This window comes from Lolium rigidum, chromosome 1, assembly GCF_022539505.1.
Source record: "Lolium rigidum isolate FL_2022 chromosome 1, APGP_CSIRO_Lrig_0.1, whole genome shotgun sequence".
Classification (NCBI taxonomy): domain Eukaryota; kingdom Viridiplantae; phylum Streptophyta; class Magnoliopsida; order Poales; family Poaceae; genus Lolium; species Lolium rigidum.
This window is the reverse complement of record NC_061508.1, coordinates 63,338,847-63,410,935: the sequence shown is the minus strand read 5'-3', so window position 1 is coordinate 63,410,935 and position 72,089 is coordinate 63,338,847. Positions and strand designations below refer to the sequence as shown.

Here is a 72,089-nt window from a genome sequence, read left to right as displayed (position 1 = left end):
CAGAGATATTACAAGGTCTAAGAATATTCCAAATACTGAAAACAGTGAGGGTGACAAGAGCCATACATCTACACAGAATGTTGGTAATATGCTTGCAAAGTCTCCTTCATTCTCAGCACAAAATCTGAAGAATACAAATGATGGTATATTGACTGCTACGAGTAAACAAACTAAGCACACTGAGAATACAGTGAGGTATTCTAGCTCTAGTTTTGTTTATCCTTTTTTAGTCCAACTATTCTTGAACCTGTTTTTGATTCAGTTATTTCCCCTATGTCTAGTGCTCATTTTGGAGGAGTTGGCGTTTGTACCAAGCCGGCCAGGCAATTTGATAACAGCCATGCAGTTCTCAGAGTACAGACACAGGCAGCAGAACGTCGTACAGAAACATTCAGTCCGAGGCATGCAGTGCATGCAGCGTGCGGTGCCTTGCCTGCGGCTGCTGTGACGGGCCGGGCTGCCGCAGCGGGTGTGCAATCTGGGCAGCTTGGGATTGCCGAGCCTGCAGCGCCGACAGCTGCGGGGCATGCTGTGTCGAGGCATGCAGCGCGTGCATCGAGCGTTGCCGTGCCTGCTGCTGCTACGAGCAGGGCTACCGCGGCGGGTGTGCAGACGGGGCAGCCTAGAACTGCCGAGCCAGCGGCGCCGACGGGGCCTGCTGCGTCGCCTGTTTTGGCGCCCTCTGTCGGGCTGATGGCGCCAGCAGGCTTTACGAGGCCAGCGGATGGCGGAGCACGGGTCGGAGCTCATCAGCCCAATATGCATGGGCAGGGGGTTTCCCGAGGTACGACGATCACTGGAAGTGATTTTATTTCGAATTCACATCAAGTTTTCTCAGATAGTCCCGCGATTGATAATACCATTTCATCATCTTATGCGGATGTTGTCACAGAAGTTGTTAAAACTTACTCACGTGATGAGATTATTGCGTTCGGAGGAATTCCGGAGCCAAGGACGTCGCATGTGCGTTCAAGTGCGAGGATTGGGGCTCAAGCGACTGCGGATCACACGCAAATGGAGCGGGCTATGTATGCTGCTCAGCGTCGGTCGGATCCAAGTGCAACAGGTTTGTCCAAAACTACAAATCCATCTTTATTATCCTTATCCCCAGAACAGATAATCAGTAGGGCTACTTCTTTGGGTGTGTCTTTGGGTAACTCGAAGAATGAAGCAATCAAGTCAGCCAAATTAATACTTGATAATGAATTCAGTAGATCACTTACTATGTTACATACAAATTCGGAAAATACTTCTTCGAGTGAAAATTTACAGCAATGTTTAATAGTTAACAAAGCCTCAAATTTGTGCGAGGACTTAGTTGATGAAGAGGATTTGAGCGATGAGCCGATAATAGATGTACCTTTACCGAATAATGTGTATAAAAGACAGAGGAAAAAAAAGTCTTATGATAAGACTAATTTGCGAAGAAGTAATAGAGTAAGGTTCAAAAAAAATTATTCTTAATGGCGGGATTAAGAGGTATATCATGGAATAGTGAGGGTTTTAAGGATCTCGGTAAGCACCTGTTTGTCAAGGAGGCTATCCGGGAACATCATTTAGATTTCATTGCTTTGTTAGAGACGGGCCGTTCAAATTTTTCAAGAAATTTTTTGAGTAGTCTTGCTGGTACAGCCGACTTTGGTTGGTTTTGTCTTCCACCTTGTGGGCGGTCGGGGGGGATTTTAATTGGTATTAATACTACAACTCTTACGGTTAAGAATGTGGACAATGGTGACTTCTGTGTGAAGCTATACCTTCGTTCTAACCATGATGGTTTTGAGTGGATTCTTGTCTCTGTTTATGGAGCAGCCCAAGACTCAAGAAAACCGGAATTTTTATCGGAATTAGTGAGATTGTGCGATAATGAGACCAAACCTATTTTGTTAGCCGGTGATTTTAACATCCTTCGCAGGCCGGAGGAGAAGAGCAACGATAGTTTTAACCCTAGGTGGCCCTTTATGTTTAATGCCATTATTGAAAATTTGAACCTTAGAGAAATTGTGCTCTCGGGTAGGCAATTCACATGGGCCAGTAGAAGAGCTAATCCTACTTTCGAAAAACTTGATAGGGTTCTCACGAGTGTGGACTGGGAACAAAAATTTCCTTTGGTTTCGGTTAGAGCTCTCACACGAGCCGGTTCAGACCATACCCCTCTTTTAATTGATTCGGGAGATCATGCTCATATTGGGAATAAAGCGAGATTTTCTTTTGAGCTTTCATGGTTCGAACAAGAGGGCTTCTATGATCTGATTACAAGGGAATGGGCGGCGAGTATCTCGCTGGAAAAACACCAATAATAACTTGGCAAAACAAAATAAGACATTTACGGAGATTTTTACGTGGCTGGGCAAAGAATTTAAGTGGGAAATACAAAAAGGAGAAGGAAAGGTTGCTAAATATAATAGACTTTCTGGATATTCAGGCTGAGTCATGTCTTTTAAATGATGAGGAAAGGGCTGAATTGAGGAAGGCAAATGAACAATTAAATAAACTTAGAAGAGATGAAGAGACCAAATGGGCACAACGAGCTAAAATCAAACACATTCAGGAAGGGGGCAATAATACGAAATATTTTCATCTAATTGCTAATGGAAAACATAGAAAGAAGAAAATTTTCCAACTGGAACAAGAAGAAGGGATCATTGTTGGCGATGAGAATTTAAAAGTTTTTATTACTGAATACTATAAAAAGCTCTTTGGAGCACCTGACGAGAATTCTGTCGTTATGATGGAGGATCGTACTAATGATATCCCACAGTTGTCTGTTCAGGAAAATGAACTTCTATCAAAAACTATTACGAGAGGATGAAGTTTTTAATGCTATCAATCGGATGGAACACAATAAATCGCCGGGGCTCGATGGATTTCCAGCGGAGTTTTATCAAAGGTTTTGGAATGTTATTAAAGGGGATTTGATGGCCATGTTTGGGCACTTCCAAAATGGTGGCTTCCCCTATTTAAATTAAACTTTGGGATCATTACGTTGCTTCCCAAGAAAGAAAATGCAGTACAAATTCAACAATATAGACCTATCTGTTTGTTAAATGTCAGCTTCAAAATTTTCACTAAAGTAGCTACTAACCGGGTGTCAGATGTTGCACACACGGTAGTCAGACCATCCCAGACTGCTTTCATGCCGGGTAGACACATTTTAGAAGGAGTAGTTGTGTTACATGAAACGATCCATGAATTACATAGTAAGAAGCTAGATGGTGTCCTTTTCAAAATCGATTTTGAGAAGGCATATGATAAGGTAAAATGGCCTTTCCTTCGAGCAGGTACTTCGGATGAAGGGGTTTGATCATATTTGGTGTGAGCGCATTAGAAGTTTTGTAGAACGGGGTAGTGTGGGGATTAAAGTGAATGATGATGTGGGTCATAATTTCCAAACTCGAAAAGGATTGAGACAGGGAGATCCGCTATCACCTATCCTTTTTAATATTGTTGCCGATATGCTAGCTATTTTGATAGCTCGGGCGAAAGAGGAGGGTCAAGTTGGGAGCCTCATACCACATTTAGTCGAGGGAGGGTATCGGTTTTGCAGTACGCTGATGATACCATTTTGTTTATGGAACATGATTTAGTTAAGGCCGTTAACATGAAGCTCATTCTTTGTATCTTTGAGCAATTATCTGGTCTTAAAATTAATTTTCATAAGAGTGAGTTGTTCTGTTTTGGTAAAGCTACGGATTTTGAACACCAATATAAAAATATCTTTGGGTGTACTTCTGGAACTTTACCTTTCAGATATTTAGGGGTTCCTATACATTACCGGCGCCTTCGTAATTCTGAGTGGAATCCGATGGAGAACCGTTTTGCCTCAAAATTAGGATGCTGGAAAGGAAAACTGTTGTCCTATGGGGATCGTTTGGTGCTTGTAAATTCTGTTCTTACGAGCCTACCTATGTTTATGTTATCTTTCCTAGAAATCCCTAAAGGAGTGCGCAAGAGACTTGATTATTATCGTTCCCGCTTTTTCTGGCAAGAGGAGAATGATAAGAAGAAATACAGATTATCTCGATGGAATATAGTTTGTAGGCCTAAGGATCAGGGGGGTTTGGGAATCGAGGTGCTTGAGTTGAAAAACCTGTGTCTTTTAAGTAAATGGCTCTTTAAATTGTTACACGAGGAAGGGATGTGGCAACAATTACTGCATAATAAGTATATTAAAAACAAAACGTTGGCTCAGGTAGAGGCTAGACCTACAGATTCACCTTTTTGGAAAGGGCTTATGCGGGTTAAACCGGAATTCTTTAAGAGAGGAAGGTTCAAAGTTGGTAATGGGATATCGGTGAGGTTTTGGGAGGACACTTGGCTTGGTAATTGTCCTCTATCTTTACAATATCCGTCATTATATAATATTGTCCAACGGAAAAATGAGTTGGTTTCTACGGTATTGGCAAATACACCGCTGAATGTTGGTTTTAGACGAATGTTCAATGATTATAAATATAATTTGTGGCTAGACTTATGTCAGAGGCTTATGTCTATTCATTTATCTAATGAACCGGATACGTTTGTGTGGAACCTAAATGAATCTGGGCTATTCTCTGTTAAATCTATGTACCTTGATCTTATGAATGGTCATACTAGATTTTTACGGAAATACTTATGGAAGATCAAGGTTCCTCTAAAAATTAAGATTTTTATGTGGTTCTTAAGTAATAGAGTACTTGCTTACTAAGGATAATTTGGCAAAGAGAAAATGGACAGGATGTCTAAAATGTTGTTTTTGTAGCAACAATGAAACCGTTGATCATCTATTTCTTCATTGTCCTTTTGCAAGAATTGTTTGGCGAATGATATTCTTTGCATATAATATTCCACCTCCTTCCAATATAACTAATATGTTTGGTAATTGGCTAAATGGAGTGAATAAGAAAGATAAAACATTTATTCGAATTGGTATTTCGGCAATTTGTTGGTCGATTTGGACTAGCCGGAATGATATTATCTTTAATAAACAAAAAGGCACAAATTTTTTGCAGGTTATCCTTCGTGCGGCGCATTGGCTACAACTATGGGCATGTTTGCTCCCGGTGGACCAGCGGGATACCATGGTTACTTGGATGCAACCGGCTCCTGGAGGTCACTCAGGACTGCTATTTCCAGGCTACTGGATGGCGACACATTAGCAGAATTCTAGATGGATAGTTCTTTGTATACCTTCCATCGACGCTTGTTCTGTTTCGATATTTTAGTTTTCTACGGTTACCGGACTTTCGTTATGTAATAAGTACTACACTTGTGACGTTTTTATTTAATAAATGGCTGTGTGCATCGATTGATGCGAAGGCCGGGGCTATGCTCCCATATCTAAAAAAAACCTGGTAGGTAATCTGGCTACAAGTGAACCTATGGATATTGGCTCGAGAGTGCCATATATCTACATGGAGTCAGAGTAATTTCAGATCAACTATACGAGGTGATTAACTAGAACACAACTCCATCTCTTGCTTAATATCCTGTTGACATACAGTTGGCTACTTAAGATTTTCTCATAAAGAGGTTACTTAATTCCTTGTACATTTGATTGCATGTGAACATTGTTAAGTCGATAATAGAGCACTGTCGAGGGGATGATGTTACCAACCCCAAGAACATGATTTGCTCTCAGGATATGGAAAGGTTCAACCGAGTAAGGACTTGGACTTTCCCCTTTTCATTTGAGTGTAAAATTTGGTGAAGCGCCTCTCGCTGGCCGCGGAGACCGACCTCTGTACCCTTGCCAATGAGCTCAGCTCTGTGATCCTGAGTTGCGATTCCCCGGATACCCGTTGTGGCCGCCTCACTAACAAAAAGCTCTCGAACAAAAATGTCTATATCAATTCTTTCAGGCATCTGCAGATTGATGAGGTTGCATAAAAGGTCTGAATGAGTGCTGCCCCACTAAAGTGCAAAGTTTTTGGCTAGCTTGCCTAGAAGAAGCGTCTTCCCACCAATGAACGCCGGTACCACTGCTGCCTGCCTCTCCTGCTCTCAAGATGAAGATACGGATCACATGTTGCTATCCTGTCCCCGCGCTCGGGAAGTCTGGAGCTTCTTCTTTCCGGACTTCAACACTGGGGGCCCTCCAACCTTGCAGACCTCTGGACAATGCTATGCAGGAATTATGAGGAAACAACAATTGTCACTGCCATCGCCCGGAATACCCGGAAAAGAAGAAACGCCAAGACTTTCAATGCCGTTATTGAAGAAACTACTCTAGTCTCTCGTAGGTGCATTGAGGACATTAGACTATGGGCACATTGTTGTACCACCCCCTCTCCCTCCTCCTCTCTTAATAATTGGTGTAACGGGTTCGACCCGCCTTGAAATCCCCCTGCTCCTTTCTCTCTCCCTCTAAAATCCTTGTAATGATCCCATGTACATTTGTTGTTGTTTAATTGTTCAGGCTGGCGTAAGCCCGCCGTAGCCCGATCAAATTTTTTTGGGTGAAAAACGATCGATGTTGCTTCCCGGTTTAAATATGCCATTTTCTAGTGTATACGAAACTCGTTCACATCTTAATAGCAGGGACAGACACATAGTAAACTTTTAGAAGGGGGCAAAAATATGCTAAGTGGTAAAAATATCTTTGCTCACTGGGGCAAACCACTCTTTAGCTAACTTATTCAACGGTATTGAAATCGGTAATCGTTAACTGCTCGGTCGGCTTGGGAGTAGTGATCAATCGGAATTCGGACGATTCATTGATTTAATCGGTCGGCTATTAATCGGTGTAACCTACACAAATTAGCACGTAAAAACAGTTTATATAAGAAAAATAATAGTATATGAGCCTCTATATGTCTGGCCCTACTTCTCTAGAGCCTAAAATCCCAGAAAAACATGTATGCTTCTCCTCCGTGACCTAATCTTCAAGGTCACGAGCGAATCAGGATCCACTAGTCGAAGCCGCGTTTCTTCCTTCCACTTCTTATCCTCTCACCTCTGAAGTTTATCTTCTCCCACCACCTACCTAGGGTACGACCCCTCTTACACCTCAACCACCTAACCTATCGAAGGCGCCCTTAAGCTCATGCACAAGCTACTCAAGGTGGTCGAGCTCCTGTATCTAGGCAACTGAGAGTAACTGGTCCGGGAGGGCAAGGAACTAGTTGGCGACAACGGAATTCGAGCTGTTGGAGGCTGCAATCAAACGGGAGCTTTGCAAAACCTACTTTATTGGGGAGGGGTAGCACCTGTACTAGCTATATGCATTGAAAAGTTTATAATTTTTTTGAAAAAGTGTAGTAGTTAATCGGGAACATACCTAGTAATCGGACTTTCGGTACGATAAATCAGGCTAAAAGATTAACACAAGAGATTAGTGGTAATCGACACGGTCAGGCCCCTAGTAGCGATTAATCGGCCTAGTAATCGCTTAATCGGCCTAGTTTTTGAACAGTGAACTTATTACAAGCTAGTAGAAAATTGAGTGGGAGCAGCTGCCCCATTAACTATGCGCTGGATCCGCCAATGTTAATATGTCATACTGATATTTTGATAGAATGAACTCCGTATTTTGCAGCTTAACTGAGCTTTGCAGAGCTAGGGTGTTCATGCTTCGTGAAGCTAGAAACTGGGGCACGTCCTATATTTTTCAGGGATAAAAAGATATGGCGGCATTGTATTTTGCTCCCCTGCTATGTATTTCGTTGCCACATCATATTTTTGTGTTGTGACATCGTTTTTTCATATAACTGGAGCTTGAGAGCCAAAAAAAAACTTTTTGAAAGTGTAGGCAAAACTATGGAGAGGGCCCGGCTTCATTTATTATTAACGACACAAGAGGAGCAAGACTATGATGGGTAGTTAACACTAGATTTAGATGTGCGCCTTGGCGCACGATCCCGTGGAATTCGCGTAGATTTACATTTTATATAACAACAAAGATAATGTGTGAAAATAATAATATGTTTTTTAAATTTACAGATTTGTGTCAATAAGATGAAATTAAAATAAAGCTTTCAAAATCACAAATGGAGTAGCGTACAATTATATGAACATGATGGACCAGCAACTCAATTTAACTAACTTCAGAAGGAACGGGGTTTCTTATATATGTTTCTCTATTTTAATTTAGCCTTGCTTACAAAACATAATCTATTTAATTAATTTTTTGTAATGAAGGTACTAAACCCATCTTCTTCTGAACTTAGGAACCAACTTGATACCTTCACGATCCTTATCACCATTAGTCCTTTCTTTATTTCTTCAAAATTCTTCATTTCTTCCGTTTCTACATGGAGCAGTCCTTCCCACAAAATTCTTCCTTTCTTCCGTTTCTACATGGAGCAATCCTTTCCACATTGTACACCGGCTTCCCCGAAAATGGGCATTGAGCTGCATGAAGGAAGATAAATGACTTGATCAAGCGGTGAATTACACAATTCAAAGAAAATGGTTGGCATTTTTTGGGCTCACTATTTCTAACATGGTGCAGTATCAACTTTAAAGTACCATGAGATTCAAATTAGACTAAAATGTTGAAACAAGTTGTTTGAACAAAATACATATATCTTTATATTCTATCTAAGGCGATGCAAATGACTATCGTGGTAAGGTATCATGTTGAATATGGTACTTCTTCATGGCACGCGCTCAACAACAAAAAAATCTGACCGCTGTACAAAGAAGCATCAGCGCGAAATAGATTCACAATTGTTGAAATAAAACATATCATGAGTAATCAATTTTTAAGATGAGAATTAATTTTTAAGATGGGAATAAAAATGTCAATGAGGTTACCTTTTTATGGCAATGGTATTAAAAACTGAACGTAAACATTAGTCTATAGCCTAAAAGTTCCAAATTGGACTGTTTGGAAATAACCATCAGAAAATTAGTTACCGGTGGCTGCCGAAGACTATGCTTACATAAATTTTTAATCAATCATCAACACTTATCTAAGGACCTCCATATTTTTAAGAAAAAAATCATAAATATGAGAGTATTTATATGGTGTGTCTGTAAGAACACGTAAGCACATCCCTCCATTTAGTCTGTAGTAAGACATTACAGTTTACTAAAAGAATGTCGAATTCACGGAACATATTTCCACTATAAACATATTTCTATGTCTAGTTAGGTACTGTAAACGAAGAGCAAACTAACCAGGAGTGAAAGAACAATGTAGGGAACATTATCACTGCCTTACTTCAATAAGCCAGATTATCCTCGTGCACTCCTCCGTCCTGCATCTTTGGATATTGATATTTTGCACCGATGATCCTTTTTTATTACACTTGATAGTAAGCGTTAGCATTTATACAAGTTTACAATAAAATGCTATTTCGAAATCCACCTATTATTCTTGGTCAGCTAGTTAACGTGACTATCACGCAGTAGCATGGTTTGATTTTGAATAGAGACAATCAAATCTGAGTAAACTCATTTCTTGGTTATCAATACCATTCGATCGGTTAACAAACCTGTTTAATTCATATATAAATAAATATAAGACATCAAAGTGAGAAATTAAAAAACATTAGAGTACTGCTACAACTGTGTAGAAATGACTTGGCTGGACCCAGGCAAGCTATGTGCACCGAAGGTAACATGTATCAAACGAAATAAGACACGGCTTCATCTCTCCTTCCGATCCACATTTCTTCTCTCTTCATCATCTCTACCACACATCTACTGGCCAAGTGGTTTTTACCTCTCTCCCTCCTTGGAAACGAAGAATCCTCACCGTCGTGGTGGATTTCCGCTCCAGATTTGAATACCATGGTGAATCCTAGGTGGCACCGCTCTAAGCCATGGCGCTGCAATAGTCAGCGGTGGTAGCTCCCAGTCGTCCACCAAGTTAGTTTTGATGCTGCCGTGGGCTGCCTACCCCCCAAGTCATAGCATAAGGCAGCTGCTGCGCAGCTTGAGCGCTTGGCCGTGCTGCTTCAGCATGAAGAGAGTGGCCAATACAACTCGATTACCAAGTGATAAAAACAGATGTACAGGTATGAAGTATGTCCTTTGTGGCCTCTTTATACTTGGATTATAATTTGTTAAGTTCTTAATCTTAATATCAACTAATATCATCAAATACACAAGCACCCCTTCGTAGTGATGATGAGAAGAACTACATGTCGGTAGTAACTTCGAAGAGGCACTTATTATTATTTTGGGTAGAAGAGGAAGTGCATGCATATATTATTTCTTAAACATATGACAAACATAAGAAGGCAGAAGAGAAATGTAGCCATAGAAGGCATGAGGTGCCAGTGTTTGCATATGCATAAAGATACATAAATGTGGTAGCAATCATTTGAGTAAAGCACTGGCAGTAGCCACTTCAACCAAATAAAATGCAGGTGATGTGAAAAAGAAAACAAAGGGCATCAACATACATAGAGGGTGAAACAAAAAGAGAGATAGATCATAGATGTATACGCCGCATACAAAGAAACAAAACACATCTATATTGGTGCTGCATAAGAAAGTATGTACAACAGCAACGAAAAGGCAAAGGGAGAAAAAAAGAGTTATCCAAGTCTATCTATCCAAGCACCGGTATAAGAGCAGTGAGAACGCCTAGAACTGAAGTACTCCAATGCAGCTCCACGCAGCATAAGTGCATAGGTCTTTTGGGTTATCATATATAGTTTAATAGTACAAAAAATAAATAAGCTGATATGAAGCTTACCAAATAACAGCTCTGCCGACACTATTGATCCTAGACCAAGCTAGCCTACTGCTGCTATCCCTTGCCGCCATTCATCTCTTTTAGTGCTAGCTGCAAAGCACACAATAAGCACTTCAGCAAAGAAATTTCAAACTAATGGATCAAAAAAACATAGTGGGTGTTAAATGCAAAGTGAAGTAAATATATGGAAAGTGGGGCGGAACAAACAAAAAAAAGATCTTATCAACGCAAAGTCTTCTGTTATAAATTTATAATTGCAAATCATAAACAATCTTGCACTTCGGAATATTTCTCCATAATGCACCTCAACACATTCTGCAGAAGAACCCACGGTACCTTGTACAGACGGTTGCTATATGGACTAATGATGTAATAATAAGGATAGATGAGTACTGGAAAAGCAATTTACTTGGAAATAATTTTTCCATCAAATCTACTTAATCTAGAATACCAATAGAACCTGAATAGCTGCTGGAAACAATAGCCAGAACAGAAGCAGTTAAGACGTTGTGCACACATTTTGAGCCAATCTAAGTTCACTTTTCAGTCTTACAATACAAATCAATAACAAAAGCATCCAAGCAAAATTTTAGTTTGAAAGGAAATCCTCAATTAAACTGAGCAAATTGAAATTCTGTAGGGCCAAATTTTCTAAGTGGCTGTAAATTGCTTTTTGTGATTCAAAGTGATAACCTACCCAAGATATAATTGTCAGTAGTCGTCATATTGATAAGAGGATCGTTCCCTAAATATCAACAAAAGAACAGTGTTAATAAACATCCATCATAAGATTTACAAATCCTGGTCCAAGATACGATAGGTACGACATATATAACTATGTGATAAATTGTCCAAGAAGTTCTGCACACCACCTAGAATAAAATCAAGCTTACCATATGGTTCATTCTTGCAATTTATCCATAATCTCTCGACTGAGTGAGAATTGTACAAAATTTGCAGCGAAGAAGAAACCAGCAACCACTAACCATTGCACTAAGCACCCATAGTCAATTAATTGTTGGTTTTTATCAATCTGCAGTCAGACAAAGCTAGGGAAAATGTGCCTAACCTATAATGGTTGAAAAAGATGCAAAATATGCAAAAAAAAAAAAATCCACACACAAAATCAATAGTCCAATTTGGCGGATGAGCAAATGAAAGCAATTAGGTGGGAGGACCTAGCATATTCATGCCTTGCTCAGATACTACCGAGCTCTCCAATTGAGTTTTTATTTTCGAAAAGTGGAAGCCCCAGCCTCTGTATCAGTTAATGCATATACCATAGCTTCCTAATTGAGTAGATTAAACATCTATTTTGAAACAAAAACGTATACCAACAATTAATGTTGTGTTCCCTAGTCAGGGAGAATCAGAACTCTAGGACAATAGCTCACCGACTTATAGAGTTGGAATTCTCTGCCCCTGCCGTCAATTGCAACACTGATTGGCTGGTTTGAAACTGCCTTTTGCAGGCTCTTTTCACTGTACATAGGCACATCATTGCAGTCATCAATTGTAACGGCCGTCTTATTCTGCTTACATGAATTTGCTGTCACAAAGAGCTTGCATGAACGAGCCGGAAATGAGCCGGAAACCCTCACCCGAGAAATAGGAAAAGAAAGAGGGCAAAAAATTGGGCAAAATGATGCCGGCAAGAAATCCCCATCGGTGAAGGAGGACCTCACCTTAACCCAATCCACGATAGAGCACCGCCATGGGCTAAGACCGGCCACCGTCGGCGGCTGCGGGCGGAGCGTGCGGAAGACGTGGACGACGGCGGATCTGCACGCCCAAGACCGGCGCTGCTCCAGGGCCGGGCATGGCGACCATGGGAAGCGACGCTCGCGCCCAAGGCCGGTGCTGCTCCGGGCCGAGTCATGGCGACGGCGGGAGGCGGCCTGCTCATGCCGCACGCGGCGGTCGCGCCTAAGACCGGCGCTGCTCCGGGCCAGCCATGGCGACCATGGGAAGCGCCGCTCGCCGGTCGCCGTGGAACCAGGGATGGCGGCGGTTGGGGGCCTCCCGTGCTCCTCGCCCACGGGACGGCCACAAAGGGAGGTGTCGTGTGGAGGTCTGGGCGCAAGGTATGCGGACGCCGCCGGTTGGGTGGAAGGAAGCCACTCCTTCTCCCTCTCTCGCTCCTCATCTTCCTGTCAGCAGCGACGAGAACGGGGGCCTTGATGGCGGGGAGGACACAACCGACAACGCTCGCCGGAGAGGAGAGCGGCGGCGGCTCGCCGGAGAGGAGAGCGGCAGCGAGGGAGAGGAGGCCGGGAGGGCGGCGGGCGCATCGCGCGGGATTGGAAGGGGAGAGGGAGCGACGGGATTGGAGAGGCGCGGCCTTTTCCCTCAGCTCGCGGCCACGCGCGGCGCGAGAGGCGGGCCGGCGGGCTTTCACACGACCCATGGATAAAACGCGGGTTCATGGGAGGGCCTCGCGCCCGGGACCGAAATCGACGGCGGAGATCGCGCCACGTCGGCTCGATCGACGGCCGAAAATCCAAAGCGCTGTGAGACCCCCTATGGGGGCATCATATACACCTTTAGATATGGTACTATAGTGGTGCAACATAGATTAAGAAGGTGAGATGAGATAAAGATGATACAGTTGAACGAAAGCATTAGGGCATGTATTTAACCTAGCCTCCTATGTAGCCATGTAGGCTCTTAAATTGCCAAGAAAAAGAAAATTGTCATAAATATTACTCGCATTAGAGGCCCTAGTTTGAGGAGAGTGGATTTTATACTTACATTCATGGGTGTGGATATTTTCGTCATCACTCGTTGTCCTTTGAGATTTGGATAAAAAATGGAGAGAGAAAATAATCTTTTAGCACGAATTTTGAGAAATAAATGGACGGTGGTGGAAACACCCACATCCATTCGTGTAGGTAGAAAAGTATTTCACTAGTTTAAGGCACTACTTTTCTCTGTCTTTGGGTAAATGGTTCGGTGAGGGATAAAAAAATGGGACTTGCTCGGTGTTTTGGGCTTCATAACGGCGGTATGAAAGTGGGGGCGACAACACAAGTGAAATTCGAGTCCTACCTTTCAGGGTGAAAACCCAAGGTCCGGCCTTACTTGGTTGTGCCTGGCAATGACCTTGTTGGAGACATTGTTTTGAGAGCGGGGACTATCTTCAGGGTGAAAACCTAAGATCTTTGATCGGGCGACGACGGTGTTAGAGCATTGTTCTCTTTTTTAAAGGCGTCGTTTTTGGAGAGTCTGTATTTCAGGTGTTGTCTTGGTGGTGGATGTATTGCTGTTGTTAGGCTCGAGATACTGTAGCGGGATTTTTGTTTCTTAGTTTTCTTTTCTATTTTTTGGTTGTGTGCATCCGTAGTGCTATTAGGGTGGTGCGTTGTTGCAGAGGCTAGGTGTAATTAGTATCTTTTGATATTAATATATTCCCTTTATCGAAAAAAAGAATAAAAATGGGATTCTCCTCACCCCCTTTTATGGCGAATCTCAACCAAATCGTGGGATTAGGTGGGAACTAGACATAAGGGCTTGGGAAATAATCCTAGCTAGTGTCTGCCTATAGTTCATGTCTTGTAGGTGCCCTGATGGAACTTAAGAAGAAAACCAAGATGGACATGCACAAATCGTGGAGTCGTGGAGCAAACAGTAGTGGAATTTGACTTGTTTTTTCAAAATAAACTTGTCAACATGATTTTTTTTTTGTTGATGAAAGATATTTGTATGTTCTTGTGGTATTTGGTGATATGTCATGGACAGCATTCATTGTATTTTTCATTTATATGCGTTTCTCAACTGGACTGAATCTGCGAATATGTTTTTGTAATAATCTTAAGAAATGGACCAAAATACAGGAAGTCGTTAAGCAACAGGCACCAGTAGTTAGCGCCAGCAGGCAGGCAGCAAGCCAATCGGCCACTCGTTTTCGTGGTTGCGTCACGCCTCATTCCCTCTCATCCCGTCGTCGGCGACCCACCCTCCTTCCTCCATGCGCCAACCACCACGCACCCAACCCCCGACGCCGCGCTGAGCTGCGGCCCGGAGGCCTCGTGGCCGTCGATCGCGATGGAGGTGGCACCCGCAGAGCCGGTCTCGCCGCGACCCCCAGCTGCGACGACGGCGGCGGCGGAGGAACGCCGCGCCGCGACGTGCCTCCCCAGGCTCGTGGCCGGCATCCTCTCCGGCATGCTCACCGGCCTCTTCGCGGTTGGTACGCGCCCCGCCTCCTCCTTTCTTGGCTGTTCTACGCGTTTGTCAGCGATTTCAAGCGCCTATTGTTTGGTGGAGATGGGATAAGACCTCCTCTGCTTGCCATTTCTTCAGCCGACACCGCCTCCACGACTTGTAGCAATAGAAAATTTCGCTTGCTGAAATGTTTGGTTTGTGTGATCTAACTTTGGTGTTGATTTCTCATGTCCGAAGCTGGAGGCCTCACGGGGGCGGTCACGGGCGCATTGGCTGGGAGAGCCTCTGACAGCGGCGTTCTCCGAGGAGCTGGATTGGGGGCATTTGCAGGCGCTGTCCTGTCCATCGAAGTCCTGGAGGCTTCTCGCGCATATTGGTGCGCCGACAGATCAACCCCGCAGAGTACATCATCCATGGTCCGCACGGTAAGATTCTTCAGCAAATTAGTCTGTAATGACATTTAGTCAACAAGTTAAGAGGCAATATTGATTCCATTTTCCCTAATGTATTTCAGTTGGATAGTAAGATAATTACCGCAGCTTATCATTTTGATGGTGTTTTAAATTAGAGTTGCTGCTTGCATTTCTTTTCCTGGATTACAGAACATTTTTTCCAATGCTTAATGTAAGGTTTTCTTTTGCGGGCTTAATGTAAGGTTTCTAAAGATATTATACTTCAGTGGGTGGCATTATGGCAGCTACTGATCCATCATCTATAGAGGATTTTCTGACACGGCAATGCTTGTTCGCTTTCCAGGGGGATTTCGTGGATCAGCTCCTTCATGCTCGGTTTCTGGGAGAGCAGTATGAGCCAGCAGTGTATATGGCATATCGTTGGCAGGTCATTTCTCTATACCCCTAAGAGCATGTCTAACAGGCCCGTATTTCGCTGCCCGTATAAGGCTCTAATTTCGCCCCGTATCGAAAAACTGCTCCATTTCGAGCCATGCCGTCTAGCAGACCCCGTATTTCGCCCCGTATTTTCAAAAATTAAAACCCCGGGAAGCCATTTCTCGAACGCCTCGCCGCTCATCGGCTTGAGCGGCGGGTCCTGCTTGTACCACCGCCCACCCGCGGCGAACTCGCGGAGCGGGTCCGGCACGTACGGCGCGCCGGCGTACTTGCAGGCCGCGCGGCGGCTGCCGGCGGCTGAGAGTTTGCACTTCAGCCGCCACGCTTCCTCTACGGTGTCCGGCGAGCGGGATCGCTTCGATCCGCTCGCCCGGCGAGGACCTCTCGCGGCGGCGGGAGTCCATCCTAGCTTTTGGGGTGGAATGCGTGGCGGGGAGCGGCTAATTGCTCGCCGGAGCGAGGAGGAGGCGGCGGCGCGCGGCGGAGCTAGGGTTGCGAGTGAGGGGTTAACCCCTCACTCGCACTGCGCCCACTATATGTACGGGGCGACGGGGCCGATTTCCTGGGCCCGTATTCCGCCGAAACGGGGCGGCCCGAATACGGGGCCTGCTAGACGGCCCAAACCGCGCCTGCCCCGTATGTCGCCGGAATTTTACGGGGTGGGCGGGTTATACGGGGCACTGTTAGACATGCTCTAACGGTGATGTAGTATCCTTTGTAATGGGAAAGTGCCCAAATGATAGTTATTTTCTTCATGCTTGCTACCAATTGCAGTGCTCTTGCCATTGACCATTCTAATGCAGCGACTTTTGTACCTGTATACTAATCCATTTGATAATGTTTTATATATGAGTACAAACGTTATTTAATTGATACAGTGAAATTTCTATCCTTTGCGGGCTTGCGGCACACATAATTTTTCCTACTGAAGTTTAGATATTCAGCAGGTTGGTATTACAGAGTTTAGCAATGATGATCTGCATGATATCCTTGGAGAAGTTTCATCGGATGGAGTCTCACAAAATAACTTGAAGAAGTTACCGTATCATGTGGTGGTTGATCAGAAGCAAGAGCCAATGGGTGAAAACTTGTCTTGCCCTATTTGCCTGCAGGTACAAGTGTAACATTACATACATATTTTATTCGACTGTACCTAGTAGTGAAATAATTTCAGACTTTATAATCTGTATTTTTTTATCATAAAACCTTAGGGGAGCCCCCTAGGGTACAATTTTCATTAATATAAAAGGAAAAAAACAAGAGTGTCCGAATATTACATGGATATATACATGGGGATGGTTCCTAGAGGGAGGGAAACCAAGGGGAGCTAACGAGAGAAAACTGATTAGAAAAGCTCAAGCCAAATAGACAAAGCCCCCTTATGGGCAGGTTTAACTCTATGGACAACAAGTCCTAGGTCTTTCTTGAAGACAGCCTTCCAAGCTTGCACGGTAGGTCTTCTCCAATAATCTGTAGTTTATGCTGCCCAGCCTGGTAAATAATATATTGTCTGGCTGGACGGTTCGATATCATCTGACTTGTTGTTGGCATAACAGAGGTGGGGAGTTATGGCAATTATCTCAAAATCGTCTTGTTTTGTAATAACCTAAGTAACTCCGTAGGAATTTCACTCATGAGAAGCTGGAATTAGTTGTTGTTTAAAATATGTGGTCGTATCTATAAAAATATGAAATAAATGTCACCCTAATAAATATTTGGCAGACATGTTATCTGGTTAGACTCTTTGAAATAATCTTATTTGTTATGCGATAATGTCCATTTAGAAGGTATGTACTCATGGAAGTTATCACAATCTGAAAGTCAGTGGATAACTAAAATCAATACTTGACCGTATTTGTACCTGGATTTTATCTTCCTTGCTTGATTTTGTTTTCTCAGACCTATTGTCAGATCTGAATAGTAAGCAAATCTAGTGACCAGCTTCTGGGAGCATACTAGTTAGCAACACACCATGAAGAATTTTATAAGTAACAGTAGAATGCCTTCTACATGTTGGCGTAGGCTCCACTTGGTATCCTCACATTATATGTACATCTTTTCCTTGCAAGCAAGCAAACGTTCTCTGTTTTCTTTGGAAATGCTGGTTGGTTCATGAATGTGTGGGAGTACAATGTGTACATGTCAATATGTCATTCATTAGATGATGAAACAAACTCAATATTTGTCTTCTCATGAATCCCTTTGTCCTGATATATAGGGTGTATTTAATTGGTTAAAACAAGGTTGTGACCAACAATTACCCAACTAAGACTATTTTCACAATTACAAGTACGTTTGAATACGAATCTAATGTCATCAATTACAAACTAATGGACTAAGTTTTGTTTAAAAACTTGTCTTAATCAATCAAAATGTGCACTATATATCACCTACATAACCGGATGGAGGGAGTACTTATTGTAATCTTATTTTTCGACACCCTGACATTATGTTCTTGTCCTAGGATCTTTTGACGGGGGAGACGGCGAGGAGGTTGCCACTGTGTTCTCACACCTTCCACCAACCTTGTGTGGACAAATGGCTCATTGGCCATAGTTCATGCCCCGTATGTAGGCAAGATGTGTAAATATATGGCATTCCGGTTGTGTTCTCTTAGAATTTAGTTCACATGGCCATGCATGTAAGATGTTTGTTCTCATGGTATATAGAAAGGTAAATAAGATTGTAAATTAAGCCATGCATGTGTTTGTACATTGAAAACAAAACGGCTATGTACATAAGACCGCCTGAGGATCAATTTTAGAGTTGAGGAATGGTTTTCTACTTCCTGCGATGCGAAAACGGTTGACTAGTAATTTAAAATGGTAACTGAATTATCAAGCATCTGATTTAGTAGCTCTCATGGAGTACCCAGGAAAAGCAAATCGTAGAGGCTTGGTCTACCCTTCTTCATGCTCATCCTAGCTTTCTTGAATTCTTGGCCTTCCTCTACTCCTGCTCTCCACTTGTCATCCAGCCATGGTTTACTACCACTAGATGTGCGTAGTGTCTTCTATCAGTCTAGATGCTGGTGTTCTATTTGGTGCCAGGTTTGGCTGCCGTTCTAATAGACTACCTGCAGCAGTACATCCAGCATGGTCACTAATGGCTGCCGTTCTCTGCTCCTTCATCAACTCTGTACATTATCAGGCCCTTATGAAGTTTGTTGGCATTGTGTGTAAAACTCTATTGATAAATACAACCATCAGGTCCTTATGCACTCACTTTATCTTGATCTGATGGGCAGGCGGTATTGGATAGAGAGAAACTTTGCTAAATATTATGAGTAAAGACAAGTCGGAGATCATTAATGTACTCCTCATATCCACTAAAATGTTTTATTAGTGAGTAAAATGAAAGCTGATAGATCTTAAGAAACAAGCATAATGCTATGCAGATACAGTGGAATGGTTATTCGCCAATCGCCAAGCACAGTTGCACAAATTACAGAGTTGGCTTAGACATCATGAGCTGCGCAATATACATAAAAACAGATACAGTGATCTTGAAAGATGTGCCGGTGTGTCTCAAGAAACTACTATACTCACTAGTTACATCAACAGGCCAAGAAAGATGTATACAATAATCATCTTGCAAAGTCTACATCTAAGGCCAAATTGGCTGTGTCCGTGCTCTGGTATTTCGTCTCGTCAGACGTTGATGATTCTCCATCAGGGTAATGCATCCTCATAGGATTTGCTGTGCTGACTTTCTGCATCTTGATTCTCCTCAATGTTTGCAAGCGTTCTGCTACTTCTTTCATTGTGGGCCTCTCATCTCCTATTGGGTTCAAACAATGCATGGCGAGTTCACCTAGTTTCTCGAGCACCACCATAACTTCATCTCCTATTATATCATCGTCCAATATATCATGGAGCTTCTTTTGGTGAAACATCACTATGAAGGTATGAGATAGCGCTTTCTGTTCACCGAGATTATCAATGTATAAGGCCTTCTTTCTTGTTAGTAGCTCTAGAAGAACAACCCCAAAACTGTAGACATCACTTTTGTCTGTAAGGTGGTGACTCACAAAAGACTCAGGGTCAAGGTACCCAAGAGTTCCTTGGATAAACAGGATAAAATCATCTTTATTTATGGGCTTCAACGCTGATGCTCCAAAGTCTGCAACTTTTGCATTGTATTCATCATCCAAGAGTATATTGAGTGATTTGACATCTCCATGCAGAATTGTGCGAGAAGTTGATGAATGGATGTAAGCAAGGGCCTCTGCTGATTGTGTGGCAATCTTCAGTCTAAGGTCCAAGGGGATCACTGATTTGCGATCTTTGCGATGAAGAAACTCAGAGAGGGTACCGTTTGATATGAATTCATATACCAACATCGGCACATCCACCTCCAAGCAGCAACCGAGTAACCTCACGATGTTCCTATGATTGATTTGCGACAATATTATTATCTCATTTACGAAATCTTCTCTGCAGTTATCGTTGATCACTTTGGACTTCTTTATGGCAACTTCTTTGTCATCATCTAAAGTTCCTCTATAAACCATTCCTTGACCACCACAGCCAAGAACTCGATCATCCCTGTAGTTTTCTGTGGCTCTCTTTACCTCTTTCTCTGTAAGTATATGAATGGTGTCCACTTGCCTGGACCTCATCTCATCATATAATTTCAGACCCCCATTTTGTTTAAAGTACAGTTCCTTCTCCTTCCTGTGCTTTCTTCTTTGAATTTTCATAGCCAACATGCACGCCAATGCTATTACCACAACTGAGGAAACACTGAGACCTGCAGAGCATGATTTTTGAGATGTTTCAGCTCATAAAAAGCATGGAAATGCACCTTAACAAAGAGTATGCTATCAGGTATATATCGTCCTTTACCTATCACCACCTGTTCAACTTGTCTCAGCACAGGTCGACATCCAGAATTTTTACCATCTGATCTTTTTCCTATCCCGCATTTGCACACGTAGCCTCCTGGTATGTTGCGACATACCCCATTTTTGCATGGATATAATTCTGTATACTTGGGGTTCTGCTTGTGCAGCTTGCACTCATCTATGTCTGAACAGAATTACAGACGATTTAATTTGAAGTAGCTTGAAGCCATAAGCATGCCATAACATAAAACGTAGTATTAAGGAAGCTAAAGAAAAATTCAAGAAGGAATGAGAATCTACTGAATTATGCTCGCAATGAGTTGGCTAGAGTTGTTCCTCCTGACAGTTGCTTATCCTGATTTCAAAATTGAAGAGATATTATACATGAGTACATTATTCACCTTGACAGCCTGTGGGGAGATAAGGATTGCCCTCGTATCCTTCAGAACAGTTGCACATGTAACCTGGGCCATTGATTGCATCCACACAATAGCTGTTTGAACTGACACATGCATATCCGATTGGCGCCTTCGCTCCATCCTTTGGGCAGGAGCCATTTCTGATGGCCCAGTCAAGGACAAGTGGTACACCTCTCTTGGCTCTCTCCTTGATGAACCCAAGACGCCCGACAAGGTCCTGCTGCCTGAAGCTGTACCATCCAACCTCTGCAAGCATAGCATAGAAGCATGGGTTGAATGACCACACACTGCTCTGGTTGATAATAAAGATCGCCCCGAAGTCGATGAGGTTAGTGGGGATGGTGGTTTCGCAGCAGCCCTTCCCATTGCATGGGGCACCATTGGTAGTGCTGTTGATGCCCTGACAGTAGGAGTAGCAGCCGGCCACATATGGGTCCGGGGTGCTGTGTGTGTAGCCACCAATGATACCCATGGTGTTGCAGCCAATGACCATGAAGCGGTTGCGGGCTGTTGAGGGGAGGAATGGCATACCAACCAGGGTGATACCGCCGGTGTAGTTGTCCATCACGGTGGTGTTTGATGAGAAGCAGCTGTAGGTGACGGGGCCGTAAACACGCATCTCAGCACGCTCCAGGGATATGTCAATGATCTCCGTGGACACTGAAGGGTCACTAATCATCGGCCGTGGAGGATGGAAGGTGTTGTTACAGGTGATAGTGAAGAACCTGTTGATGCTAGCCACGGCACAGCCATTGCCGATGCCAAAGGGGTAGGGGATTGGCACGTCACCGCACTTGTCAGGGCACCCTGGCAATGACATGGAGATCCCGGAGGAGGTTGCAGATAGGGCCACCACTTGAAAGGTGATGAGAATCATCAGGAGTGGTGCTTCTTTCATGGTTGGAGACTTCCTATGGGCTATGGCGCTGCCTTTCTAGCTAGCTAAACTTAAGGCCAATGCTATCTCAGGTTCCTTTGTTGCTATGTGATTGTGTGTGTACACCAGACTTGCTAGACCATGGGTTCTGAGTAGCCCAGAACTCCTTTGCAGATGATAAAGGCCAATACTGAGGTATATTTTTGGCTATTTCATGGGTGAGATCAGCGTTGAGCGGGAGACGTTTACCTGAATTTTGTATATTGTTCATTATGCATTCAAAGCATGAAAACAGTAACACGTTGAGTGGAGTAGTAATAAACAATAATTGGCTAGTTTGCTCAGCCGTTTGTATGGACCTACCGAGAAGTTTCTCTGAAACTGAAAGGAAGTAATGCTATACTAGTTGCTTACGATCTGGCGAAATCTTCGTCAGTTTGTATTGTTTTATTGTTCAAAGTTGAAAATCGTAATGTACAGAGTTTCTTTTATTAGTTCGCTTGCATACGTGTTTCTGTGGATTTGGAAAAGGACGACAGTTTATAGGTTTCTCTGATTAGTTGACTTATAATCTGGAAAAGTCTTCAGCAGCTTAGTGGTCTGTTCAGTCAAAGTATAGCTCTTGGTTTATCATCCACATCAATAAAAAAGTTTATCATCCCACACCACATGTGAACCCATGCCATATCTGCTTGGCCCCAGATATTACAATTTGGAACTTTCTTCTGCAATAACAAACTAGATGGAAGCACTAGTCAGCGGCCGCAGCTTGAAAAGTCAGGATGAGCACAGCCAGCCACGATATGAAGTGCATAACTAGTCTGTAATCCATAAATATTTGAATATATAATCTGTTCACATGATCCATGAGCAGATGTACTTAAGTTTCAATGGTGAATTATCCTGGCTTGAAAAATGGTAAGGTGCGAGCCGTTTCAATCCAATCAGAAATCAAATATCACAACTCTTGGAATCGAACTATCCTGATCTAATTCTACATTACATTTTCCACCACAAAATAATGTAAACAAGAGAACGACTAGAAGTTCTAGTATGACTGAAGATTAGAGACTATAGTTTTTTCTGGTGTACAACCAATGCTAACCCATGGAAAAAATAGCGCGCTATTTCGGCGGTAATAGCACGCTATAGCGTTTCTAAACAGCCCGCGCTACATTATTTCGGCGCTATAGCGTGCTATTAGCGCGCTATAGCACGCTAATAGCGTATTTTTCGGCCGACGCTATTTTGTTATAGCGCGCTATATTTTCCTTGATGCTAACGCGCCTCGCATTAGAAGAAAAATAAACAAGGGACACACAGGAGCACAAACCGAGAGGGGCGACGCCGGCGAGCAGGCGAAGAAGTCCGACGCAGACCACCGCCCCAAGGGCGGCGACCCCGAGGCGGACGCGCGGCAGCCCCAGCCCCAGGCCCCAACAGCGAACAGCTCCGCCCAACCTGCTGCTTAGAAGAGGAAAATGGCAAAATGTGAGAAACGAAAACCACCCCGAATCCAGAGAAGAAAGGGCAATGAAGCCCAACGGACCAGTGCACCCATTTATAAGCGGGCCGTGCTGTACTGGCACCCGTGCCTCAAGTCGTGGCGCAGGCGTGGTACGTTTGCTAAACGAGCCGGTCCAGTACGTACCGGCCGGCCTAAATGATTTCCGGCCTTTCAGACTGCTTCTGGGTCGTTTGGCTTTCTAGGGGTGACCATGCACAAAATGGTTGGAAGCCACATGTGTACAATGCTTGCATAAGATATGTGAAAGAGACGTGTGACGTTGTCATCAACAAGGATAAAATAGTAGCAAGAATTAAAACATTTGACAAGCATTATGATATCATAAGCAAGATGCTTGCTCAGAGTGGTTTTGGATGGGATTGGGACAATAACATGGTGAGTGTTGAAAGTGATGAAGTGTGGGCTCGATATGTGGAGGTATGTAACACTTAAATTTTATGATACTGGTTTCCTTTGTAGCTTTTGCATCGTCTCTAATATAGGTATGTCTTATGTAGGCAAACAAGGATGCAGCTCCCTACAGGAACAAGGAAGTGAAGAATTGGCAAGCTATCTCTACTATATATTCAAAAGACCATGCCACAGGTGCAGGTGCAAAGACGGGAGGTGAGTGTGCTCAGGTTGGATCCTCATCAGTTGCTCAAGTTGAGGAGGATGATGAAGAAACTCCTGAGGCGCCTAAGAAGAGGCCACGTACTGCTGATGCTATCATGAGCATGGTGGGAGAGCTGAGATGTAATTTTGAAGATGCGTTGAAGACAACCGTTGCACTTCCGCCACCAAAGGTGACTCCTCCATCTGAAATCCTTGCTGAACTAAAGAAGATACCAACTATGGAAGGTACTGATCTGTTGGTAGCTTATGGGAAGCTCACCGCCAATGAGCGCACGTTTGAATCACACATGGCACTACCCATGGAGATGAGGAAGCCATGGCTCTTGACCTTGCCTTGATGATTGCTACCGTGTGTGGTTGTTCTTATGTACTGCTCCATGATCTTGTGGTGAACTTTGTTGTTTATGGATTGTCCACTCGTTCTCCTATTTGTAAGACATAATCTACTTACTTTGTGCTATTTGTAAGACATAAGCGACCACTTTGTGCTATGTCAGATATATTTATTATCCATGTTTTACAAATTGTTGCAAGTACTTGACACTCTTTTCTGTCAAATGGAAGTATTTTCTGGATTATTTAATTATTTTTATGTGCAAAATAATATTTGAAGCATTCTGATATATACATGTCTATCTTAAGTCATATTACATAGTTTATATTGTTCAAAGTCAAAAAAAACTGTCAATTCCACACAATGTACAACCAAACAGGATTTAGAATTCCATTGTAACCTTGATTCTACGTGTGAATACCACACACATCCAAACAGCCAATATGGTATTCCATTGAAATAGTTGATTTGGTATTTCATTGCCAATTCAATTCGGAGGCGAATTCTATACAACCAAACAGGGCATAAAATTTTAGTGAGGTAACTAAATAACTAGCAAATCCAAATTGCAGGAACACTCATCGGCCGTCACGCCTTCGTAACACAAACAAAGTGGGACACGTGCATAACATGCATTGCTTGAAGTGACAAATCGACCGAAGAAAGGTTGGAACTTGCAAGGATACCTGTCCATATAACTGTCCATGACTTTTTTATATATATACCATGACCACTTGATAAAATGTGGAGGAAATTAGGGAAAATTGACCGTCCCATGGACACAGAGATGATGCGTCTATTCGGTTGACGCATATTAGCTTACTTTAGGCATCTCCAACCGGGCGATTCATCCTGCTCCCGCGCGTTCGGATGGGTCTAGCCGGATAAAAACCCGGTCCAACGCGGGGACGCACCGTAAAAGCGGACGGCCGCGGCGTCCGGAACGACGCAAACCCGGCCCAAATCTGGGCTGGGTTTGCGTGGCCGCGGATGGCACGCGGCGTCCTCGCGTGTCCGCCTGTCCGCGTGGCTGGCCCACCTGTCGGTGCCCCAGTTCTATTAAATGTGGACTGGGGAAGGGGACTGTCCCTATCCAGTCCCCACTTTCCACTACGGCCGCACGCACGAGCTCGAAGCTTCCGCGCCGCCATGGCCCCGAAGCGCGAGTTCTCGCCATCCGCCAACGACCACGAGGCCGGCAGCCAGCCGGCCGGCCGCGCCGGCGCCGTTCGCCATGGGGCCGCCGGCGACGCCCAGACGCGACCGGATCTACGTCACCGTAGCGGTGGCGCAGATGTTCTGGGACGCCGACGTCCCAATGCCGTGGGGGGACGTGCACCTCCCCCACGGCTGGCACCTGAGCCCAGATCGGGTTTCGGTGCCGCCCATCCCGGGCTCCGGCCGCGCCCGCTACGCCGAGATCCGGTGGCGCCGCGCTCAACTGCCGGCGGACCTCCAGCAGGACCCCGCGTACGGCGACGCAAGTCCCAACTGGGACTTGTGGTTCGAGGTGGAGCACGATGCGCGCCGGCACGTGCTTCACATCCGCGACGGCGCGGCCTCGCGCGCGGCCGCGCACACCCGCTAGGGCGGGCTGGCCGCCGCCCCGGCGGCCTCTACATCAACGAGCCCGCGCCCCAGCCCCAGCCACAGCCGCAGCCCCAGGAGGAGGAGGACGACCCAGAGCTGTAGGCGGCGCTCGCGGTGTCCCGCGAGCAGGGCGACCTCGACGAGCTGGCCAAATGGCCGCACCTCGCCGAGACGCTGCGCACCTCCGCGCTGGAGGAGGCGGCCAGGCCCAGGAGGACGCCCAGGCGGAGGCGTGGGCCTTCCTCGAGCCGGCGCGTCGTCGGGAGGAGGCTACGCGTCGGCGGCGCTCCGGGAGGAGGAGGAGCGCCGGGCCGCGCGCCCGGCGGAGGAGGAGCGCCGGCCACGCTCCGGCTACGGGCGGAGCCGCAGGCCGCAGCGGAGGAGCAACTCCGGCAGGAGTCCGCGCGGAGGGCACGGCCGCGCAGCCGGCGAGCCCGCCGAACCCGCACTCCGCCTGGGAAAGGGCGCAGTGGGAGCCCTGGCCGGAGTCCACGGTGCCCTCCGGCGTGTCGAGCCGGAACAGCGCGTCGCCGCCGGGGGGCGTCGTCGCCATCGACGCCGACGATGATGAGTACTACTGGGGGTAGTACTGCCGGCGGCCACCGTGCTCGCAAACCCTGTCTAGGGTTTTTTTTTTTTTAGTTTAAAGCCCATATAGAGCTTTCTTTTGTGTAAAAATTGCCCAAAATAGGGCTAAATTTAATTAACCACTAGTTTAATGTTATTTTTGGCTGTTTTCCTTTTCCTTTTTATTTTTATTTTTTTAATTACATATGCGGTGCGTCCGCGCGTTGGGCGCAGCGTGCGACCCAAACGGACACGGGCCGCTGTCCGGGTGTCCGTTCGGCCACCCAAACGGCCCAAAACGGACGGCCCAGCGCGTCCGTTTGGGTCGCGCGGTTGGAGATGCCCTTAGGAGGCCCAAAGTAAGGTGGCTTTGAGTGGAGCCATCAATTATGTGGGATCTACTTCATCTGGTGCTTTTTAATTGACTTAAATTTAGTATAAAGTTGTACTAAATCCGAATCAATTAAAAGAGACCGGAGGGAATACATGTCAATGATTCAAATTCCTGATTCTCAAAGTCAGTGTCTCGTAGCGGCTCTCCGGCACGGTGCACGCCGATAGGTGAGCAACTAAATGCAGCACAGCTCTCCTAGCTGTCAAGCCATCGTTTTTGTTCTAGCAATGTTTACCGGAGGTCTGATCTGGGGATTATAGAAAAGAAAGAAAAAAATGTGCTGCACAGACTTGTAGTAGTTAGAGCATCTCCAACAGGCGCGCTATATCGCGGCGCGCCAAAAGCAAAAATCTGCGCGCGCTAAACCGTTGCCGCGCGCATGATCGATTTTTCCTCCGCCGGGTGCGCCATTTTGCAGCGCGCGTTGGCGCGGTAAAATAGCACCTCCGCCGGACGCGCCATTTTGCAGCGCGCGGGCGCGGCGCAAACAACAAACACACACAAGTATGCATCCAAGAAGATCAAACAATATATAAAAATTCACAAATATATTGTACCATCCAAATACAATACATTGTTCACAACAATACTTCACACCAAATTAAGGATGGCAATTTTACCCACGGGTACGGGTACCCACGGGTACGGGTACCCACGGGTACCGTACCCGCATGGGCAGGGTATGGGTACACTTTTATGCCCATGGGTAGTATCCATACCCTGCCCGTTAAGTCATGGGAAGGGCACGGGTATAGCCTCGTACCCGCGGGTAAACCCATACCCTGCCCGTTTATTGTCAAATCTTACGTGACATGTCTATTTTTGTTGACTTATGATGTTAGAATATGATAATGTGATTTCTATATTATGTTAATTGTTATGTACTCAACTACATGTTATTAAGTTGAGATAGTTAAATTTTTTAATCAAATTTGTTATCGATAAATGTAAAATTGTGATTGACTTGTGTAGAATTTATCCTACCCACCGGGTACCCAATGGGTACGGGTACCCGCCGGGTATGGGTATGGGTAAAGTTTTATACCCATGGGTACGGGTATGGGTAGAAGTTTGTACCCATTGACTATACGGGTATGGGTATGGTATTGCTCTACCCTGCCCATACCCTGCCCATTGCCATCATCGCACCAAATACAACACGTCCAACATACAACAATACAACATGGTTTTGAGACAATACAACACATAGTTTTCAAACAAATACAACAAATATGCAACTATTGTTGTCCATTCCAATTCCACCATTCTTCCATGAGATCTTTTTGAAGCTCATCATGTGTGTCGTTGCACCGAATGGCATGGTATGAGGCAATGAATCGGGCAATCCTATGTGCGGACCTCGTCACTTGCACGGGAACCCCCATCAAGTCGTAGTGGGTATGATCCACATCTTTTCCGCGATCATCCTCTATAATCATGTTGTGCATGATTACACACGCGGTCATGATATACCAAAGGCATTCTTGATCCCAAAATCTAGCCGGTCCTCTAACTATGGCAAATTGGGCTTGCAAAATCCCAAATGCTCTCTCTACATCTTTCCTAGCCGCCGCTTGTGCATTGTGGAATTGAGTTTGCTTTTTACCTTTTGGTTGAATAATTGGCTTCACAAATGTTTGCCACCTTGGATATATGCCGTTGGCGAGGTAGTAGCCATAGTTGTACTTGTGGCCATTTGCTTCAAACTCCACCAATGGACCTTCCCGCATTGCAAGTCTTGTCATCAGTGGTGACCGTTGAAGAACATTGATGTCATTGCAAGATCCGGGCATTCCAAAGAAAGCATGCCATATCCAAGTCTCTTGGTCGGCCACCGCTTCAAGTACTATGGTGGCATCCTTCTTGTACCCTTTGAATTGTCCATGCCATGCCGCTGGACAATTCTTCCAACTCCAATGCATACAATCAATGGAACCAAGCATACCGGGAAACCCCCGGTTGGCGTTGATCTCCAAAAGCCTTGCCGTGTCTTGAGCATTGGGGGCTCTCAAGTATGTGGAGCCAAAGACATTGACAATTGCAACGACAAAGCGCTTCACACACAAGATAGAAGTGCTCTCTCCCATGGCCAAATGATCATCAACAAGATCCGCCGGTATACCATATGCCAACATACGCAAGGCGGCGGTCACCTTTTGATATGTGCTATGGCCAAGTTCTCCGGCGGCATTCCTCCTTTGCTCAAAGAAGCGATCATATTTGGTGACCTCCGTTGCAATGTGCTTGAACAAGTTGAGACTCATCCGGAAACGCCGCCGAAAATAGCTTTCGGGGAAAATCGGATTCTCATTGAAATACGACCGCATCAATTTCTCATGCCCTTCAATCCTTTCTCTCCACAACTTCTGTCTACCGAACACCGATCCACCAAATTTTGGCCTCTTAACGGCGCGGTATGCTAATAGTATCGATATGTTCTCCTCTTCTTCTTGGTCGAACTCGTCATCCGATGAATCATATGAGGAACTCTACAAACATATGTATGAAATTACTTCACTATGAACAATTGTAGCGAGTAAATAGAGGCCGGCCGGCGGAGGTTCATACCTTGCGAGCAAATGGGCGAGCACCATGGGCGCGCCATGTTGCAAGCAAGCTCGACGACGACGAGGACGACATGTCGACGCTCGCGCGGAGGAGAACGCGACGGCGGCGCGAAGGGGCCGCGGAGAAGGACCGCCGGCTACAACTCCTCGCCGACGGCCGCGCGAGCGACACAGGCGCGGCGGAACGTCCGCCGCCGCAAGGAGGAGGTGCGGGCGACGCGGATCTACGACGCGGCGGCGCGCGAGCGGGGGCGGCGGCGGAGTCGACCGGCGGCGGCTGGATTTCGCGCCGGCGGTAGGTGGGGAAATGAAGGCGCGGGCGCGGGGGAGGAATTTTCCAGCCGTTGGCTTTTTCGCGCTAGGACGAGCGATGCCGCGCGCTGTAGCCGACGCGCCAGATATGCCGCTCCGGATTGTGCAAAAAGCCGCGCGCCCTAAATTTTTTACAGCGCCGCGCCGTTTACCGCGCCTGCTGGAGCGCCAGATTCTGTCCCGCGCGCGCTATATCGGACGTTTTTATGCCGCGCGGCCTATATAGCGCGTCTGTTGGATGTTGGAGATGCTCTTAGGCCATTGTTTTCGTGCTATCAGATTCATGTAATGACTTGTAATATTCACTTATGAACTTGAGTGCCATTATATATATCGGCTCAAATGCCCATCTCTGGTAAATACACATATGCAACTATTTCATAAACCATTATGGCAATTCTATCCATGGCCATTGACTGCACTAGGATGGATACTTATGCTACGGTTACGGTAGAGCCAGTCCTGATGTTGAAGTTAGCTGGTAGCCAGACACAAAGTAGAACCACTGGACATGGAACTGACCATTATTGTACAGAAATAACGAGTTCTAAACGTTACAAGCTTTCCAGCGGCAAGATGCCGATATACTTCAGTTTTCTATGGTTTCACCTCCATTTCCTGCTCTTGGTCATCTTGGCAACATTTAACTTCTGGGTTCACATCAGCCTTGTGGTACTGATGATTGTAGCGCAGTATTACTACTGAAATGAAGGCTGCAAGAAAATATGTAATGTTATTATGTTGATATATTCAGTCATGCATGTGCTGCACTGAATTTGAATTCGGTTCAAATCATAAGAAAATGAATGATTCCCGTACGCAACAAAGGATCTAAACCCACACATGCGATGTTATCATTTCAGTTATTAAAAAACAAACAAACACTATCTATCTAATATTGAAAATTATGAAGAGCTAAAACATATCTAATGTCACATATGAATATGACTGAATATTAAGATATGGGCAAAGTAGTAAGTTTATAAAAAAAAATCAGATATGGGCGAAGTAGTAAGTTTATAAAAAAAATTGGGAGGTGATAATAAATCTATTCAGAAGATTGCCCCGTTCTGGCATCTAATAACTTTGGTCAATCTCTAAGAGTTTCAAAGGCCATGCTTCGGAAAGTGTCACTCTGTCTAAGTACTTCCGAATTTCAAGTGTAAGCATAATTCTCTAATATGGCATGGACACGGAACTGATTGTTAAATGTTATGGAATATCAACAGCAAGAACTCCAAATTCTTAACTTCAGTCTAAGAGTTTCAAAAGGCCATGTTTCCAAGTGTCACTCTGTTCAAGTGCTTCCCAATTTCAACCTTAAACACAATTTTCTAACATGACATGCACACTGAACAGACTGTTAAACTAGAACATCATCAGGAAGAAATCCAGATTATTAAATTCGGTTGATCTCTAAGTGTTTCAAAGGCCATGTTTCTGAAAGTTTAGCTTTGTTTTAGTACTTTACAATTTAAAGTGTAACATCACATTTGTAACATTACATGCACTGAAATGACTGTCAAAGTATAGAACGTCAACATTAAGAAGATATTTTATTTTGTTGAAACAGCTACTCCATATTATCTGAAGGAGGGTGTTTCACGGTTTGTAATCATAATCCATGAATTCTTCATCTGGAACTTGTCATGGACGGTGAGATTAGAACGACATGAGAAAAACGGAAATTGCATAGGTTGTTTATTGGAGACAATGACACCATACAGACGTCGAAACCTCCATCATATTTTACATTATGTGTATCAATGGAAATATGGTAAACTTTTTATAATTTTATGTTAAACACATCCTATTTCTATGAAACACTATATTGGAGTTAAAGCAACTGAAAGATTGACATCACAAGTTATCCCAACTGTACCTACCTGCCAGGAAGCGTGTCTTGATGCTAAACAAATTCCAGCACATTGTCACTGCTGTGCCCGCAACGAGTTTCTTGCGGGGGCAAGACTTCCATGCTTCTAGAGCCCGGTCTCTAACATTCTCGACTGGAGTAAAAAGGGTGGAAACTGGTGTTATGCTATGAACATCAGCCATAAGTTACAAAGAAGGTAATGTCAGCAGGGACTAGTAGTTATACCTGTTCTATGAATTTGAGTCGAATAGCACATATACAGCTTGGGGAGTGTAAAACTGGAGAAAAATCCTGCAAAGTTTCATGAACAAGAACATGATATAACCTGCAATATGCTAAAATTGAGCCAATGCTACCCTTGTGCATCCAATTGTACCTGTGGCTAGAAGCCTCCATAAGGTAACCAGACTACCATATTTTGCACCGAACAGAAGAACAGGCAATACCTATGTTTTTTCAGGGGTTACAAATTAGTCAGGGAAAACATTTTGCTTCAGCAGAAACGCAAGCCACGGCTGAATTTGATGCTTACTTTGAGAGTCATCGACGGGTTACCCGAGAAGATCACTTGTGCCGTAGATATCAAGGAGTTAGCAAACGGCAACACGGCTCTGGCAGCACGAAGCAAATCTTCTTCAGTCAACTGGAAGTTCCTTCCAGTCTCCAGCGGCTGGCTGCTACAAATGCGAACTGAAATTACTTCGTTGACTGAAATACAGCAACGAGCAGATGATCTGTGGTTCACACTGCATACCTCTGTGGCACAGAATCTTTCAAGAAGGCTAGGCCTAAGATCATGACGCCCAGGTGACAGAATGCAGAGATCGGGCTGTAGATGGGAAACTTATGCGGGATTAGCACGGGAAAATGAGCCACGTAGGAATTTCAGGTAAAAGAGCAGCAGACTAGCAGTACCTGAAGGTGATCTCTCTTGAGAAGGAGCAGGCGAAGAAGAACATGGATCCCAGCCCGAACCAGAGCGCTGATTTCGCGACGTCCTTCCACATCACCAGCTCGACGATCCTTTCCCAGAGACCTTCCCACCCGGACTGTTCCAGAGCGTCAGCCGTCGTGACTGAAACAATTACAGTTAGTCAGTTATGCTTCGAATTAAGCCAGCACTCGGATCAATGGTTTCGGTAATTAAGCAAGCTCGAATCACCGTGCGGGGCATCGGATGGAGCAGGGACCAAAGCCAAGCTCATGTCATCCTCCTTCTCTGCGACCGCCGCAGCCACGGCCACCGCGGCTGCGGCCTTCGGCGCCGCCCAGGTGGGCTTCCTCCTGCGCGCCTTCCGAATGGCGTCCTCCTGCGGCTCGACCTCCTTCTCCAGCCTCCGCCTAGCGCGCCTCCCGTTCCTCGGCGAGGCCCCCGCGGGCGCCGCCGCGCGACGCGTCCGCCTCGGAGGCGTCCCCGCCATCTCCAGGCTGGAGTCGACGCCCGCGCCGCGCTGCCTGGACCGGCTGCGGCGGGAGGTCGGGGACGGGGAGAGCAGGAGCAGGTCGTGGAGCGAGTACCCTGACCCTGACAGCTGCAGCGGCGACGGGAGAGGCGACCGCTGGCCCTGGCCCGCCGGCTTCGGCGGCGGCGTCATGGCCTCCTCGGCCGCGGGGGAGTGGTGGTACGGAGGCGCGGGGAGCTTTGCGGCGGCCGGAGCCGGCGAGGGGAAGTCCGTGGCCATGGCCGCCATGTATTTGCCGATCTGCTTCGGGTCGGTGAGGGATTTGGAAGTCTTGGGCGGCCGGGGACTTATCAAGGATCAGGGGAAAGCGAGACGACTCAGATCTCCTGGGCCCACGCGTCAGAGAAAGAGGTGCGCGAATATAGCCGTTGCGGGGTTGGACACGAGGGTTGGGTACGTGGCCGCCGGATGACTCGCGAGAGACCGGGTGGGTCAGGTCGGAGTGGGTCCCGCGTGTCGTTGACGTAGAATTTGAATTTTCAGGGGACTTGCGGGTAGGTTGACGCCGTAGAGTTTATTTTTCCCTGTCACTTTGAACTACGGGCCTGCTAAAAGGAGGGAAATGTGTTTGAATGCTGACAAATGTGGACACCGTTCTTTTTCTTCAAACAATCATTAGAGGGGAAATTGTTCAAGAATTGCACATAGTCATGATGGGAGATAATCACTAAACTGCATGTATCTTATAAGCAGATTACTTTCCATCTATCAGTATCTTCCAAAGGATGGTTAGGAGAATGGAAGTCCTAACAGAGGTAGCAACCGACATGAATTGATGTTCACCGAAACTCTGAGAAGTGGCCAAGGCGTGGGCTCGTGTTGGGCCAATGCCAAACAGAGAGCACACCATGACACAAACTAACTATGCTTCATGGTTTCGGTCAAGCATGACCATCGCGGGCAGCTTGAGTTCCCCCCGCAAAGTGTTATGAATGATGGTTTGCTATTTAGCATGTCAAGATGTAAGAACCATCTGAAGATCTTGACGTGGGGATATACCAAGCGGGTACCCCCACGACAAAGACGACCCGTGCGGCATGGGAGGCCCATCGCCTACCAGCGGCTGCTCCTGCGTGGGCTTGCACAAGGAAGACTTGGATCGACGCCTTCCAAGTTGGTACAAAGTGACTACGAACAAGACACTAATTGGACTTGCCATCGAAGATATCAAGCATAGTCTGAGTTGTAGTCATGCTCCCTAACAAGGAGGCACATGAAGACCCCTAGGGGAGAGACAAGCAATATGCAAACAAGCTCTCGCTAGCTTAACTCGCCTTAGCCCTACTCGCATATCCTAAGCCATCGAGTATCGTTGTAATTGCTATACTGATAATAAAGTTGAAAGCAACACGTAGGGTTCCGCCACCGTCGTGGAACCTAAAGCTGGGTACATCGTGTACTAATCCATTCCCTGGTAGCAGACAACTTCCTGCCCCAACTCGTCAGCTCAACATGACTATTGATGTGACTTTCCCACGACATTTGGCACCCACCGTGGGCACAAGGCGTCTAGAATGACTTCCAGGGAGGAACACTCGGCGGGATCAGGTCCACAATCGTTGTTAGAAATTTCATCCAATTCGGGAGTCTCGCCTTTGTCAAGGGTGACTCCACCCAGCAACCTACCCCTGGTCCTTACACCAATGGTATGGTTTTGCCGATCGGCGACTTCCTCCCCCAACTCGTCATCTCAACATGACTACTGTCATGACTTTTTCACGATAGATCTTCACTTTCTCACGAATAAATGAGCTCGAGTTGATCTTGAGCTTATTATCTAACGGTCCCACCTCCTTGAACACTCTCCCTCACATGTGTCAACACCCGGATTTTTAAGTCCAGATGCCTATTATGCCATTCCTCGCAATCCCAGGAATATTGTTTTTGCGAGACATAATAGCTTGATATCACAACACATCATTTATTACAACACATAATCGTCTTACAACAAAGGATCACATGATCCAGTCTTAGTACAACATAGTGGATCTAGAGATCCTATTACAAGACACATAGCGGAAGCGAAGTAACGGTCGTGGTCCATCCGTTCCACGAGCAACCGTTGACGTCGAGAGCGGTCCTAGTTGTCGTAAACGTTCTGCTGTCCATCTTCCTCGTACAACTCGTTCACCTTCATAGTCTGGCCATTTGAATAGCCAGGGACAAAGCCATGAGTACTTTTAAAGTACTCGCAAACTAATACTAGTGTAAGCACTATTAGTTGTGGTAAGGGGATACTAAGCGCTAGGTTTATTTGCATAAAGCCAAGTTTATTTCATAAACATTTAGTAAAGATGCTTGAATCAAATAGACTATCTCGAGTGGGAACATTAGTGTCATTCCCACAACTCAGTGGTGATTCAATCCCAAATCACCATTCCACTTGCAACAGCAAGTCACCAGTCATATGTCACATTTTTGAAAATGGTCTGATGACGGAACAGTATGGCCTTTCCAATCGTCCGTAACCGTGGACACGGCTATTCGAATAGTTCTACACTCTGCAGAGGTCGTACTCTTGTGCCACAATATTTGCAATAATCCGTCGTGGTTAATCGGCCCTGATTTATCATACTCCGTATGCGGACTACCAACCATAACCTTTCACTTATATACTCTAGTACAGGCACCTCTCCCCATGAGCTTGGCCTCCCGGTGAGAACCAACTGTAAACCCGGGAACTGCACAGGGCTTGGGCCGGACAATTCACCTCAATCATGTCACATCATCTCAGATGTCTTTGGAGGCAGCCCTTGGCATAACCCCGATGACGCTTGTTTAGAGGGAACCCATACTAAAGCACATAAATTTCTAGTTAAGCCCGTACCCATTTTGGGTATTGTGGGGGTACTTTCAAAATTGGAATGGTATCGCATCCGAACCCAACCATCAGTTTTATATCAAAAATCACCATCTTCTCTTGGTCATATTCACCTTCAAAGTCATTCAATGGAATGAACCATCATCCCAGGGTTTCAACTTCCTTTCAAAGTCACATGTTCCCATCTAGAGTAATCCAATTTTAATTGATTAGCAATAGCAACTATATGAGGGGTGCTATCTAGCTTTGAGGAGTGCCAATCTAAATCAAGTATTGTTCTACTCTAGACCAATTGAATCATAAATCAAAAAGTAACTTTGATAAATAAAATCAAGTAAGGCTTATAAAGTAAAAACTTTGGGATAGGTTCATAAAGTAAAATGTAATGATGCCTTGCTCTAGTAGAGCTTTGCACCCTGATGGTTAGCAAGTTTATTAGCTTGCATTAGTCTAGGTTGCAAGAAGGTTAGCTTGCCTTGATTGGTGAAGTGATCAAAGTATTCTTCTTCTTCCTCTTGGTAGAATACTTCCTCCTCTTGATAGTCTCCGGTACTAGCGTCTATAAACGAATACGAGGATACAATCACCAAACAATACTTAAGTACTCTTAATTAGCCTTAGTGGCTCACACAATGATCTAGCATCACTACTTAACATTTATTACAAGATTATGCTAGGGTTTCCTTATTTAAATATAGGAAAATAATTTCCTCTCATTGAAAATGGAGTTAGGGTTTCTCTTTAGTCTGTGAGAAAATAATTTCCTCTCATTGAATCTTCTTAAGATTTAATTTCTCTTATGAATAATATATGACCTAGGTTGACTAAAGTCAACCTCTTCATACTTACCATTTGAGAAAATGATTTAAATGAGGTTCCATACCTCATGCATTTTAATACTAACATGGTAGTGTTTTAATGCCATCAAATAATTTAATATGAGGTTACTTAGACTATGATTACTACCTCATATTGGATTGCTTGAGGACAAGATTTAAATGAGAGGAATATCTCTCATATGATTTAGCACATAAGTGTAACAAATTTAAAGGGTTATTACTGAGGTGATTTAATATTCTCAAAACAACCAGGGGTGATCTCATGTTGACCAAGGTCAACACTTTACACTTAGTATTTTAAAAAAATGGGTTAAATGAGATTCATCATCTCATGTGCTTTAATTAATTTAAATATTATTTGGATTTAAGATTTATAAGGGAGCAAGTATGAGCTTAGGAATTAAAGGTCCATACATTACTTCATTTTATTTGAGAAGGATGATTTAAATGAGGTGAGCATCTCATACTATTTTAGTAACACCTTGTAATGGTTTAATATTATTAATTAATTAAAAGTGAATTTTAATTGACCATGGGATCTACTTCATATTAATTTGGTTGAGGTAAGATTTAAATGAGACCAAAGTCTATTATAGGATTTAATAAATGGGTTTGAAATATTTAAATACTACTTATGAGAATGATTAAATATTTTCCAATATAAACCTATGGGTCATTAATTATGTGTTATTAATTCTTAGTGAACTATTTGGATTAATGGTTTATGTGAGGGGATATACCTCATATAAGTTAAACTATCATCTAAATGATTAACCTCTCTAATTAACCAAGCATGAGACTTATTTGATCTAGGTCAGTACCTCTATTTTAATTACTTAAGATCACAATTTAAATGAGAGAGAAGCCCTCATACTATTCAAATAATTCTATGTGTATGTATTAAATATTCTAGAAATGGTTCCATAGCCATTATTTTAACTCTAGTCCATGATCATGCAAAACAACCATGCTATATTTTTGCATAAACAATTATATTATGTCAAAAGTGATTTATTAGAGTTGGAATCAACTTAAGATCATTTCTAGATAATTTCTAATATTTATTTGAAGTCAGAAAAGTCCCTGCCTTGTTATTTTTATCATTTAAATTTAATTTCGAATTTGGACATGAGGCCAGTGACATTGTTTAGATAATTTCCTGAGCTTTCTAAATATATAAAATTTACTAAATTTGGTTTAGTAGAATTTAAACTATTAAATTTTGAAGTTGGCACCAGTATTGAATTTGAACTAAATGGATTAAATCGAATTTGAATTAATGGGCCACGCGGGAAAACAAAATGGGCCGAATGGAATTAAACAAAGTAACATGGCCCAACACACAGCCCGTGTGCGCGGGCCGCCTGACGAGGTGGGAGCCACCCGTCAGTGCCTCTTAACCGCGCGAAGCGGTACGAGCGACGTGATCCATCCGATCAGAACCTGATCGCACGGTCGAGGGGCTTCGTCGTCTCCGACGAGATGCCGGCGTGCTGGCGGCGTACCTAGGGGGTCGGAGGGCGCTGTGGGTCGCCGGAGGTTGCTGGCGAGGTTCGAGGCGACGTTGGCGAGGCAGACGAAGCTCCTGGTACAATGGCGAGGCTCGGGGCTGCTCCAATCGTTGGCGATGGTCTGCGAGCTCCGGCGGGTAGGAGCTTGCGATTGGGGCTGCTCCGGCGAGTTCTGGTGAAATTGATCAGTGGGGAATGCTCAGTGAGAGGAGGGGAGTGGATGGGATGCAGGGAGAAGGCGCCGATCGTCTCTATTTATAGCGTTACTTGGTGGCCGTGGTGTGCTGGGAAGGGTCGACCATGGCGCGGCGTCTACGGTGCGCGAAGGGGCAGAGCTAGGATGCGCGCCGTGTAGGCGACGGCTAGGCGATGCTAGCGCGCTTGATGGCGCTCCAAATGATGGCCTCGTGGCGCTCCGGCGACGGTGGTGTACGTGCGCATGCGGCGCGGCAGGTCGGCGATCATGGCGCCGGCTATGGGGCGGCCGCGAGCCTAGGCGGTTGTCTAACAGGGTTCGGTTGTGGAGTAGTGTGTGCGTGCACGAGGGCCAGGCGAGAGGAGGAGTAGGGCGCTCGGGCGCATGGTGTACTGGCGGCGTCCAGGGCGTGGTCACCGCGCTCACCGCGTGCGCTGGCACGGTTCGGGCGCGTCTGGGCGCGCTTTGTTTGGCCAGTATCGTGCCCGTTTCGATCCAGGGAGGGTACAGGCGTCGTCCTTGTGTGCTAGTGGAGCTCTGTGACATGGTGTAGGTGAGAGGGGAAGGCCAGAGAGAATGAGTGCGTGAGGGTGGCATGGTGTACGGCATGAAGAAGAAACAGTGCTCCATTCACTTTAATCGACCAAGGCAAGGACATGTAGGGATGCAGGGATGTAGAGAGGGGATATCATCACCAGCTAGAGGTGGTTTAGGCCAAAACCCACCGGACAATAGCATGTGTGCACATATATGAACCCTGCCTGCAAGGTGTTCGACTAAATGGCCGCATGAACACCAAGTTGGAATTTTGGGATTCTTTTTGGTGGAGTTCATTTATATAATAATTGTGATTGAATGGTGGTGGTGGTGGTCCATTTGATCAAGGTTTGTGAGATTCCAAATTTGGTATGATCTTCACATAATTTCAAAGTCTCCCCTTGGCAATTCTTTACTGGTCAACCTGGTCAATATTAGCAGAGATGGTCAACATGAAAGTTGTTGACTTTCATGTGGTCTTGGATGACATGGTCATAGTTGACCAAGTTTGGTTGAAGAAAAGTCAAAGTCAGAGGGGTAAAGAGGGGAACATTTTATAAAGTGACAAAATGACCATTATCACATGTATGTTGAATTTGAGTTTTGCTTTGATTTAATTCTTGATCCAATGATGCAATTGTGTTAGTTTATCATATTGAAGTATTTTAGAAGCAATGGGGCAAGCAAATTTGGCCTTGGTGGAGGATTTGCATTTTGGCATATGTGTATGTGAGTGAATTTTGGGAATTCTCTCCCTATTTGATTTCTATCCATTTTATTTGACTTTGGTTGACTCTAATGTGGTTCTTATGAGTTAAAAACATTTTAAGAGCATTGAAACTAAATCAAATGGTCTTGTTCAAAGATTTGCAAATTTGGCCTTAACACATAAGGAATGAGGTGTCCAATTTTCATAACTTGTACTAGGGTTGTTCTTGCTTCACTTGAACATGGGTTAGGGTCCATTTAGTGTTATAATAGGTTTAGAGAGGGTTTCACACCATTTGGTCAAGGTTTGAAGACATAGGTCAATGTTTGGTGAAATGCCCATGTATCACATATGCTTTTATGCATATGTGGTATTTTATTTTTACTTTGACTTGGTTTGGCCCAAATGGTTTTGTTGAATGTTGAAATGATATATGGAGGTGATCCAACCATTCACAACAAGTCCTAGGGTTAATTTTTCTTAAATTCCCTTATTTACTATTTTACTCTCATATGCCTCTATGGCATTTTTAGTTTTCTTTTTATTCTTTTTGGTTTCAACCTAGAGATGATTTAAGAAGTACTATATAAGGTTTATAAAGCTTTTCCAATCCTTTAAGTAAAGTGAAAAGGTCTAGGATAAATATTTATAATTATAGCCATAGGCACATATGCCTTTTTCTCATTTAATTTCCTTTTATTTTATTTTCACTAGAATAATGAGAGGAGGGGTGAGTCTTTAGGGTTTAATATTATTTCAAGTACTAGTAGCAAGCAATCATGGCAATAGCACAAGCATTATGCAAGATTATTATGTATCAATCTTAATTTAATAAAAGTTTTTGTTGGTTCCAAAATTTGGAACTAGGGAAATTTGTTTGTTTTGGGTGGTATTTTCTGGGATGTTACAAACCCTTCCCCCTTAAACAAATCTCGTCCCGAGATTTTAAGAGGAGTTAGGTTCCTAAGAGAGATTGAGTATTTTGATTAACAGGAAGGCATACTTGTCATGGTCGGGGGTGCTTCCTGGGCTTCAGTGGCAGTCATGTGGTAGAAACGTCCGTTATTGTTGTTCTGGTTCCTTCTACCTGCGAAGCGGCGTTGTTGCTGGGCAGGTGCAGCGGTGTTGGCAGCGATCTTGGCAAGCTTCTTGGGACATTCTTTGGAAAAGTGGCCCACAACTCCACATTCATAACAGTTTACAGTGGACTTGTCCTTCGGGGCGACGGGGATGGCATTACTTCCAGTTCTCGGGCCAGTGTTGGTTTTGTTCCCATTGTTGTTGTGGCTGTTGGGGTTGCGGTTGTTATTGTTGTTGCCTCCGGGCTTCGGGGGTCCTCCGTTGTTATTGCTGTAGTTGGGGCGATAAGTCTGAGCAGGTGGCCTGTTGTTTCTGGGGGTGAATCCTCCAGAGAAGTTACTGCGGTGCTTCTGGGTATGGTGGGGTCCATTCTGGTTCATCATTCTGCGCTTGCGGTTCTCATTGGCCTGATGCAGCTTTCCTTCCATCTGTATGGCTGAGTCCACTAGGGCTTCGAGGTCAGCGAACGGGATATTCACTAACACGGTTTGCATCTCGTCGTGCAGTCCGTTCAAAAAGCTTTCCTTCCTCTTCTCATTAGTGTCGGTCTCGTCCGGGGCGTACCTTGACAGAGTGAGAAACTTGTCGCGGTATTCCACCACGGACATTCTTCCTTGCTTGAGTTCGCAGAACTCATCTCTCATTTTCTTGATTAATCCTTGGGGCACATGGTACTTGCTGAACTTCAGTTTGAAGTCTTCCCATGTCATCACTGGTCCCGCATTCATTGCACGGGCACTAGTCCACCAGGCTCTTGCGAGTCCCGACGGATAGTGGGTGGCAAACGAGTACTTTTCTGCGGCTTCAACTCCCGCAACTTCAAGGTTGTTCTCTATTGTCCGGAGCCGGTCATCGACATCGAGGGGCTCTTCGGTTTTGTTGAACATTGGAGGGTTGGTGTTCGGAAATTTTTCAGCTTTGACCCGGGGTGATCGTGGTTTCCATGGCCTTGATTGTTCCGAGCTATCCGTTGCGGTGCAGCCGAGGTTTGCTTGGCGTTCGGCTCTTTCGGCTTCCCGGTCTCGCCATCATTGTTTGCAGTAGTTGCATCATGGCATCCCGGTTTGCGTTGCGGTTTGGTGGGGCCATCTAAACATGTAGATAGATCATGAGGTAAGAGGGAAATTTTCTATGGCTTATTTTGAGTTAAGTTTAAATTTAAACTTAGGATATTTTCAGGATGAACATAACACATATTTTATTTATTCACAACAAACATCACACACTACCAGTTTAAAGCACTAAGGGTTTTAAGAACCCTTCTTCCATAATCTACGATACATGGTGCGGGGTACAACTCACACCTACGTAAGTGAAGCTAGTGAAGCTATTCCTCAGGGTCTTCATCCACATCGATGGGAATGATCCCATCCTCTGCAGCCTCCAGAAACTCGTAGTCTTCCTCATCGGTGAACTCGTCATCCTCAAAGTCGTTGTCGTCACTCAGGAAGTCATCGCCTCCTTGGATATCTTCTCCATCTTCCTCCATCTCCTGGATCTGGTCCTCGTCGTGTCCTGACAGTCACCTCTAAGGTGCGAATCTTCTCGCGAAGACGGGTGATAGTAGCGACATTCTTGGCGCGCTGCAGGCGAAGTGACCTGCGGTCCTTGGCGAGTAGCCTGATGGCGTCAGCATGATGAGCCAAAGCCATCTGGGCACGGTGGGAGTGAACACATGTCAGCTCCAGATCCTTCCGGGTCTCGTGAAGCATAAAGTCCAAATGCTGCACATGGATCTTGAGCACCGGGTGCGAAGAGAGGGCCATGGGTTCCCCCATGGTGTCGTGTCTCGCGAAGTGGGCGAAGCGGCTTCCCCGGAGTGCGGCGATGTTCTGTCCGCACACCCGAGCAAGTCCCTCCTGAAGGGCGTGAGCAAGACCGTCCACCCAGCTGTAGGCCTTGAAGGAGAAAAGGATCCTCTCCGAGATGGGAGGTTCCGAGCTTCCCTTCAAGTCAGCGGTGATCATCCACTGCTGTTCCCCAGTGGGGGTGTTGTGGATCTGTACTCCGTGGAACTTGGGAGGTGGGCGTTCGAGCCTCTCGGACACTAGGTACAAGTCGCGCTCAAACACCAAACTTCCTCCGTTTTCCAGATCGTAGGTCTCCGTCTGGACATAGGGCTCCATCTGAAAGTGAAATGGATAAGTAAGTTAGAGATGTGAACAAGTGTTGCAAAATTTTACGGGATTTATAAGGAGATGCATGGCTTATTTTTAAGAAGATCTGGTAGAGAAGAAAATGAATAAGTTTTCATAAATACTCACTTTTTTTGTTTTCGAAACTAACATTTTTCTGAACGTCCATTCTAACTAGGGTCTCCTAAGGTCAAACAATGGCTTTGATACCAACTTGTCAACACCCGGATTTTTAAGTCCAGATGCCTATTATGCCATTCCTCGCAATCCCGTGAATATTGTTTTTGCGAGACATAATAGCTTGATATCACAACACATCATTTATTACAACACATAATCGTCTTACAACAAAGGATCACATGATCCAGTCTTAGTACAACATAGTGGATCTAGAGATCCTATTACAAGACACATAGCGGAAGCGAAGTAACGGTCGTGGTCCATCTGTTCCACAGGCAACTGTTGACGTCAGGAGCGGTCCTAGTTGTCGTAAACGTTCTGCTGTCCATCTTCCTCGTACAACTGTTCACCTTCATAGTCTGGCCATTTGAATAGCCAGGGACAAAGCCATGAGTACTTTTAAAGTACTCGCAAACTAATACTAGTGTAAGCACTATTAGTTGTGGTAAGGGGATACTAAGCGCTAGGTTTATTTGCATAAAGCCAAGTTTATTTCATAAACATTTAGTAAAGATGCTTGAATCAAATAGACTATCTCGAGTGGGAACATTAGTGTCATTCCCACAACTCAGTGGTGATTCAATCCCAAATCACCATTCCACTTGCAACAGCAAGTCACCAGTCATATGTCACATTTTTGAAAATGGTCTGATGACGGAACAGTATGGCCTTTCCAATCGTCCGTAACCGTGGACACGGCTATTCGAATAGTTCTACACTCTGCAGAGGTCGTACTCTTGTGCCACAATATTTGCAATAATCCGTCAGGGTTAACTGGCCCTGATTTATCATACTCCGTATGCGGACTACCAACCATAACCTTTCACTTATATACTCTAGTACAGGCACCTCTCCCCATGAGCTTGGCCTCCCGGTGAGAACCAATCGTAAACCCGGAAGCGCACGAGGCTTGGGCCGGACAATTCACCTCAATCATGTCACATCATCTCAGATGTCTTTGGAGGCAGCCCTTGGCATAACCCCGATGACGCTTGTTTAGAGGGAACCCATACTAAAGCACATAAATTTCTAGTTAAGCCCGTACCCATTTTGGGTATTGTGGGGGTACTTTCAAAATTGGAATGGTATCGCATCCGAACCCAACCATCAGTTTTATATCAAAAATCACCATCTTCTCTTGGTCATATTCACCTTCAAAGTCATTCAATGGAATGAACCATCATCCCGGGGTTTCAACTTCCTTTCAAAGTCACATGTTCCCATCTAGAGTAATCCAATTTTAATTGATTAGCAATAGCAACTATATGAGGGGTGCTATCTAGCTTTGAGGAGTGCCAATCTAAATCAAGTATTGTTCTACTCTAGACCAATTGAATCATAAATCAAAAAGTAACTTTGATAAATAAAATCAAGTAAGGCTTATAAAGTAGAAACTTTGGGATAGGCTCATAAAGTAAAATGTAATGATGCCTTGCTCTAGTAGAGCTTTGCACCCTGATGGTTAGCAAGTTTATTAGCTTGCATTAGTCTAGGTTGCAAGAAGGTTAGCTTGCCTTGATTGGTGAAGTGATCAAAGTATTCTTCTTCTTCCTCTTGGTAGAATACTTCCTCCTCTTGATAGTCTCCGGTACTAGCGTCTATAAACGAATACGAGGATACAATCACCAAACAATACTTAAGTACTCTTAATTAGCCTTAGTGGCTCACACAATGATCTAGCATCACTACTTAACATTTATTACAAGATTATGCTAGGGTTTCCTTATTTAAATATAGGAAAATAATTTCCTCTCATTGAAAATGGAGTTAGGGTTTCTCTTTAGTCCGTGAGAAAATAATTTCCTCTCATTGAATCTTCTTAAGATTTAATTTCTCTTATGAATAATATATGACCTAGGTTGACTAAAGTCAACCTCTTCATACTTACCATTTGAGAAAATGATTTAAATGAGGTTCCATACCTCATGCATTTTAATACTAACATGGTAGTGTTTTAATGCCATCAAATAATTTAATATGAGGTTACTTAGACTATGATTACTACCTCATATTGGATTGCTTGAGGACAAGATTTAAATGAGAGGAATATCTCTCATATGATTTAGCACATAAGTGTAACAAATTTAAAGGGTTATTACTGAGGTGATTTAATATTCTCAAAACAACCAGGGGTGATCTCATGTTGACCAAGGTCAACACTTTACACTTAGTATTTTAAAAAAAATGGGTTAAATGAGATTCATCATCTCATGTGCTTTAATTAATTTAAATATTATTTGGATTTAAGATTTATAAGGGAGCAAGTATGAGCTTAGGAATTAAAGGTCCATACATTACTTCATTTTATTTGAGAAGGATGATTTAAATGAGGTGAGCATCTCATACTATTTTAGTAACACCTTGTAATGGTTTAATATTATTAATTAATTAAAAGTGAATTTTAATTGACCATGGGATCTACTTCATATTAATTTGGTTGAGGTAAGATTTAAATGAGACCAAAGTCTATTATAGGATTTAATAAATGGGTTTGAAATATTTAAATACTACTTATGAGAATGATTAAATATTTTCCAATATAAACCTATGGGTCATTAATTATGTGTTATTAATTCTTAGTGAACTATTTGGATTAATGGTTTATGTGAGGGGATATACCTCATATAAGTTAAACTATCATCTAAATGATTAACCTCTCTAATTAACCAAGCATGAGACTTATTTGATCTAGGTCAGTACCTCTATTTTAATTACTTAAGATCACAATTTAAATGAGAGAGAAGCCCTCATACTATTCAAATAATTCTATGTGTATGTATTAAATATTCTAGAAATGGTTCCATAGCCATTATTTTAACTCTAGTCCATGATCATGCAAAACAACCATGCTATATTTTTGCATAAACAATTATATTATGTCAAAAGTGATTTATTAGAGTTGGAATCAACTTAAGATCATTTCTAGATAATTTCTAATATTTATTTGAAGTCAGAAAAGTCCCTGCCTTGTTATTTTTATCATTTAAATTTAATTTCGAATTTGGACATGAGGCCAGTGACATTGTTTAGATAATTTCCTGAGCTTTCTAAATATATAAAATTTACTAAATTTGGTTTAGTAGAATTTAAACTATTAAATTTTGAAGTTGGCACCAGTATGGAATTTGAACTAAATGGATTAAATCGAATTTGAATTAATGGGCCACGCGGGAAAACGAAATGGGCCGAATGGAATTAAACAGAGTAACACGGCCCAACGCACAGCCCGTGTGCGCGGGCCGCCTGACGAGGTGGGAGCCACCCGTCAGTGCCTCTTAACCGCGCGAAGCGGTACGAGCGACGTGATCCATCCGATCAGAACCTGATCGCACGGTCGAGGGGCTTCGTCGTCTCCGACGAGATGCCGGCGTGCTCGGCGGCGTACCTAGGGGGTCGGAGGGCGCTGTGGGTCGCCGGAGGTTGCTGGCGAGGTTCGAGGCGACGTTGGCGAGGCAGACGAAGCTCCTGGTACAATGGCGAGGCTCGGGGCTGCTCCAATCGTTGGCGATGGTCTGCGAGCTCCGGCGGGTAGGAGCTTGCGATTGGGGCTGCTCCGGCGAGTTCTGGTGAAATTGATCAGTGGGGAATGCTCAGTGAGAGGAGGGGAGTGGATGGGATGCAGGGAGAAGGCGCCGATCGTCTCTATTTATAGCGTTACTTGGTGGCCGTGGTGTGCTGGGAAGGGTCGACCATGGCGCGGCGTCTACGGTGCGCGAAGGGGCAGGCTAGGATGCGCGCCGTGTAGGCGACGGCTAGGCGATGCTAGCGCGCTTGATGGCGCTCCAAATGATGGCCTGTGGCGCTCTGGCGACGGTGGTGTACGTGCAGTACCGGCGCGGCAGGTCGGCGATCATGGCGCTGGCTATGGGGCGGCTGCGAGCCTAGGCGGTTGTCTAACAGGGTTCGGTTGTGGAGTAGTGTGTGTGTGCACGAGGGCCAGGCGAGAGGAGGAGTAGGGCGCTCGGGCGCATGGTGTACTGGCGGCGTCCAGGGCGTGGTCACCGCGCTCACCGCGTGCGCTGGCACGGTTCGGGCGCGTCTGGGCGCGCTTTGTTTGGCCGATATCGTGCCCGTTTCGATCCGGGGAGGGTACGGGCGTCGTCCTTGTGTGCTAGGGAAACTCTGTGACATGGTGTAGGTGAGAGGGGAAGGCCAGAGAGAATGAGTGCGTGAGGGTGGCATGGTGCACGGCATGAAGAAGAAACAGTGCTCCATTCACTTTAATCGACCAAGGCAAGGACATGTAGGGATGCAGGGATGTAGAGAGGGGATGATCATCACCAGCTAGAGGTGGTTTAGGCCAAAACCCACTGGACAATAGCATGTGTGCACATATATGAACCTTGCCTGCAAGGTGTTCGACTAAATGGCCGCATGAACACAAAGTTGGAATTTTGGAATTCTTTTTGGTGGAGTTCATTTATATAATAATTGTGATTGAATGGTGGTGGTGGGGGTCAATTTGGTCAAGGTTTGTGAGATTCCAAATTTGGTATGATCTTCACATTAATTCAAAGTCTCCACTTGTCAATTCTTTACCTGGTCAACTCTGGTCAATATTAGCAGAGATGGTCAACATGAAAGTTGTTGACTTTCATGTGGTCTTGGATGACATGGTCATAGTTGACCAAGTTTGGTTGAAGAAAAGTCAAAGTCAGAGGGGTAAAGAGGGGAACATTTTATAAAGTGACAAAATGACCATTATCACATGTATGTTGAATTTGAGTTTTGCTTTGATTTAATTCTTGATCCAATGATGCAATTGTGTTAGTTTATCATATTGAAGTATTTTAGAAGCAATGGGGCAAGCAAATTTGGCCTTGGTGGAGGATTTGCATTTTGGCATATGTGTATGTGAGTGAATTTTGGGAATTCTCTCCCTATTTGATTTCTATCCATTTTATTTGACTTTGGTTGACTCTAATGTGGTTCTTATGAGTTAAAAACATTTTAAGAGCATTGAAACTAAATCAAATGGTCTTGTTCAAAGATTTGCAAATTTGGCCTTAACACATAAGGAATGAGGTGTCCAATTTTCATAACTTGTACTAGGGTTGTTCTTGCTTCACTTGAACATGGGTTAGGGTCCATTTAGTGTTATAATAGGTTTAGAGAGAGTTTCACACCATTTGGTCAAGGTTTGAAGACATAGGTCAATGTTTGGTGAAATGCCCATGTATCACATATGCTTTTATGCATATGTGGTATTTTATTTTTACTTTGACTTGGTTTGGCCCAAATGGTTTTGTTGAATGTTGAAATGATATATGGAGGTGATCCAACCATTCACAACAAGTCCTAGGGTTAATTTTTCTTAAATTCCCTTATTTACTATTTTACTCTCATATGCCTCTATGGCATTTTTAGTTTTCTTTTTATTCTTTTTGGTTTCAACCTAGAGATGATTTAAGAAGTACTATATAAGGTTTATAAAGCTTTTCCAATCCTTTAAGTAAAGTGAAAAGGTCTAGGATAAATATTTATAACTATAGCCATAGGCACATATGCCTTTTTCTCATTTAATTTCCTTTTATTTTATTTTCACTAGAATAATGAGAGGAGGGGTGAGTCTTTAGGGTTTAATATTATTTCAAGTACTAGTAGCAAGCAATCATGGCAATAGCACAAGCATTATGCAAGATTATTATGTATCAATCTTAATTTAATAAAAGTTTTTGTTGGTTCCAAAATTTGGAACTAGGGAAATTTGTTTGTTTTGGGTGGTATTTTCTGGGATGTTACAACATGTCACGCCACCCTAATCTGATATGCTCATAATGCCCCTCCATTGACTCCTTTTGCTTGGCGCTTTACGAGTACTCCTACCTCATTTATGTATCCTCTAGGAGGCTAGATGAAGGATCATAACTGAGAATTCATGTAGGATGAGTCTTTGAAGGTTCAGACATATTTTCTTAATGCAAAGAGAAGTCTAAGGAATCATATTGGTGGAGAAGGAGGATGTGAGGTAGAAACGAAGATTTGGGAGCTGCAAGTTGACACTATTTGTAGTGCTAACATCACATGGCGTACATATCTTATCATCATATCTTTGATGGCGGGAGATCAGTTTGACATGATTTACTTCATCAAGAGTTAGAGGGAGGCACATGTCTCAAGGGTGATATTTTATGTCAGCGAGATGTCCCAAAGGTGCCTCTTTTACGTGGAGGAGTATTATGCATGGCAGGGATCTCCTAAAGGAAGGTTTTATATGGCGGATTGGGAATGGCTCGCGGATTGATGTTTGGAAAGATAACTGGATCCCGAGGTCCGGGCTGAAACGTCCACTTGGACATAAGGCAAATACCTCGGTTCAAAGGGTGGACGAGCTTCTTTTACCTGAGGGTGCGGCATGGGACGTGGCCAAGCCAGAAGAAGTGTTTTTCGACAGTGATGTTGCTGACATTGTTCATATTCCCGTGGGTAGAGTCGGATCAGGGGATTATATTGCTTGGAACAACACCAAAAACGGGGTCTTCAGTGTCAAGTCGGCATATCATCTGAAGACACATTTGGAAGCCTTGAGCACTGGGAGGGCAAGCTCCTCACTAAGCTGTGATGAACACAACGGGTGGCTAGATTTGTGGGCTGCTGAGGTCTTGGGTAAGGACAAAATTCACACTTGGTGACGAGGGAGGTCCTCGGCAATGCCCACCTGGTGACGAGACATCGGATACCAAACAAACGGGGAGAAATATTTACACAGGTTTGGGGCCCTCGATGAGGTAAAACCCTTACTTCCTGCTTGTCTGATCTTGATTTATCGAATATGTCGAGTTATAATGGGGTAGCAGATAGGATGCTATGGTCGACTCGCCGAGAGGAAAGGATTCTAGGGTTTGTGCTCTAAGTTGCGATGGTTCTACGTACTGTTGTTCTGTTGTCCGACAGGCCCTCTCCTGGCCTTTATATAGCAAGCCAGGACCCGAGAGTCCTATCCAAACTCGACTAGGTTACAATGAGATCTAATCTAGTCTTTCATGTATTGACGCCTTCTTGCCTTGTCCATCAAGAATCCGCCTCCTGGTAGGTATCCTTTGTTGGAACCAATGTATGGGCCCACTTTGGTCTTTGGGCAATCTTCGTGGGCCCCTAATTGGGCCAAGGAAGGTAGACTAATGGCAGGTACCCGAAGGGTAATGCCCACATCAGTAGCTCCCGAGTGACTGGCCGAAGTAAAGCTTCGGGCAGGGACTATAATCGCCTTATCCGAATATCCTTGCTTGTCGAAGAAAATTGAATCTTCTTGTTTTCCATGGAGTCGAAATTGCTTGATATCGGCTGCGCGTCCTATGCTCCCGATGGGAGTAGCCCCCAAGTCTAGGGACGGATGTTTGCAACCGTGCATAGACTCAAGTTGTACTACTCGAAGATTTTGCTGTTGATGCTTTCTGAACTTCCTTCGTCATCCAACATCTTTTAGTATATCGGGTCTTCAAAGACTTCGGGTGAAGTCATGCAGTTCGGTTGTACGTAAGGGATGGAAGTAATGATCCCAGCCTTATTGATAAATCGATGCTGGTTAACTGTCGATGGCAAAACTACGTTACCCTACACATAATCAAGTCCCCGGGCTTGATCCTGGATTTGCTGGAACCTTCGGGTCTATTCTTCTTTGGATTCATTCGTTTTATCGGGTGTGCGTCCAACACTTCTGATGGGAGTAGCCCCCGAGTCTAGGGACGGATGTTAATTTGCAATCGTGCGTAGACTCAAGTCGAGTAGCTGAAAATGGTAGATTCTTTCGGGTGCTTCATCATTGAGGAGCTGGTAACTTTGATGACATCATCAATGACGGTGTAACCGAGCAGCGAGTCTGATGGGACGTGGCCTGACGGGTCCATCCCCTGTCTGATCAGTCTGTTTTGGAAATGACCAAACATTGCGCTCTATCCATCTCCTCGATTTCCGCGCGTAGTGGAGGTAATAGTCCTTTGGCTTGCTTATTATTTTGAAACGTGGTGAGCCAAATCTGTGCCCAATTTTTGCGGCACGAATCCAACAACCTAGATCCTAAGTAACTTTTCCTTTATAAAAGGGGGCGCAGATTTTTCTCCTCTCTTTATCTGCCATCTTTTTTCTTCTTCCTCCGTTCTTGCAACTCACAACTGTTGCGCCCTTACCGCCACCGCGCCCAAACCACCATAGTTCCCAAAGAAACTCGCCGAGATGGTTAAGAAGAAGGGTGTCGCCGCCGCAGCCAGCGCCGCCACAAGCGCCACCGGCCCCAAGGCCGCCACGGCTGCACTGAAGAAAGCAGATCCGGAAACCACCATCGCCATTACCAGAGATGCTTCAGGTGACTGGCCCGCATCCACAATAACGAAGCGCGATGAGAAGAAAGCACGGAGCCTCGGCTTGATCTCCGACAAGGAGGAAGACATCCTCGTACCAGGTTTAGATTCCCGTCCAAATCCTCCTGCCGGTTTTACGTACTGTAATGTTCGCTGCGTTCTTGTACCGTGGATTATCCCTGCCAGCACACGAATTCCTTCGGTGCCTTCTGCTTTCAGACGGGATTTAACTTTGGCAGTTGACCCCAAATTCTGTCCTTCACCTTGCAATCTTTATCACCACCTGTGAGGCTTTCCTCGGTACTGATCCTCATTGGGGCTTATGGAATAATATTTTCTTCCTCAAACATTACAGTAGTAGCAACGGACCCTTCATCACTGGCGAAGTCGGTTTTGTTGTCCGAAAAGAAGTGGTCTCGGGTTCGTCAGAAGAGCATCATGAGGGCTCTCAATGTGGAAGTATCTCCTCCCGGATCCGAGGAGAACATTACTCCGGAGGCTGAGTGGGTATCTCAGCATGGCATACCTCTCCCAGAAGATGGTCTCGAGATCCAGTCTCCTCCCCATACTCCACTTCACCCCGGCACTCCATCTGATCTCCCTCCCGGCTGGGCTAACACCGACCCTTGGGACGTGTAATTCCTCCTGTATCTTTTTGGTGCCTTGGTGCCAAAGGGGGAGAGTGAGCTCTTATTAGGTTGCTCTCCGTTGGGTATTTGCATGGGTGAGTCATAAGCACGTATGTTCTTTGACTTTTATCGCTTGTGATTCCATTTTATTCTCTATTTGTTGTCAAACTCCGTCTCTAGATATTATGTGGTGTGTGAACCTTATCTATGTGTATGGTAAACTCTGTATGTGAGTCTTCTATGGTTATTTATGTGTGTATGATCTATCTCTCTCTCTATATGCTTATCACTATATGTTTATTGCTAGCCCATGGAAGATGGATGCAAGATATAGGGGGAGCTTTGTTTCCTATATGAGTACCTATGCTTTCGGAGAAATTTTCTTAGTACATGCCCATATCTAGGGGGAGCTCCTCTATATCACTCACATACTTGCTGTTTACCTTGACTATTCCTTGCAAATACTTGTGTTGTCATCAAACACCAAAAAGGGGGAGATTGAAAGAACATTTCGCGCCCTTTTGGGTTTTGTGTGTTTGATGTCAACAAAAGGTACCTATTTATGTGTGTTGATGTAGATAGGTACATGGTCTCATTATTCTTACATGGCTGGTGGTATGACCCGACAAATCTGGAGCCATTGCTTCCTTTTTGCTCCAGGTGGAAGTTCTGGTCCCTGCAACCGGAAGTTCCGCCCAGATACTCCTGAGAGCAGCATCTCAGCGCCTCCCACGTTGAAGCTCGGCGGAAGTAGACCGGAAGTTCCGGCCAAGTTCCAGAAACGGCTCTTTTGCACACAGTATGTTCCAGTATGGTTCTCGCGCATTTTCGAAAGTATGCCGGAACTTGGCCGGAACTTCCGGTCACTAGAAGTTCCGCCCTTGTTTTGCCTGCACACGGTCCATCAGCTACTCAAGTGCAAAGGGATCCAACCGGAACTTCCGGTGTTACACAAAAACACCCACAACGGTCAGATCTGAAGCACCTACTCACATAAATAGCTATCTTCCCCATTGGGACAAGCTACTCAATTATTGCCAAGTTCATCCACCATTAGAGCCACCTCAAGAAACACAAGAATCACAAGATCTCATCCTCCAACCATCCAAAGCTCTTGATCTTTGGAGATCCGAAGGAGAAGACCCGATCTACATCTACACCGAAGCGATTTGCATTTCCCCCTCCTATGCTTGAGGGCCCCTTTGCTAGTGTTCCTCTTTTGGGAAACCCTAGTTGTTTGTAGTTGATATTGTTCTTGTTGTTGTTGTTACAGATTTGGGAGCCACCAATTTGGTTGTGGATGTATGCCCCAAGAACCTTGTAAAGGCCCGGTTTCCGCCTCGAGAAAATCCCTTAGTGGAAGTGGGCTAGGCCTTTGTGGAGTTGCTCACAAGAGACCTGAGTGAAGCCTTCGTGGCGTTGGTCTGGCTTTCGTAGCGACCACACTCCTCCAAACGTAGACGTACCTTCTTGTAAAGGAAGGGAACTACGGGAATCAACTCCGTGTCTCCGCGTGCGCCACTCTCGGTTACCTCTATCCTATTATCCTCGCTATATATTGCTTAGTTGTTGGTCTTGTCATATAGGTAAATTCACATAGTTACATATCTAGAGAATTTACCTTTGTGTCAAGCCTAAATTGAAAAGGAACTAAAAATTGGTCAGCACCTATTCACCCCCCCCCCCCACCCTCTAGGTGCGGCATACGATCCTTTCACAAATGAATCTTTGAAGTCGATGACTTTTCTTTTGTATCAATATCAATGTTCATAGAGACGAACAAATCTTTGAAGGAGATGACTTTATTGCTTTGATAAAGCGTTATTGCTTTGCAAGATTATCTTCGTGTGCCGGTGGCAGATTTTTGGAACATTTGTTGACTGTGATGCGGACTTTGTCGCGCTAGCTCTTTGGCATCGGTATTATTACGATTTTGATTTGTATATTATCGGCAGAAAGTAATTGAGTGATCAGCTCATGTTCCAGGCCCAAGGGACCCGTAGTAATCGCAACTTTGCTAGAACCGAAAGTGTATTTTCCAAATTTTGTTGGCAGCAGCCCCCGAATAGATCGAGAAAACCATGCGCACTATCGACTCCGTAGCTCTTAGTACTCTATGTTTTGATGTATCGGCTTAGACCTTTCTTGATTTGTATCGTTTTCATCATCTGCAGCGCTCGCATGTTCCCTAAGGCTTTGACGAAAACAATGTCCTTTTTATCGTATTTTTCGAGGAACCTTTGATTATCATCGATTGCAGCACTCACATGTTCCCTGAGGCTTAGATGAAATCATTTAGTACACAATAATATAGGCAGCTCCCGATCTTTTTTATCGGGTTTGCTTACTGTATCAATATTTTCTGAAGTCACGATGCGTGATATTATGCGAAGATCTTGAAAAATTTGTCAGGTGTCCCCAATCAATTGAATGCTTGCATAGAGGAAACTTGAACTTCATTAATAAGTTTGTAACGAGAAGATAAGCTAAATTGCTATGGCTTAGAAAGCCTTATTGAAAATAAAACTGCTACGAAAAGTAAAGGTATATGCCACCACTCGTCTTCTTAAGTAAGAGGAGGGTCTTCTTTGGCTTGGCCGACATCTGCTGAGGTGCCGATGGCTTCTTGGGCGGTGCCGATAGTTTCTGTAGAGGCATTGGCAATCGCTGCCGAAGGATTAGTGACTTATGTTGAGGCACTAATGACTGCTGCCAAAGTTTTGATAGTTGGTACTATCGTTGCAGGATCATCGGGTTGTTTCTTCGTCTTCTTGCTGTTGTCTACCTCTTTGAGCTTAGATTCCTTGTTTTCAAGAGCTAACTGTTTGGGAATAAAGTCCACAGTCTTTACTTCCTGCTTTATCCCAAACTTAACGGCAATCTTCTGGGACTCTCGGTCACAATTATCTGAACGAGAAAAGCTTCTGTGAACCGTGATATTGGTTCCGTTGTTGCCTGGCATCTTGAGCTTTAAATATGCATAATGAGGCACAACCGTGAATTTGGCATAGGCTGGTCTTCCAAGGATAGCATGGTACTGTGATTCCCAATTCACTACCTCGAACTCAAGCTTCTCACTCCTGAAATTGCCGGGTTTCCCGAAGACTACATTTAAGGAGATCTTGCCAAGCGGGTATGTCGTCAAGGTTGGAACAATGCCATGAAAACACGTATCAGATTCCTGCAACATGTCGACTGCGATGCCCATCGTCTTGACTGTACTTGCGAAAATCAGATTCAATCCGCTTCCACCGTCCATGAATACTTTTCTCATGTTAAAACCACCAATTTGCGCTTCGATTACCAAAGCTGCATGGCCTGGTCTTGGAATAGACATTGGATGCTCGGCTCTACTGAACAAGATGTTTTGCGCAGACTAGTCGATTAATTCTGGGACGTTTGCCATGGTGCCTTCTGCAAGGTTGATTTCTTGCGGAAACTTCTTCATCTCCCTTCTGGAGACACCAGTCATGTGGATCATGCTCATCTGTCCCCGAGGTGGAGGAAAAGCTTTATTGGAAGCACGAGTTTGAACTTGCTGAACCTGATGCTGAGATGGCGGAAAAGCTGCGCCTGCCCTTTGTTCGACTCATAAAACTTCTGAAGATCAAGGAACTGTCGGCAATCCCTGAGCAGATGACTCGACTTCGACTTTTTGGTGTTATTCTTTGAGTCGAAGGAGCATTTAACGATCTGTCGCTGCGCTGATCATCGTTTCGGTCGTCACGTCGATCAGAGTACCCTGCGGCGACAATGTAGGAGAACTCTATCGAGGGCCTGGCTGCTATTGCGTGGCACTCGATTTATCTGGTGGATGAGTGGCATAGGCTCAAAACCTCGCAACCACTGCGGCCGTCGAGATCGGCGGAGGACTGGCTCCCTCCCGATGAAGGGTGGTGTAAATCTAATGCCGATGGTTCTTTCCGCACGAGTTCTGGAGTTGGCGGTACGGGCGTGGTTCTGCATGATCATCACGGGGGTTTCCTCGCTGGCGAATGCCATCTTTTCCCCTCTATATCTGACCTAAGATGAGCTGATTGCTTGCGAAAGAGCTCTGGGGCTAGCCAAGGGACAGGGTTGGGAGAAGGTGTGCCTGGAGACATATTGTTTGGGTGTTGTCACCAAGCTGAGAAGCAAGGAGATGGATTGATCTATTCATGGTCCCCTCGTTGAGGAGGTAAAGTCTCGAAGAGCTTCGTGGATCACTTGATCGAAAAATGCACGTAGATCGTGTAACGGCGCAGCACATTTGTTAGCTAGCATGGCTGCGACAATAATGTGTGTAACTTCTGGTTGGTTTCCTCACCGAATTTTGTTGTAGAACTATTGGTCTGAGTGTTCCGTTTGATTAATACATACACAGTTTACAAAAAAAAAAAAAAAAAATCAAGCATCCCTTGAAATGGAAATAGTGGTATTTAGTCTCTGGGAGGCAAATGATCTCCGGTGAACTATACCAGCATTACAATAATTTTAAAATATAAAAAAATCAACATAAATGTCCACGGTTTCATCTGCATGCAAGTTTCATGGAAAAAGATATATGTTGCGATCTCCGTGAAGACATAAACCAAAAGCTCTTAAACAATGCAATTTTGAAAGCACTAGATTCTATTTTTTCTTATAGTCCACAAGACTTATCTTTTATATCGGAAAATTTATATGTACCCGGCCATAGGGCATGGACATGTGTGCATGTGTATTCCTTCATGTTTGTTTTTTTATTAGAAAAAGAACATCATTTATTTCACGTCGAGAGTGCATCTCTAATGAGCCGTAAGAGCATCTCCACTAGCGCCCCCAAATAGACGCTGGCAGGGTACCGGCACTGTCGTATGAGGGTCGCCAGCATAGCATCCTCTATTTGGGGATGATGTTCCCACACCGGCACCCTTATAAGGCAGCCCCAAAAAATCATAAATGAAAAACATTAAAAAACTAAATTCATATGAATTTAGACAAGTTTTATACAAAAGTGACTCAAATTTGAACTAAAAGCTTTTAAAAATAAACTAGCGGCGCCTTCGGAAGGCGCTGAAGTCGAGGTTGTCCACGTCGTCGCCGTCACTACCGCCGTCCTCGTCGGAGAAGTTGATGGACCAGTCGTCCTCCTCCTCCTTTGGCGGCGGTGGCTCAGAAGGACCGGCGAGGTCGACGAAGTTCTCGACGTGGTCCATGGCGGACCACACCTCTGACTGCCGCCGGTTTAGCGTGATCTGCCGGTAGCCCTCCTCGATGGAGCGGCCGATAATGAGGTGATTCCCTGGGAACTCACCACTTCTTCTTGGTCGGCAGAGGTGGTGGCGAGTCCGCATCGTCCTCCTCCTTGGGGCAGCGGCGTTGAAGTGTGTCTGGCGTCCTCCGAGCCGAAGCCGAAGCTGTGCGCCTCGGGCCGTCATGGATGACAATGCCGCCCAAAGGAGGAGCGTGCGCGGCCGAGCGCATGCGGCCACTAGCGGTCGACGAGCCAGAGCGCGAGTTGCCCGATGCCGTCGTCCTTGCCGGCGGCCTCCGTAGCGGCGGCGCCTCGCCATGCTTTGCACCTGCGGGTAGAAGAGGGGCACGCGCACGGGGTCGACGCCGTGGATGCGAGGCAGGTAGTCGTACTCCGCCAGCGTCGCGTCGACGTCGCGTCCTTGCCACCATGCCCGCCAGCCAATGCGGTTGAAGCGGCCGGCATCGCGAGCGGCCGAGCACGCGAGCTCGATGTCGCGCTCGTCTTGGAAGCGCCACGGCCACGCCAGGCTGTTCTGCGCTCGTCTTGAAATCACACCGGCGTTTTCTGAGACGCGCGCTGGTGTGTGCCCAAAAACTGCGTCGGCGAGTCTCCTATTGAAGCGGTGGAGATGTTGTAAGCTCCTAGTGTTGGGAGTGCCTGTGAGCGTGTAAGGGTATTTTACCATTATCCATTATTTTGGTAACAATGACAGCGTAGCTACAGTAATCGGACTAATACATGCCTGCAGGACTATTCTCAGGTATTAGTTTAAAAGGCATAATGGTGTATCAATGGAACAGGAAGGTGAAGGGAGACCTCCCACTTCGATGAAAAGGGGAACACCAGTTTTCCTCAGGCCGGCGCCTGGTCCGGTGGCACCGGGTGCTGCACCGGCGGTCCGGCACAGACCGGCTCTGGGGCCGGTGCACACCGGGCGCATTCCAGGGACTCAGCAGCGCTCGCCTTGCTACCGCCCGACCCCTCGTCCGGTTTCTGCCGGCTGGCCCGGCGACACCAGCCTGTGCATCGGCCAGCCCGGTGAATGCCGGCTCCTACGCCATTGACCACCGGAGCACATGTATTGTAAGCCCAGAAGCTCGTCCGGCACTGGCTCGGTGCTAGGCCCGGCGGCTGCCGGCCGGTCCGGTATGTGGCTCGGCGGCACCAAACGTGCCACCGGCTAGCCCGGCGTCTGGCCCGGCAGACCGGCCTCCTCGATGCTCTACTGAGCTGGACAAGTCCCCAATGGTTGGATTTCAAGTGGAGTTATATATACCCCTTCTCCTAGCTCAGAACGGTAAGGCACTACACTACAAACTGTTCTTGAGCTCTCCCTCTCATACTCCATTGTTAGAAACACCAAAAGCCTTAGATCTACCTCCTCCTCCACCCAAACTCAAATCCATCCGGGGAAAAGCTAGAGGAGGTCTTGATCTATAGTTCCCCTTGTATTCATCAAGGATACATGCTCTCTAGAGTTTCTTGGAAACCCTAGGTGGGCAAAAAGCGTCCGGAAGCATCCGGGTTGTGGATTTGCTCCTGACAAGATTTTGAAGGTTTGGAGGTTGCCTCAAAGTCTACCACAAGTGAAAGAGATATTCCTTCGTGGGATAGGCTCGGATAAGAAGGTGAGCCTTCGTGGCGTTGGGAAATCCTTCGTGGTATCCCCACCTCTCCAAACGTGACGTACCTTCTTGCAAAGGAAGGGAACACTGGAATACATCTTCGTCTCTGCGTGCTATCGGTTATCCCTAACCGAACTCTTTACTTGTGCTTTATATCATGTGAGAGCCTTCGTGCTTGAGTTACTTGTATTATCATCTAGGGTGCCTCACCTAGTTTGCATTAGGCTCACCTTTATATTCCGCAAAGCCTAAATTGCAAAGAAAGAATTAAAACTTGTAGAAACCTATTCACCCCCTCTAGGTTTACCATCTCTGATCCAATTGGTATTAGAGCCTTGACTCTTTTTAAGGGCCTTATAGCCTTAAGAGTGAGATGGATAAACTATTCGGTTAAAGAGATTAAATCCAGATTCTTAGCTTATGAAGCTGAGAAAAGGAAGAAGGATGATGATCTCCAGAGCCAAATGGCACAAATGAGTGCCATGCTTAAAAGCCTAAGTGGTGGGACTTCCAGTGGGGCTACTGTCCCTCCGGAGACCTTCCATCAGGTCAATCATGACTATCCTAAAAACACTTCGCACATGCCTCATATAAACCATAGCGGAAATGTTCCCCATTTTGATGGAACTCACTTTTCCATGGAGTCTCATATTCGCAGATGCGGTGTGGAGATGTGGGAGATCATCGTTGATGGATACCGGAAGCCACAAGATCCCATTAGGTTGACCTCCACCGAATTCTACAACCATCAACTCAATGTCTCTGCATGTGACAAAATTAGAAGTGGCATCAACAGAAAGCTCCTTGATCAAGTCAATGACATTGACTCTGCAAAAGAGCTTTGGGATCGGATTGTAGTACTTCAAGATGGAACAAATCCGATCCAAAAGTCTCTATATGAGTCAGCAAAGACCGAGGCGACCTTGTTCATGATCAGGGAGGGAGAAACTATGGTTGAAGCTTATGGAAGGCTTGGAGCTCTTCGAGTAAAGGTCAAGGACCTTGGATGTGAAAAGTACAATGATGACTTTGAAATGAATGAAGAGTTCATAAAGTCCAAGGTCATTTCCATTATTGATGTCAAACAAAAGGACACCAACCTTGCTCTCAATTTGCAAATCCTCACCAAACAAGCAGATTTGTCCGCAGTTGATCTTGTCTCCTATGTGCCTGCTAATGAAAACATGGCCAAGGCAGGAGAAATACTCATGGTAATGAACCGTGTCGATGGACCCTCACACAATCTTGCTTTGAAGGCTAGAGGAGACCGATAAAGAGAAGAAGTCTATGAGATCGAAGAAGAAGAAGAAGAAGAGATGACTTCAACTAGTGACATTGGGATAGATTTTGCTTTCTTTGTCAAGAAGTACAAGAAGAAGTTCCCAATCTCCTCCAATGAGAAGAAGAGAACATGCTACAACTGTGATGAAGATAATCACTTTGCAAATGAGTGCCCTTATGAGAAAAAGGGTAGACAAGCCAAGGTTTTGCAAAGGTGTCAAGACAAGATTGAAGCCAAACCCAATGAATGAGCGGTACAAGAAGAACAAGGGAAGAGCCTTTGTTGGTACTGAGTACATCTCCGATGAAGAGGGAGAAGATGAGGAGAAGGAGGCTGGAGTGGCTGGTTTGGCTTTCTCCGAACCCAGGTCGCTCTTCACATATGATTACTCCAAGGATTATTCCACATAGTCTTCAACTCCAAATATTATTGGTTCTTCCTTCATGGCAAGAACAACTCATGATGATGACTCCGATGACTCTTCCTCCTCTACGGTCGTTGGCTCTTGTCTTATGGCAAGGGAAGCAAAGTTAATGGAATCCTCACCTTCTTTATCTAGCATTCTTGATAATGAAACTGAAAATCAAGATGAAGAGGCTGTTCTTAAGGGTCTTTACAAAGTTAGATGCACTCTTCGTGGTGACGCTCTTGTCAATTTCGATTTCTTGATGGACTCCCTCAATGAAAGGGACGAGTCCATTGAGGAATTAGAATCTCATATGAGAGAAGAGAAATAGAGATTCAATCTCCTAAGACAAGAGCTGAAAAACGAAAGGTACATATCTCAAGGCCTTAAGCAACTAGTTGAAACATTTGAACTAGATAAAGTTAAGGACCTAGAAACTATTGAAAGGGCTCAATTAATGGCCCAAGAGCTGGATGCTTGAAAGAAGGAGCTTGAAGTTGCTCATGCTTCTCTCACTAAGGACCTAGACCATATTGAAAAGGCTAATAAGCTTGTTAAGAATGAGCTCAAGAAACTTGGAGAGAACCATGACCTACTCCAAGATACCTATAAGAAGGCTCTTGGATCATTGAATGATCCCATTATTGCTGAAAATACTACAAGTTTCTCTACCTCATTTACTTGTGAACATGCTAAACTTGTTGAGGAACATGTTCGTTTGAAAGAAGAGCTATCTCTGTATGTTGAGACCAATGAATATCTTGAATCTTTGATAACCAAATATGGTCTCAACTATTATCCTAATGACTTGGCTTGTGAATAAGCAACTATTCTTGAAGAAAATGCTAGGTTGACAAACAAACTAGCCAAGTTCACCACCTCCAATAATAAGATGGGATTGGATGACCTTTTGAGTAAGCAAAGGTCAAACAATCAGAAGCATGAACTTGGGTATGCTACCAAGCCCTACAAGATGAACAACTACAAGAAGGAGAAACCCGCTCAAGAGAAGAAAAAGAAGGTCACTAATGTTGGCAAACCCCCAAAGGGCAAAGCCACTGGTGGTGACCGCACGGGACCTAACAATCACTATGATTTATTTGTTGACTATTATGGTGATGTTTATGCTGAATATGTTGGCCCTCGTAATGGCTATGCTTATAGAGGGTACTCAATTTGGGTACCAAAATATCTTGTTTCCATTACAAAGGAACCCATTAATCGTTGGGTTCCTAAAACCTCTTCTTGATTTTGTAGGGGTATTCCTCCGGTGGTCCAAAATGGGTGTTTGATAGTGGATGCACCAATCATATGACCGGAGGAAGAGGTGTGCTTGACCAATTCATAGAGGATGTTAACAAAAAGTCAAGCATCACCTTTGGTGACAATTCAAAGGGAAAGGTACTTGGGTATGGCAAGGTGGCAATCTCTAAGGACTTGTGCCTTGAGACGGTCATGCTTGTTGAATCCCTTGGCTACAATCTACTTTCTATTTTTCATCTTACAGATGCCGGCTATAATTCCTATTTTACTAATTATTGTGTGAAAGTCTTTAGGAGTGATAATCTCAAATTGGTCCTGGTTGGATCTGTGGAGAACAACCTTTACGTGTTGACCTCTCGAAAGAGAGCCCCTCTCTCCCCACATGTCTAATGGCCAAACATGACGAAGGTTGGCTGTGGCATCGCTGCCTTGGTCATGTCAACATGAGAAATCTTAAAAAACTCCTAAAGGGTGAGCACATTGTTGGACTAACCGGCATTTCCTTTGAGAAAGATCGTGTGTGCAGTGCATGTGTAGCTGGAAAGCAACTCAAGAAGAGACATCCTATCAAGAGTATCGTCACCACCTCTAGGCATCTCGAGCTCCTTCACTTGGATCTCTTTGGGCCATCTCATTATGATACTCTTGGTGGGAGTCAATATGGATTGATCATTGTTGATGATTACTCAAGATACTCTTGGGTCTTTCTCCTTAAGTCTAAGGATGAGACTTATAGAGAGTTCATCATCTTCGCCAAGAAGGCTCAACAAATGTATGAATCTGAGATCAAGGTGATAATGACCGACAATGGCACCGAGTTCAAGAACTACACTATGCAAGAGTTTGTTGATGACGAGGGCATCAAGCATGAGTTTTCAGCTCCATATACCCCTAAAAAAAATGGCGTTGTTGAAAGGAAGAACCGGACTATTATTGAGATGGCAAGAACCATGTTGAGTGAATTCAAGTCACGCCATAACTTTTGGGGAGAAGCCATCTCTACCGCTGTCCACTACTCCAACCGGCTCATCCTCCGTCCCCTGCATAATAAAACTCCATATGAGCTTCTCACAGGTAACAAGCCTAATGTCATGTACATTCGTGTCTTTGGATGCAAATGTCTTGTTAAAGACAATAAAGGGAAGCTCGGTAAATTTGAAACTAGAACTATAGAGGGTACATTTGTTGGATATGCGGAGAACTCCCACGCCTATAGATACTACAACAACTCCAGTGGGGCTATTGAAGTATCTTGTGACGTGGTGTTCTTGGAGGATAATGGCTCCCAAGAGGAGCAAGTAGTTCCATGTAATGCAGGTGATGATGATCCTTCTAATGCCATCAAGCTTATGGGCATTGGACACATCCGGCCCATGGAGGTCCATACTAATGATCAAGATGATGGAATAGAAGTCTCAAGCTCAGCCCAAGTGGAGCCGTGCTCAACTCAAGCTAAACCATCAAGTGCAGCCCAAGACTCATCCTCTACTCAAGATGAACCGCATTCCGAAGAACAAGAAGAAAACCCTCACCCCCCTGAGCAAGACCATGATTTATTCCGCATTTGTTAAGCCATATTCGTAAAAGTTTTAAACCGCCTATTCACCCCCCCCCCCCCTCTAGGCGGCATCTGTGTCCTTTCAACATGATCAACTCATTCTTTTACTTCAAGTTCTTAGGGTTTATGCTCATTACCCAATTTTTAATGATGAATGGTTTGGCTTCCTAAGGTATCACTAATGAAATAGGGATATCACCTCCAATATCAAGTGTTGGTTTGAAGCACTAGAGTATAAATCTTCTCTTATATTCTCTTGGATAGACATGGCTATGGTTAGCATCTTTAACCTCTCTCACTTCTCAATGCATTTAAACAACCTTGGGCTCTACTGAAGAGTTGATGATATGATCATCTAAATATATGGTTTGCCTAGGAATTCTTGCTATCTTCTGTAGCTTGTTCTTCAAGAAATATGATAAACCTGCATCTTGTGGCATGCCTCCACCTCCTACATGCTTCATCTTGGCCCTATCTAATTTATGGAGTGTCTCTATGTGTTGGTTTCCTTGTATCATGCTACAAGATGGTCAAATGGCTGATGACACATAGGTGGGTGACTCTTATTTTGATTTGATGAGTATGGTGCCTTGTTGTCATGCTCTCATCCATAGAAATCCTATTAGCATGATGTGGCATAGCTTAGGAGGCAAGCTATGTAGATATTTTCATCCTATGTGGCATAGACATTATCCTCTCATATGATTTATTTTTGGATAGCCAGGTGGCATTTGTTACTAAATGTATTGTGGATGGTTTTGTTATTATGGATGAGACACTATATCATGTGTGATTGTCTCCATATTATAATTGTGCTCAAAATGTCAAATATAAAGGTTATACCCCAATTTTGAATGGTGACACTTGATTTAACCAAGGCATGATCATATGAGTTTCAAAATACTCATAGTTAGTTTTATTCAAATAGTTTGAACTCTAATTCGTAATGTAAACAAATTTAGTTTCCTAATATTCCATATATTTAATAAGTTATGATTTAAATAAGAATGTGTTGCTTTTATGCACTTTAGAGCCCGTGGTTTACCATACTTGGTAATAAGTTTAGAAGTGAATTAAATTACACACAAAGGTAGTTGGTAAACTTTTAAGTGTTAATAAGTTAGAGTTTGATTCTTAAATAATGTGTTGTTATTTTAATTTATATGCCATTTGATCTAACCCATAGATCAAATGATCTCTACCGAAAATAAGGTTTTAGCAAAGGTCACATTGAGATTTATAGGGCTTGACTTGATGAGCTACTTCAATTCCATCAAGTCAAGTGAAACTTCAGTTACTGTGACGAGTTTTATTTGAAAGCGCGAAAATTCTCCAGATTTTTTATGCATGAATGCAATGCACACATCTGTATTCTCTCTTTTTCTAGCCTCTAAACCTACGATGTTACAATCTTCCTTAGCAGTGTTCCAAGAAAGAAGGTGAACTACTACTATATCTCTATTTCTATCTCTTTTTCTAAGGTACAGTTCTCTCCTTGATGCTTGTCTCCTCTCTCTTCCTGACCATGGTCCTCCTTTTATGCTACCAATGGGATACCACAGTGGCCAGAGCTAGTAGACGAAAGCTATACATGTGGGTTGGTCCCATCCTGATATCATCCCTGACTAAAAGGATGGGTCTTCGACCAATCCTAGCTTCCTGTGAAACCTCACCAATCTTTATCTTCTCTTTCCCTCTAAGGTTTCTTCCATTAGGCCATCAGGCTATTAGGTGGGGCCTCTTGCGTCGGCCTTGGGGCAGGCCTCCCACTTCCGGGTAGTCGGTAGCTGTGTCCTCGACTATGGCTCGTCTGGATCTATTTGTTGCATACTCTTTGTCCTGCTTTGATCCAGGACCAGCAGGATGCTTATATATCATTCAGATTGCAAAGTAATCATGGCTTACTCACTTCTGATGCAATCCTTCCCAGGGCCGAAGGAAGGAACGTCGTGGATGGTGTTTCCTTCCTGGGGAAAAGGGGCTGGTCATACTTCCTGGATTTCATCCTGAGTTCCCACTCGGGTGTCGCGAGGCCCATGTTGTGGCTCTCTTCGGCACGCAGGCCGCGCTTTGCAGGCCACATAGTCGATTTGGAGGACCCTGGTTTCCCCAGTGATAACATCGCACTTTTATTACGATGTTTTGTAGGGATATTGAACTACACCCTGAGGTACATATATAATGTGCTCAAGGTGAGTACCAAATTTCAAATGCCTTTCTATATTAATTAGTAAGCATACTTTATTTGGTGCTAATTGATGTTTTGCATCTTGGATGAACAATATATCCTCTAAACTTTGGTTGAATTATTATGGACAGGTTGAGGTATACCATACAAAAAATCCTCAGTATGAGACTCCAAAGTAGGTGTTTCTTTTTTGTGCTCGTAGTTGTGTATATACTATGGTAATGATTTGTGCATGTGCACCATTCGTTGTATCTTCGTAGCATGACTATTCACACTCCAACAATCACCAAAGATCATCTTGTTCACAACACAAATCAAGTTTATCAACAATTATATTTGAAATTAAAGGAGGCAACATATGTGATGGTCGTCAAATATTTGTAAGTTTTTTGTTGTTGAAATTAGCAAGCAAAGCTAACACCATGCATTAAAAGGAAGACGGTTTACAGTATAAGCGTGGATATTTTTCTCACTGGATCTCTTCTATGTTGGTAACGGTGCATATAACATATTCATAGAGAATTTAGGCAGTCTTAATCTCTTTAGAGTTTTGTTCTATTTCTAGTTTAATGGTAAGGTCGGAATTATTTGAAAAACTTCAATTTATTCAAATGAATCTCATAGTGGATTTTTATTGTCATTTGTAGTCTTCTGATATCTGAATAACTAGTTGATGACCGTCTCTTGGGAGAGAGTTGTACTTCTACTTTCTATTTATTTAACAAGCACAACTCCTACATTCAGTTGATTTAATACTTTTTGTCTAGCAATATGTCAAGAGAGACATAAATGCATTCCATGTTCCTCCTTCATCTTCAGATGTAAACATCTCAACAGTACAAATTTTATTTAGCTATAATGAAAACACAAGTTGTGGTAGAAACGAAACAATCTTTATTGCATAAGACTCACAACACGCATTATCTTGCCTCAAAGAGTCTTATTTTCATAATGGAAACATGACTAGCTTTTTAGCTATTATATCACTAGAATGGAAGAGTTAACTAGACTCTAAAAAAAGCATCCATATTGTGTCTGAATATCGACATCTTGCCCACTAGAAGAAGACGCCAATGCTGGATTTATTTGTCCACTGTTTCCCATGGATGATTGGCCTACATTGATACCATTATATCCCAAGTAAGCATCGAACCCATGTAATCCATTGTTCCATGCCTGATGTGATAGAGGATAACCCCATTGGTCAGAGCCAAACATGTCATCAATGAAAAAATCATCGATACTACAGTTGAGTAATGGTGGGGTGGCCGCAAAACTATGCTCGATTGTTGAGTTGTGGCTTGCGTCGTTTTGTGGTGGTTGCACCATGTTGTAAGAACTTTGGTGGTTTTGAAGGTGTAGATCATGTGGTGGTGGTAGCTCATGTAGTGAATCGGGAATTGGTTGAAGCAGGGAGACCGGTGATGGTGGAGGTTGTAGCATTTGTGGAACCTGAATATGATGAAGTGGTGCCAAAATTTGTTCTGGTGGGGATGGTAGTGGAAATGAATGAAACTTATGTTGGGTAAGATAGTGAGACCACGGCAATAACATCGATGAAGGAGCATTATTGAAAAGATCCAACGATGGGTCTCTTCGTGGTTGCAGGTTTTGGATCATGCTTGGGCCACTGGTATTAGCATTGCAGCCATTATGCAATGGAGGAAGACGTCTTCTAATGTCATCTTGAATCCTCGAGAGGTCATTGAAGATCCTATCAAGATCTTCAAGACTAAGATCTTCTTCCTTTGAGAACAAAAGTTTTGCCTCCATACCTGGGTTGTCGTCTTGGATCTCCTTCATACGTTGGATGGAGAGTTGGTTTCTCTTACCCTCCTTCATGTTCTCCATGTCCAACCGAGCAACCTCGCCTTGTAGGCGTTCAATTCTTGAAGTTGCCATCCCATTGGTGAATGGAGTTGTTGGTGGATGTCCTAATAGAAAAGCATCAACAATTGGTTTGGCTGATGGCGCCCCAAATGAGTGCATCTTTCCATTCTCCTTCTCAAGGACGATAGCAACCTTAGCACCAGTAAGGACAGAGAGGTCAGCAGCACCTTTGTACAAACCTCCACGTCTCTTGAAGAAGGTGACATCGCGGTCTTTATCGTTATCAATGTACATGACACCCAACCGCCTCTCTTTCCTCGGCATACTAAGGAATACAACTAGAAAGCAACTTACTACTAGAAAAAGGGAGAACAAAACTCTACAGAAGACTAAAGATCTATGGGTACGATTGTCTAATGACATAATTGTGTGTGGTATGAAGCGGTGGACTGCCCTTATAAAGAAGTAAAATATTGTGATGTTATAAACAGAATTAGTAATGTGCAATTTTATAGATACTATTAATTATTAGCCAATTATTCATATGTGAGTACATTGCATTCTTCTTTGTAACAGCTAATATATCTATTGTAATTTTGATTTCACATCCATATTTAGAACCATTAAAAATATCTTAATACATCAACATCCTTATCTTGACGCATTGAAGCTTTGGTGGGAGTTGAATACTCTAAACTATTGTTTCAATGCATAACATTATGGTGGTCAAATTATTTTTGTTATTAATTGCATGCAAATTAATTAATGGTTACAATGATTACATTCAAATATTCTATTAGTAGTCATGTCGTAGAAAGGTGATAATTAAATTCATTATATTTTAGTGAAGTATAGAACTTTATTTGGGCCTTCTAGGCCTTTACTAGAGAGCGCGGTAAGGAGAGAGAGAGAGAGAGAGAGAGGACAACATAAAACCGATGGGCTTGGGGGAGTTGTGTTATTTTTTACCCTGCCATGTCATTAATCCGTGGCGTTACCATTTCCACCAATCAGAAATCGCCACCTTTGCCGAGTGTTGCACTCGGTGAAGCCTTATTTTTTGTTCTTTTTTTCTCTTTTATTTTAGAAATAACCACTTGCAACAAACTTTATATTGAAAATTTTGTGTTTTCCCACACAGCTAGTCGCTTTTGTGCGGTTCCCCCTCCGGTGTGCGCCGGTTCTTGCGAAATGTCATTTTTCGGGGGTTGAAATCGTTGTTTTGTTAACTAGCTACAAGAAATGCAATCTTCAATTGTACAAGAAACAAAATCTTCAATGGTAAGAAATATATGCATAAAAATAGAAGAACACTTCCGTACTACGGTTCACATAACTTCTGCGTGGACTAGGTTTCTGGGAATTCATGGTACTATATACGGTGTGATAACGCGTGAAGCACACGTCTGTTGGGAACCCCAAGAGGAAGGTGTGATGCGTACAGCAGCAAGTTTTCCCTCAGTAAGAAACCAAGGTTATCGAACCAGTAGGAGTCAAGGGCCACGTGAAGGTTGTTGGTGGAGGAGTGTAGTGCGGCGCAACACCGCGTGGTTCCGGCGCCAACGTGGAACCCGCACTACACAATCACGTACTTTGCCCCAACTTAACAGAGTGAGGTTGTCAATCTCACCGGCTTGCTGAAAACAAAGGATTAAACGTATGGTGTGGAAAATGATGTTTATTTGCGAAGAACAACGAGAGAACAGAGATTGCGATAGATTGTATTCCGGATGTAAAAGAATGGACCGGGGTCCACAGCTTCACTAGTGGTGTCTCTCCAATAAGATAAATAACATGTCGGGTGAACAAATTATAGGTGGGCAATTGACAAATAAAGATTCATATACATATCATGATGATCACTATGAGATTTAATCAGTGGCATTACGACAAAGAACATAGACCGCCATCCAACATGCATCTATGCCTAAAAAGTCCACCTTCGGGTTAGCATCCGCACCCCTTCCAAGCATTAAGTTGCAAACAACGAGACAATTGCATTAAGTATGGTGCGTAATGTAATCAACACAAATATCCTTAGACAAAGCATCGATGTTTTATCCCTAGTGGCAACAGAGCACATCCACAACCTTAGAACTTTCTCGTCACCGTCCCGCATTCAATGGAGGCATGAACCCACTATCGAGCATAAGTACTCCCTCTTGGAGTTACAAGTATCAACTTGGCCGGAGCCTCTACTAGCAACGGAGAGCATGCAAGAACATAAACAACACATATATGATAGATCAATAATCAACTTGACATAGTATTCTATATTCATCGGATCCCACCAAACACAACATGTAGCATTACAAATAGATGATCTTGATCATGTTAGGCAGCTCACAAGATCTAAACATGATAGCACAAGAGGAGAAGACAACCATCTAGCTACTGTTATGGACCCATAGTCCAAGGATGAACTACTCACGCACCAATCCGGAGGCGGGCATGGTGATGTAGAGCCCTCCGGTGATGATTCCCCTCTCCGGCAGGGTGCCCGAGGCGATCTCCTGAATCCCCCGAGATGGGATTGGCGGCGGCGGCGTCTCTGGAAGTATTTCCGTATCGTGGCTCTCGGTAATAGGGTTTTTGCGACGGAGAGTTTAAGTAGGTGGAAGGGCAGCGTTGGAGGGGGCACAAGGGCCCCACACCATAGGCCGGCGCGGGCCCCATGCAGGCCGCGCCGCCCTATGGTGACGGCCCCTCGTGGCCCCACTTCGTATGCTCTTCGGTCTTCTGGAAGCTCCGTGGAAAAATAAGACCCTGGGCGTTGATTTCGTCCAATTCCGAGAATATTTCCTTTGTAGGATTTCTGAAACCAAAAATAGCGTAAAAACGAAGAATCGGCGCTTCGGCATCTTGTTAATAGGTTAGTGCCGGAAAATGCATAATAATGATGTAAAGTATGTATAAAACATGTGAGTATTGTCATAAAAGTAGCATGGAACATAGGAAATTATAGATACGTTTGAGACGTATCAAGCATCCTCAAGCTTAGTTCCTACTCGCCCTCGAGTAGGTAAATGATAACAACAATAATTTCTGAAGTGACATGCTACCAACACAATCTTGATCAACATTATTGTAAAGCATATGAGATGAATGGAGTGATTCAAAGCAATAGATTGCTAACAAAGAGATAATGACTAAACAACTGAATCATATAGCAAAACTTTTCATGAATAGTACTTTCAAGACAAGTATCAAAAAGACTTGCATAAGAGCTAACTCATAAAGCAATAGATTCATAGTAGAAGGCATTGAAGCAACACAAAGGATGATTAAGTTTCAGCAATTGCTTTCAACTTGTAACATGTATATCTCATGGATAATTGTCAACATAAAGTAATATAACAAGTGCAATAAGTAAACATGTAAGAATCAATGCACACAGTTGACACAAGTGTTTGCTTCTAAGATAGAAAGAAGTAGGTAAACTGACTCAACATAAAGTAAAAGAATGGCCCTTCGCAGAGGGAAGCATGGATTACTATTTTTGTGCTAGAGCTTTTGTTTTGAAAACATAGAAACAATTTTGTCAATGGTTGTAATAATTCATATGTGTTATGTATAAAACTTCCTACAAGTTGCAAGCCTCATGCATCGAATAGCAATAGTGCCCGCAACTTGTCCTAATTAGCTTGGATTTACATGGATTATCATTGCATAACATATGTTTCAACCAAGTGTCACAAAGGGGTACCTCTATGCCGCCTGTACAAAGGTCCAAGGAGATAGATCGCATTTGATTTCTCGTTTTTGATAGATCTCAACTTAGGACATCCATACCGGGACAACATAGAACACAGATAATGGACTCCTCTTTAATTTCATAAACATTCAACAACAGGTAATATTCTCATAAGAGATTGAGGATGCATGTCCAAACTGAAAACTTCCACCATGATACATGGCTTCGGTTAGCGGCCCAATGTTCTTCTCTAACATATGCATACTCAAACCATTTGATCATGATAAATCACCCTTACTTCAGACAAGACGAACATGCATAGCAACTCACATGATATTCAACAAAGGTGTAAAAAGTTGATGGCGTCCCCGTAAACATGGTTACCGCTCAACAAGCAACTTATAAGAACTAAGACACATAGCTACATATTCATCACCACAATAGTTTTTAAGCTATTTTCCCATGAGCTATATATTGCAAAGACAAAGGAATGAAATTTTAAAGGTAGCGCTCAAGTAATTTACTTTGGAATGGCAGAAAAATACCACATAGTAGGTAGATATGGTGGACACAAATGGCATGGGTTTTGGCTCAAGGTGTTTGGATGCACGAGAAGCATTTCTTCCTCTCAGTACAAGGCTTTGGCTAGCAAGGTTGTTTGAAGCAAACACAAGTATGAACAGGTACAGTAAAACTTACACAAGAACATATTGCAAGCATTATAAGACTCTACACTGTCTTCCTTGTTGTTCAAACACTTTTACCGTAAAATATCTAGACCTTAGAGAGACCAATCATGCAAACCAAATTTCAACAAGCTCTACGGTAGTTCTCCACTAATAGATTTAAACTACATGATGCAAGAGCTTAAACATGATCTATGAGAGCTCAAAACAATTGCCAAGCATCAAGATATTCAAGACCATATGAAGCATTTTCTGATTCCAACCAAATAGCAATTAACGAAGCAATTTTCAGCCTTCGCCATGAACATTAAAGCATAACTAAGAACACAAGTGTTCCATATGAAAAAGCGGAGCGTAATATCTCCAATACAAGGA

General features: G+C 44.2%; 3 protein-coding genes across 3 annotated transcripts; 1 reads left to right on the top strand and 2 right to left on the bottom strand.

Moving 5' to 3' along the window:
- The first annotated feature begins 14,656 nt into the window (after positions 1-14,656).
- Positions 14,657-18,426, top strand: LOC124685424 (NEP1-interacting protein-like 2). Its single transcript, XM_047219770.1, has 5 exons — positions 14,657-14,816; positions 15,029-15,207; positions 15,548-15,631; positions 16,590-16,754; positions 18,107-18,426. The coding sequence occupies exons 1-5, from the start codon at positions 14,672-14,674 to the stop codon at positions 18,227-18,229; spliced, it is 696 nt and encodes a 231-aa protein (XP_047075726.1). The 5' UTR covers positions 14,657-14,671; the 3' UTR covers positions 18,230-18,426.
- Positions 18,427-19,162: 736 nt separating this feature from the next.
- Positions 19,163-21,805, bottom strand: LOC124674387 (wall-associated receptor kinase 2-like). The gene is made up of 3 exons (XM_047210434.1): positions 20,890-21,805; positions 20,490-20,672; positions 19,163-20,394 (listed from the first exon to the last, which is right to left on the bottom strand). Exons 1-3 carry the CDS (start codon positions 21,803-21,805, stop codon positions 19,229-19,231), a joined length of 2,265 nt encoding a protein of 754 aa, XP_047066390.1. The 3' UTR covers positions 19,163-19,228.
- Positions 21,806-30,002: 8,197 nt separating this feature from the next.
- Positions 30,003-33,258, bottom strand: LOC124674377 (reticulon-like protein B18). The gene is made up of 8 exons (XM_047210423.1): positions 32,730-33,258; positions 32,483-32,642; positions 32,322-32,396; positions 32,100-32,241; positions 31,944-32,013; positions 31,793-31,858; positions 31,578-31,700; positions 30,003-30,404 (listed from the first exon to the last, which is right to left on the bottom strand). Exons 1-8 carry the CDS (start codon positions 33,256-33,258, stop codon positions 30,289-30,291), a joined length of 1,281 nt encoding a protein of 426 aa, XP_047066379.1. The 3' UTR covers positions 30,003-30,288.
- Positions 33,259-72,089: the final 38,831 nt, after the last annotated feature.

Coding starts and splice junctions, on each gene's coding strand:
- LOC124685424 (XM_047219770.1), top strand. CDS start 14,672: ATGGAGGTGGCACCCGCAGAGCCGGTCTCGCCGCGACCCCCAGCTGCG. Junction 15,208..15,547: donor CGCAGAGTACATCATCCATG/GTCCGCACGGTA, acceptor TTCGCTTTCCAG/GGGGATTTCGTGGATCAGCT. Junction 15,632..16,589: donor ATATGGCATATCGTTGGCAG/GTCATTTCTCTA, acceptor GATATTCAGCAG/GTTGGTATTACAGAGTTTAG.
- LOC124674387 (XM_047210434.1), bottom strand. CDS start 21,805: ATGAAAGAAGCACCACTCCTGATGATTCTCATCACCTTTCAAGTGGTG. Junction 20,673..20,889: donor TCTCCCCACAGGCTGTCAAG/GTGAATAATGTA, acceptor AATTCTGTTCAG/ACATAGATGAGTGCAAGCTG. Junction 20,395..20,489: donor AGTTGAACAGGTGGTGATAG/GTAAAGGACGAT, acceptor CATGCTCTGCAG/GTCTCAGTGTTTCCTCAGTT.
- LOC124674377 (XM_047210423.1), bottom strand. CDS start 33,258: ATGGCGGCCATGGCCACGGACTTCCCCTCGCCGGCTCCGGCCGCCGCA. Junction 32,014..32,099: donor ACCCGTCGATGACTCTCAAA/GTAAGCATCAAA, acceptor GAAAAAACATAG/GTATTGCCTGTTCTTCTGTT. Junction 31,859..31,943: donor ATGGAGGCTTCTAGCCACAG/GTACAATTGGAT, acceptor GAAACTTTGCAG/GATTTTTCTCCAGTTTTACA.